The sequence below is a fragment of the Heloderma suspectum genome, chromosome 2 (assembly GCF_057233095.1).
Source record: "Heloderma suspectum isolate Gila_16-S chromosome 2, 16-S_ref, whole genome shotgun sequence".
Classification (NCBI taxonomy): domain Eukaryota; kingdom Metazoa; phylum Chordata; class Lepidosauria; order Squamata; family Helodermatidae; genus Heloderma; species Heloderma suspectum.
In genome coordinates this window covers 268,450,438-268,522,526 of record NC_139459.1, presented here as the reverse complement: position 1 = coordinate 268,522,526, position 72,089 = coordinate 268,450,438, and the positions used below count along the sequence as shown (strand labels likewise).

The 72,089-nt window shown below is 45.3% G+C and overlaps 1 protein-coding gene and 1 long non-coding RNA gene across 2 annotated transcripts; one reads left to right on the top strand and one right to left on the bottom strand.

Annotated features, from left to right (window-relative positions):
- Window positions 1-18,965: 18,965 nt before the first annotated feature.
- Window positions 18,966-54,612, top strand: SPARC (secreted protein acidic and cysteine rich). Its single transcript, XM_084839196.1, has 10 exons — window positions 18,966-19,141; window positions 36,248-36,308; window positions 40,074-40,124; window positions 42,006-42,090; window positions 44,104-44,225; window positions 45,793-45,913; window positions 47,095-47,228; window positions 48,100-48,248; window positions 51,523-51,671; window positions 53,626-54,612. Exons 2-10 carry the CDS (start codon window positions 36,252-36,254, stop codon window positions 53,652-53,654), a joined length of 897 nt encoding a protein of 298 aa, XP_084695322.1. The 5' UTR covers window positions 18,966-19,141; window positions 36,248-36,251; the 3' UTR covers window positions 53,655-54,612.
- Window positions 54,613-59,818: 5,206 nt separating this feature from the next.
- Window positions 59,819-63,731, bottom strand: LOC146354546 (uncharacterized). Its single transcript, XR_014787428.1, has 3 exons — window positions 63,584-63,731; window positions 63,134-63,352; window positions 59,819-61,118 (listed from the first exon to the last, which is right to left on the bottom strand). It is a non-coding gene; the product is annotated as an uncharacterized LOC146354546 (long non-coding RNA).
- Between the last annotated feature and the right edge of the window lie 8,358 nt (window positions 63,732-72,089).

Sequence of the window (72,089 nt, the reverse complement as noted above, 5' to 3'; positions counted from 1 at the left end):
CCCTCTGTCAGATTTACAAAAGAATATATAATAGGAACCCAGAAAACAGCAACTTTCATAGTTTTGTTTTAAGCATTCGTTGTCCGAAAGACACTAGAAAGCGGGATCATGACAACTGACTCACCCGTAGAAAGTGAAGGGCTAATGGCACATTATGCACAACAGATGACCTGACTATGGGTAGGTGTAGGGTTTGTTGTTGTTGTTGTCGTCGTTGTCATTTTAAAGAAAAGCAGCTTAGCATAGAAGCAAATGGGGGGAAAGGTACTTATCTCTTACTCCAATTGCAGATTCTATGCTCCAAATCACCTCTCCCCAGCTACTTCCCTACCACCATCATGGAACTTTTCTACACAAGGCTGTTAATCCATTCTACCTACTTTTGGTTTTGGAGCAGAACTGAAATCTGAGCACTACATGAGGAGCATTTCCTTTCTTGCTTTTCTGCTATGTAGCCTCTAGGTGGCACTGTAGTATAGCACAAAGACACAAGTGGAAAATACAATTTCTTTTGCTTTTGCAAATAATACTGCATTTCCCCTACTCTAAAAAAAAAACTCACTGAAAGTGGTGTTCAAAAACAGAAGTGAAACTGGAGGGTCACAACAACCTGTAAACAACCATGAGCAGGGAATGACAAGTGCACAATAAATGCTTCATGTAGAAAAGCTCATGGTGTTGAAAAAGTGTTTCCTCTTGCAAGATAAAAAGCTGCGTGGGTTGGCAATTTGCAATGGGAAAGCTGCAGGCCAGGAAAGGGTTCAGCATTCAAACCCCATTTCTGCTTATCCTCTTCAAAGTCCCCTTTCTGAAGCTACTTTTCTGTTCTTGTTTTTAAAAAAGAGGCTCGGGATGGGCTCTAAGACATACATTTGCATAAATGTCTTGTTACCTCCTTACATAATCCATTGGTGCTCACAGGGAGGATAACTGCAATCCCTCCTGCAGTTCCTGGAAATGCATTCTTATACAGGTCATCCTAAATATACAGGGTGGTGCATTTTATTGGACCAGTTGATGAGGGAGTAAGAAAGCACAAGCTTTGAAATTGCATGGAATTCATTACTGGGCAAAAAAGGGTGTTATTGACTCTCTGATACAGCCAGGAGAAAGGCCAGACTGGAGTGGAAGGGTAGGCATGTCATGAGGCAGTCACAGTGAGAGGGTGGAGAGGAAGGGGCTAGATTAGAAGGGAAAGATGGGGCACTGTCTGAAGATGACAGAGGAATGTAGTGCTAGGAGGGCAAAATTGGCAGAGGAAGAGGCACAACTAGGTCCTGTGGAGGAGAGGGAGAGGCTGTAAAATGGTGTCACAGGTTTAAGGCAATCTTCCCCAACCTTGTGCCCTCCAGACCTGTCAAACTACAGCTCCCATCATCCACAACAATGGTCACTAGTTGCTCTAGCTGGGGATGGTGGGAGTTGTTAATCAACACATTTGGGGAACATCAGGCTGGGGAACACTGGTCTATGGAGAGAAGTCACAAGCTAATGGGAAAACAGGGAGACACCTGGGAGGGATTCAGATGCCACTCTTTGTGCTAACATGATATGAGAGCTGAGCCTATCAGCATGTTTTTACCATGGTGCCTGTATGGCAGCTCCGTGATCAGAGGCCGTCTGCCTCTTCTCTGAGTAGCATTTCCTGTATGGAGCAAGAACAAGATCATCCTTCATGCCCTGCTTATGGGATTCCTGAAGGCATCTGATTGGCCACTGGGAAGCAGGATGCCGGATAAGATGCACTTTTGGTCTGATCCACCACCAGGCCTCTTCTTACATCGTTGTTGACAAACTGTTTGCAGGAGAACCTGGTAAAAATAGCAGCTATAATTTAGTCGCTCAAGACTGCAGAAGAGTAGTAGGCTGATCACTCCAGGATGAATAAACTCATGGGCTCAGACTTTTCCTGACCTAGTGGAAAGAACCTACTTAGTTTGGTGGCATCACACTGCAGATAAATCCAATGATGTAAGGGCCCATGAAGCACCAGAATGTTCAGGGCCTCCCTAAAACCTAATCACTGTAGATTTTTTTTTCCTCTTGTTTGGACAGCAGTTTACAGATTAAAGCCAACTTCTCTGGAATCCTGAGAGAAAAGGCTGCCAGCCAACTCCCTGACACGTCAGCTTGTGAACAGAGTGACCTGCTTTTCCTTCCAGATGTAAGCTATCTCCTGGGCAAAGGCAGATGTAGGAGGGATGAAACCGTTTTCCCTCTTCCCAACAAGGGATTCAACATTTCATTTGGGAGACCTTTTTTAAAAAAAGAAAAGAAAGAAAGCTGGGGGCGGGGGAGAGAGAGATACTGCATTTTAAAATTTTGGTTTTATTCCTGACCTGTCCTTTCCTTTATGCTGAAACTGAAGATTTTTTTTCTCTCTAACTCCACTGAACTGAAGAGAGACTGGATGAGAATATAGCATACTTTTTCCCCTTCTATCCCCTAAAGTCAGGACCGGTCTTCCCTTTAGGCAGATGGGGCAGTCACCTCAGACAGCAGATGCTATGGGACAGAGTACAGTGGGGAGATGTTGGACTTGGAGGGCAGAACTTTGTTGTCCATGTGGCGTGCCCCGGAGACCCTCAGGTAGTGTGAAAGATGCCATCCTGTAGCCACTGTTAAAGTAACTTTCATCTGCCCATCCAGTCAATTTCTGTACATGGAATAGGTGGGGCATCTTGCACTTTGCCTCAGGCAACACAATGTCTTGGCCTGGCCCTGCCCAGAATTGCCAAATTTTGTCTGGCCTTTGCTCCTCTGCCCTTATAACCAGTTGATCAGCAGCAGTTAGTAGATGATAACGTTTCTCTTGATGCCATGAAAAACTTCATCTGCCAATTCCTGCAAATCAAACAGTGTAAGAGTAGAGTGGGACATGTTTTCTTGGTCACTTGGCATCCCCACCCCTGGCCAAAAAGAAAAAAAAAATCCTCCCCTTCAGTTACTTCCTATCCAGCAACAGATCTTCCCACTCCTTGGGTCAGTCAATAACACTTTCTATTTTTAATTCCTCGGAAAGTGAAAAGCAAACACAAATGCACTTCAGAGAGCTCGAGAGAGCCCTTTTGCTTTGCAGAGCTTCCTTGGAAAACTACAAACTGAAGATCCTCATTTGCGCTGGGCAGGAACACCATTACCTCCACCTTTAAGTTTGTTCTGAAAAGGAAAAGTATACAGACACGGATGCAATGGAGGTTTACAGGGAGCTCATGAAAGCTCAATGACTTCAAAGATAGGTCATATAATAAAGGAAGAAAAACCTGCCTATAAAGCCCAGGGATGGGAAACTAAGGAGTTGCTCCTGGATGTGGTAGATGGATGTTCAGTGAGATTCATAAGCCATCCTCCAGATGTGGTCACATGCAACAGCACACAAGAAGCCCGACACAATGGCTGGGGAAGCACATTGTCATCGACACTGTAATGTGGATAGAAATGCACACTTCCAGCCACAAGGTATTGTGTAAATGGGATCTGCACTGGATCCTGCACAATTGAACGTGCATCATAACATAGATTAATGAATGGGGCAGGGGATGTGAATAAGAAACTTCTGCTTCCTCTTAGTCAGTAAACAAGTACCAGAGGATACTCAATTAAGAAGCTTCAGGGCGCAATCCTATGCAGGTTTAGACAGAAAAAAGTCCTACAACCTCCAGCATTCCCCAGCCAGAATGGGGAATGCTGAAAGTTGTAAGACATTTTTCCTGTCTAAACCTGCATAGGATTGTGCCCCAAAACATACAGCTGAAAAGATGAGGAATATCTCACACGAGACACAGTTAACCTGTAGAAGTTGCAAAGGACAATAGTATATCTTCACAAAATAGCCATCAGTTGTTGCTATTTATCCAATTACCTGCGAAGAGAAAAGTCACTGGAAAAGACCCTGATGGTGGGAAAGATTGAAGGCAAAAGGAGAAGGGGACGGCAGAGGATGAGATGGCTAGATAGCATCACCGATGCAATGAATATGAACTTGAGCACGCTCCGGGAGAGAGCGCAGGACAGGAAGGCCTGGCGTGCTATGGTCCATGGGGTCACGAAGAGTCGGACACGACTTAACGACCGAACAACATCCAATTACCAGCCAGGGAATTAGCCTTATATCAGGCATCACATTTTATTATGCTTACAAATGAATGGCTGGTGATGAAGGCAGATGGGCATGCTTTTAGTAGCCAGCTTTGTCTGTGGCTTTTATGTAACAAGCCATCTGCACAAGCAACCCATCTATACGTGTGTCATGCTTACATGCAACCATTTGAGCCACAACCCAACACACAGCTAAGCAAACTTACTGTACGTCCACTAAAATTTAATGGGCTCATGCATACTTAACTCTGTTTTGGATTATGGCCTTTATAACTTTTGAATACATCTGCATCTGGGGAAGAGCCAGCATTAACTCCCTAAACTGAAACTGGCGGCAGTTACTGACCAATGCTAATGGTGTTGTAAGAGCTCCACTGATGGAGATGCCAGCTGGATGTGGTCTGATCTGATCTTCAGACTTGCACAACTCCATCTGCAACACCATACCCATTCTAAGCCATACATATGTCCCATGTTTTATACTGGCAGATAGGAAGAAGGGAGCTCTCTCTCAATCTCTCTCTCTCTCTCTCACTCACACACACACACACACACACACACACACCCCAGCAGGCACTCAGAGTTCAGTTGTGCGGTCAGTCACCAACCAATTACAAAACAAAAGTGTCTCAGATGCAGACATAACAGGTTTTTAATGGGTTCTAGTAATACTGAGTGTTAATTAAGAAGCAGATAAAAGTGTGGCTGTTCCGCACCTTCAGGGGCACTGCTAGCTTTTCTAGGGCTGTGTTTCCATCAGCTATTTACTCCAACCTGGCTGTGCAGTGAGGTCTCTGTGTTTCCATGACGTCATGGCCATTTAGCCCCAGCCCCACATTTTATTTCAGAAAACCCACTTCTTCTGAGACTGGTTATAGTCCAACTTTTCCAGCTTATTTCAGCTCCATTACTGACCGGTTTCCATAACCGCACTGGGTTCGGTGTCATAGTTCCTGCCCATGGGGCATGTAGCCCAGCCTTTGTGGGCGTGTCGCTCACCTACTCATGACCTCAGTGACCCAAACCTTTCCCTTTCTGTTTTCCGGAAGTTTCATCACCATTTTGGGGCAGGATGCTAAGCAACCAACTTTTAAAACATCATTGAAAATAAGTGCCACAACACCAGCGCGTATAAGTCTGCTATTGCAGGCAAGCAAGTACTCCCGCTGCAGCCTGAAAATCAGGTTTATCTCAGGTTGCTTCCCCAGAACTACACGTGGGGAGAATCCATGGCTAAAATTCCTTTGTGTCCTTCGGACCAGGGAAATGATGCTGCAAGCATCATAGTCTAGTTTTCATACTGTACCCTAAGTCACTGTCTCATTATCACACTATTACACAGGTCTTCCATCCATATGCATACCCTCTATTTCAGTATCTTCCTATGACTCTATGACTGTATCATTCAATTGCGAAATAGCACTAACACGCATTTGCACAATTGTGCGCTATTGCATGATAGTGCTTTTTCCGGAACAACCCTACTTGACCTCAACAGGAGTCAGCAGGCACCTCTGGACTCATGCGCCATTGCGCTATAGCGCAAATGCACGTTAGTGCTATTTCGCGATTGAGTGATAGACTGATAGCAACATACTATGTGGAGGATATGTGTATTGATGGAAGACTTGCACAATAGTGGGATAATGAGATAGTGACTTAGCATGTGCCTGCTAATGCAGTAGCCTTAGGGGTGCCTCCTAATGTGATAGCCTGCTATTTAGAGGGAAAGGGGAAAAATGGGTGGAATTGGGCATACATCTAGGAAGTCTACTCAGACGTAACTCCTGTTGTGGTCAGTGAAGCTTGTTCCCGAGATTGTCATTAAGGGAAGTAGAGCCTGGAGGGGGGAGCCTCTCTGATTGGTTGAGCAGCCCCTGCCAGTCTGATGACGTTTACTTCCAATCCGCCCACCCCACCCAGAAGTATGTTTCTGTCAGCTACTTATAATGGTGCGGAGAAGTCGTAACTGGAGCGGGGCACTACGGGAATAATGGGAGGGGTTGCAGTGCCTGTTAATGTGCAACTGCATCTTTGCTTTTTCACTCCTCTTCGTTGAAGTGCAATTGCGCTTTAAAACTCACTTTAAAGCAGGGGGAAAGGGTTCGGAAGGCAAGGAAGAGACTGGCCAGAGCGGGAAACTGGAGCGGAGAGTAAAGGGGGACTCAGCAAGAGGTGGAGACAGGAACACTGATGAAGTAATCACACTCCACCCAGACTCTACCCAGCCATCAAGAAAATAATTTGATTAGAGCTCAGTGGAAACAGCACACAGCCCCATGCTACAGCCATGATAAGCCGGGACTTTAAGCACTGTGGAAACTGTAAAAGGAGCAGATGCGATTGGGGAAACATCACAACAAAGTAGCAAGCCCTGTGAAGCTGATAGTATGGAAACACACCCTAGGAATCTGTTGAACTTCCTCCCTGAATTATCATCCCTTTCATCTTTCTAGCACTCTTATTATTACCCATGCCCGATACAATTAGTAGGGCTGTGCACCGCTTCAGCCTGAGGCCCGAACCCCGAGTCGAAGCAGGCTGCTTTGGGCCACTTTGTGCCCCCTCCAAAGTGAAGTGGAGGGGGCACAGTGTGGCCTAGAGCGGGTCGGGGGCTTGGTGCGCTTTGGCCCCCGGCCCAGCCCCCCCCCCCCCCGGTGCCTCCAGGCCTTACCTGAGCCGCCTTCTCCTCGCAACCGCTGCCTCTGCTGCCACGCTGCTTCTGCTGCTGCAGCGCCTCCTGAGGCCTGGACACGCAGCGACTCTTCTTCCAGGAAGTTGCCATTTTAAAAATGGCGACTCCCTGGAAGAAGAGTCGCCACGTGTCCAAGCTGCTGGAGATGGCGGCAGCGGGTCGCTCCTGCTTTCACCACCACTGCCGCTGCCGGTGGCACCACCTCCTGAGGCCTAGACGCGTGGCGACTCTTCTTGCAGGGAGTCGCCATTTTTAAAATGGCAACTTCCTGGAACTTCCAGGATGTTGCCATTTTAAAAATGGCGACTCCCTGGAAGAATAGTCGCCGCGTGTCCAGGCCTCAGGAGGTGCAGCAGCAGCAAAGGCGGCGAAGACAGCAGCGGTGAAGGCGGCGCAATGGAGAAGGCGGCAGCAGCAGAGGCGGCCCATGTAAGGAGCTGGGGGGTTGTGTGGGAGCGTCGGGGGGGACCCACTTCAGGTTCGGGGCCGAGGTGGATCAGGGCCCCCAAACCTGCCTGAGCTGGATTGGGCCCGCCTCGGATCAGGGGGTCCCTGCACAGCCCTAATATTTATGTATTTATCTACCGATCCAGGTGTCACATGTCTAAATAAGCCATTTTCTCTAAAACAGCAAAAGATTTTTGCTGCCACTTCATAGAGCCTAAAGGTGTTGAAGGCATGGGTCAGGTCACAGGTCACAGGCCAAAAAAATGGTTGTGAGATGCCACAGGGGTTAATCTGTGTCTAAGTATTTTACAAGAGTCTTATTGTTTCAAGTTCTGGGCTTCCATTCTCTGAAAAACAGGCCCCACTAACATTTCTCTCTTCACTAGCCCACAAAGTTATGAAAAGCCTGCAAACTTGTTTCATTTGGGAGTCATGTTGCTGTTTCCTTGGGTGGAGCAGTAGCTCTTCTCGTAAACACTTTTCCCCACATAGGATACCACTAGGTTTATTTATAAGATGGGTGCCTCCCTCAAGGGAATCTGTAAACCTTGCAAGCAAAACTGAAATATTTTAGAGACCAGAAGGAACCATATTATCACACAGCGCTTTGATCTTGGGGCTAGTTCAGTGTTTATTTTTTTTACCACATTCTCTGCTATACCCTTTTTTGGTGCTGAACCCCTATGACCCTCCCTCCTTTTCTAGCTCCCTTCCATAATGAGTTTTTTACACCGCATTGTGCACACACTGTTCTTTGTCTCTGTACCATTAGAGATAGGGTTGGGCTGTAGCTCAGTGGTAGAGCATTCATGTTTTGCAATGTAGAAGGTCCCAGGTTCAATCCCCAGCATCTCCAGGTAGGGCTAGGAAAGTCTCCCGCCTTAGAGAGCTGCTGCCAGTCAGTGTTTGACAATACTGGGCTAGATGGACAAAGGGTCTGAGTCAGTATAAGGCAGCTTCCTATGTTCCTAGATGTGCAGTTCCATCTCTCAAGTTACCGCCTCCTCTTTTTTTCTTTCTCACCAGAAGGTTTTCTTGCTGAGCCAACCTCTCTTTGATTTTTCTCTGCATCCCATACAGCATAGGTTTTTCTACATGAGGCGTTTATTGTGCACTCATGATTCCTTACTCATAGCTGTTTACGGGTTCTTTAGACGACAACGTGATCCTCCAGTTTCACGTCGGGTTTTTTTTAGAGTGAGGAAAATGGAACATTATTGTTGAAAGTGAAAGAAAAGGTATTTTCCTACTTATGTAATTGTGACATAGCACAGTATCACCTAGAGGTTATGTGGCGGAAAAGCAGGAAAGGAAAAGCTCTTTGTGTAGAGCTTGGATCTCAATACTGTGAGGGACCCTAAAGTAGATACAGCAGATTAACAGCCTTATTTAGAGAAGCCCCTGAAGCACAGCCCAAATCTGTCCATGCGCTCCCACCTTCAAAAAGTCTTGCTGAACCATCCAGACACCAGTTCCTGCCCTCATCTATCCCAGGCTTATTTCACCAGTCTGCATGACAGGGCTGGCCTGATCCCGCATCATCATCTCGGATCTTTGTGCAACCTTATTACTGTTACCGGCCTCTTTGGCTTAGGCCCCTTTGTTGCCCTCCTTCAGTCTGTCGTCTTCTCACTCTGTTTCTATTTCCCCTTCCCTGACCCTTCATCTACTCCTCCTCACAAGGCATCTTTCACTCACCCAGCATGTCACACAGTGAGGAAGTCTCACATGCAGATGGCATATGCAACGGGGCTGGTTGGCTGCAATTAATCCTTCCCTTTTTGAATGGGTCAGAAGGGGGGTATGCCCCAGCAAAGTCAGTCAGATTAGACAATCTAGAATTATGTACACTATTCTACAACAGTTGCCACTTGTTTTAGCCATGTACTTTATGACATAATTATTGGCCCCAAAATGGGAGTTCAGGGGCTGCCACTCCCTACACGCCCCAGTAGTTGCTCATAAGACTAGCAGTGTTGGAGATGCCACAACATTTGTAAGATGTCCAGATAATTAAAACTTTTTAATCTTATGATGTAAGTTAAGAACGTAAGAAGAGCCCTGCTGGATCAGACCAAGGCTTCATCTAGTCCAGCATTCTGTTCACACAGTGGCCGACCAGCTGCTCACTGGAAACCCACAAGCAGGACATGAGGGCAACAGCACTCTTCCATCCATGTTCCCCAGCAACTGGTGTACATAGGCTCACTGCCTCTGGTACTGGAGATAGCACATAGCCATTGAGACTAGTAGCTACTGACAGCCTTTTCCTCCAGGAATTTGTTTAACCCCAAATTGGTGGCCATCACTACAACCTATGGTAGCGAATGCCACAGTTTAACTGTGCGCAGTGTGAAGAAGTATTTCCTTTAATCTGTCCTGAATCTCCTATTAATCAGCTTCATAGGATGACCCCGGGTTCTAGTATTTTGAGAGAGGGAGAAAAATGTCTCCCTATCCACATTCTCCATACCATGCATAATTTTGTAGACCTCTCTCATGTCTCCCCTTACCCTCCTTTTTTCCAAGCTAAACAATCCCAGCTGTTGTAGGGGAGCTGCTCCAGCCCCTTGATTTTTGTTTTTTGAGATGGGCTCTTGGACTATGTGTTTCTGTTGCCACTGAAATTTGTGTGGGTTCAAAGGAGTTGTTTAATGTGTTGATCGGTCTTTGGGGCAGGTAACTTGTCCATTGTGACTAGCCACACCACCCACAGAAGGTTCCTAGAGCAAGGCAGCCATTTTCTGGTGGTGCCCAGGACAGTTTCTCAATTTGACAAATCTGCCCACATGCCCAAAAGGGTTGCCCACCCCTGAAATAGGGGATGCCTTCAAAGAACGGACTGTTCTCTGCAAAGAAGTACACATGGCCACCCTTCCCTAGAAACAAAATCCCATGAACTGGTAATAAAAGTAAAGACAGAGAGGACATCCCAAGAATGGAAAACTATGGTATGTTTAACTTTACTTTTTGTGTGCCATCAAATTTATTTATTTACAATATTTATATACTGCTCCACATCAAAGATTTTGGAGCAGCGAATAAGATAAAATAATAAAATACCATATTAAAACAATTAAAACATTTTAAAAGAAACAGATTCAGAACAAGAAGAACAGATATAGAACAGCTGTATCGCAGCAGAGAGCAAGCTGTGTCTGAGATTTTCTCTTCAGAGATCATGATTCATTGCCAACTCATGCATTTCTGGATTCCTCCCCACAGTCCTACGAACTTCTGAAAGGTTGATGGAAACCCTCCCAGTTACAGGCACTTACTTGTTTCTGTCTGTATCTAGAATTAGATGTGTCTAGATTCATGTATTAGATTCACGTGTCTAATGTGTTCACAGATACATAAGGAAACCTTTCTTGCTATTCTCCTGTGATTTCACAGTCTCTAGGTCAGGGCCGGGTAGCTGTGGCCTTCCAGATGTTGTTGGACTCCATCTCCCATCAGCTGCAGCCAGAATGGCCAATGGTCAAGGATGATGGGAGCTGTCATTCAGCAACATCTGGAAGGCCACAGTTTCCCCACCCTTGCCATAGGCACCTATTAACTCCATGGCATATTCTCCAAAGTTTACCTATTTAATAGCCACAATATATGTGCACTGATTGCCACTATGTACTGTAATTCTACCTATTGGAGCTCACCTAGCATCTGTATCTACTTTTGACTGGAATCTCCCTGACCTACTAGGCATGTCTCAAATTTTGAAATTGTGACCTTTTTTGTATCCTGAGAATGCTGAGACCATTAAAACATGCAAGTTATGTAACATTTTATATTACATAATATGAACATGCACTATTGTGCACCCAGAGCTCATCTGGATGTAGCAATGGAAGCCATTTCTGGTGCAGAGGATGAAACAAAGAATACAATCATAGATTAATTCTGAGTGTGTGCAGTGTTCATTTTCCTCACTGTTGAGCAAAGGCAACCAGATCCCTAGTGATCTTGTATTAGGAGTAAAGGCTTTCGGGGCAACATCCAGGCAGGGCTCAGCTCTGCAGCACACATATCATTTGAGGAATTAAAGCTGCAATCCTTACACTTACCTGGGTGTAAGCCGCAATGAACTCAGTGGGGCTTACTTCTGAGGAGGATTGCCATACAAGCACTGCATGAGCCTCATGGTGATTCTGCACACGTGTACACCCTAAGCACGCTTTGAGACAAAACAGCAAAAGCTCCAGTTGTTCCCATAATAGGACAACAGTTGCTGCCTCCTACCTAGTATAGCCAGTTAGATGGACAATGAAGTGCATTTCATCATACTTTTGGGGTACCCAATCTATCTGATAAGGGAAGGACACTCCAGTTATTCATATGAATCCCTCGCTGGGTCTGAGCTGTGCAGAATTTTCCAGTCGACTAGGAGCCAAGATGTTAGCCAAAGAGAGCACTTTGCTTTTGCTGGCAAGGCAGGTCCTCCCAATGGAATGAACGCCAAAGCTTAACTTTGTGCCTAACAAGCAATGTGCAGTGAGAGAGAGAGAGAGAGTGGAGGGGCTGGGGGCTGGACTTTGCTGCTGCACCCTCTATAGAGACAGGGCACTTTCTTTTCTATGCTGGCTAATCGGAATCAGCATAGCATGTGCATGCTGGAACTTGCAAATGATCGAATTTAACTGAGTCTATCTCCCATTTTCTGATGCAATTGCTGAACGCAGCATGTTGCGCTGTTTGCCTTAGTCATGATCTGCGCTGAGCTGCCACGTACGTAAAGAAGTTACAGCTATAATTATCTTGCTGGCTCTGTTATTTGGTGCTCTTTAAGGGAAGGTTTAGAATACGGGAACTGTTAAGCAGCTGCCACGTTGCAAGTATAAAGAGAGGTGGTTCCACTCTTTAAACTTTTCCAGATGTTTTTGTCTTCACAGGACAAGTCCCAGCAGCTGCACCATTTCAATGCCTTAACACAATAAGGCATAACTAATCCACTGCAGAAAACATTCAGCCCTGCTGGGGCAAAGCAACTGACATGTAGGACTGGAATAGTATTATACATTAGGATTGCAACATTATTATTTTTTTACTTGCCCTTCTCCTGTGCCTTTAACAGCTGCCCAATGTGCTGAAATTTAGCAGGTGAAGCTTTAAAAAAACCTCTTATCTCCACACTAGGAAAAGATCAGCTAAATTTCTACCTGTCTATCTGCTGTTAAAAACCACAAAGATGGACAATTTTACAAAAGTCTAGATCTTAATCCATAGGAAACTTCCATTTCATTGGCCCACTTCACAGCAGTTGGGGGCTAGGCAAAGGGAAGGTTTGGCAACTGCCCAAGTTAAAGCCCTCCAACATGGAATACAGTTGTCTAGGCCGGGCCTACACAACTTGTCACCCACCAAACTCAGCATAGCCCACCAGCTATGGATGGTGGCCTACAAAGGGCCTCAATAAACCTCCTGTTTTTGCATCATGCTTGGGATTGCACAAATGAATGGGGCAGGGAGTTCAAGCACCTGGCAGGCCACATTTCATTATGAATGCTTTATGTACGGCTTCATGGGTCACAAATTGTGCAGGCCTGACTTTAGGGCTGGCCCAAGATATTTTGCTGCCTGAGCTGATGAAACCCCCTGCCCTCCTCCCATTCCACATGAAGAAGCCAAGCCGATTGGTAATTGAATCTTGCTTCAACCTGGTGATGGGACAATATTTTCCATCGCACCTCAGGGAGGCTAGGTTAGGGGTTGCTGGGTGGGCAGCCTGGGCTAACACCCACAATTCCGTCCTCCAATAGAGGAGAATGGCTGCCACTGCCCCCAGCACACCTGAGCGTCTGCCGCCTGAGGTGGCCGCTTCACTTTGCCTAATGGTAGGGACAGTCTGCACTGGCCTAGATTATACACAGGCATGATAGTTGCCACCTGGTTGGCTTTTCTACCGGCTGTTTTGTTTACCAGCTGCATTTTTTTTAGGCCCAGACACTCTTTCTTTCAATGGCCTATTTATTAGGACTGTGTTTCTCAAAGTTCAACAAAGTTTTATCCTACATTACTAAAGTTCTGCGGCCTATATTGTGATTGTAATTGTTTCTCTATGAGAACTGCCTTTAGCTTTAACATTTACTTCTCAGAATATTACGGAGGTTTTGCTCTATGAATATAATAGCATTCCTGGTTTATTGTTTTTCTGATATTTTCTGGATGAATAATAAAATAAATAGGAGACAGCAGTTTTCCTACAAAGAGAGAGAGAGAGCGAGAGAGAGAGAGAGAGAGCGCGCACACAGCAACCTAACTTGCAGTTTTGTACGTATCTTGTTTTGTCTAGTACATACCAGAAGTGCTCTGATATACAGGAAATCTTTATAGATGAGTTCTATGCAGCAACCAGAAATGCGGATTTGTTACATTTATATCCCACTCCCCTTCCTCCAAGAAGCTCAAAACAGTATGTGTAGGACTACCCCATTTTATACTTACAATAACTCTGTGAGGTAGGTTAGGCTGAGTGAGAGTGTTTGGCCCCAGGCAGCGGTAGGCAATCTTTTGGGGCCTGTGGGCACACATGGAGCCAAAATTTGAGAAGCTGTCCTAGGCACCGCCACAAAATGACAGCCGTGGAAGGCATGACAAAGCGCAAGCAACCTGCCCAAAAGACTAAGTACAAGGCAGAAGTGGGGTCTGAGCCCCAACACACTAATCAACTCCTTTAAACCCACAATTTTCAGTGCCAACAGAAATCTATTCCACAGAAGGCAAACTCTTTCTCTCCCTCCACCCACCTGCCAGCCAACTCATTCCTCCCATCTCTTTTTCTCTGTCGCTCTGGATCATCACACATCCTCTCTCTCTCTCTCTCTCTCTCTCTCTCTCCTGCCAACCAAACAGACATGACAGGAGTCCTTTTTTCTCCCCACCCTGCTTTTTGGTGGCTGAGCATCCCACAGAGGAAAGCACTGGAAATCCTGCAGCCTCCCACTATCTTCATGAGGCTTTCTACACAAGGCTTTTATTGTGCGCTCGTGATTCCTCACTCACACTAGTTTGCAGCTGCTTTACACAACGTCGTCATCCTCGAGGCCTCTCCTGTTATTTGCAACCATTATCACGTGTGTTTTTTCCTAAAGAGGAAAGTCTGGTATTATTTAGTAATGGCAGAATGAGAGTCACTTGTAATTGTGCAATTTTGCTATACCACAGCGCCATCTAGTAGTTGTATAATGAAACATATAGAAAGGCAGACAAAGAACACCCCCGGAAAAAAGCCTGTGTAGAGGAGCTTAGCTTAATCCCGCAAAGAATTTGGAAGCAGAAGCCTTGGTAAAGGTGTGGGATAAAAGCCTCATATAGAAATGCCCCATGTCCTAAGAATGTCTCTGACCCCCACGTGTGGCCCAGATTTTCAGGATCCCTTTTTTAAGGAGAGATCCTGAAAAAGAGTAAGCGTGGGTTTTCATGTGCTTGCAGGGAAATGAAGATGGCAGCGGCCGGAAGAGGCCCTCCCTTTGCTCTGAGCTGTTAGTGAGAATGGTTATTTTTTTAAGTGGGAGAAGTGTTTACCGGGATGCACAGGTGGCCATAGCCACCACGCTGCCTACCCCTACTAGGGTGTCCTGTTGAAATGACCCCTGTTCTCCCTTCTTTGTTCCTTATCTTTAAAGTCGACTTGGAATGGACAGGTCATTCTAGTGAGCTTCATAGCTGAGCAGAAACTCAAATTCAGCCCACCCCATTCCAAGACCAACACTCTGTGCAAACTCGCTTTCATTTATAACAGCCTTCCCCCACCTGGTGCCCTCCAGATATTTTGGACTGTAACTCCCAGCATCCCTGACCACTGGCCAAGCTGGCTGAAGCTGATGGGAGTTGAAATCCAAAACATTTGGAGGTTATAAGGTTGCCTGCCCCTGGTATAGCATAGGCACAAGTGCTGGGTGGCTTGTGTGTGCTGCTGAGCCCTGAAAAAACCCTCCATGTTGGAGGGCCCTAACTAATAAATCAGGGGACCCTGCACAATACTTTGAGGGGTATATTGAAATGGTCAAGTCATGACAACATTGTAGTAGGTTCTAATATTAAATCATATCTAACCATCCTCTGAATTCCCTTCTTTATTTGAATCCAAAACCACTTGAATATGAGGCCATGACCACCACATGAGCTCTTGGCCTGTCACTACTAATCCACATTTCCAAGATGCATATGGATCTTTAAAAACAAAAAAAGTGTGTGTGTGTGTGTGTGTGAGAGAGAGAGAGAGAGAGAGAGACCAGCAATACACTGATTTGTAAAAAATGTCTTTCAGATTGTCACATATGCTCCTCCGGAAAAAGCTGCTTTTACTCTTTGGTAATTGATGTGCCGATCATTTTCTCTCAACATCCTTTAAAATGGTTCCCATTATTAGCAATGTTCACGTTCTCTCACTGTTTAAAATGATGTCTTTGGAAAACCAGTGGTTGGCAAAACAGAGCCCTAAAAGGGCTTTTTCTCTTAAGGGCCCAATCCTATGCATGTTCAGACAGAAAAAAAATCCTACAATTCCAGGATTCCCCAGCCAGCACAGGAGTTGTGGGACTTTTTTCTGTCTAAACATGCATAGGATTGGGCCTTAAAGGTCTTCTGCTGTGTGAAAGTCTTTGAGGGATGTGACTGGATGTGTTATGAGTGGCTGTTCAAAGCCATTTATGCCCCCTGCTTTATAATTTGTTAAACATCATTAAATATTAAGAGATGGAATGTGCAAGCCACCATTGTTATTATGGTGTAACCGGTCAGAAAAATGGACACTGCAGGAAGAACTTAACTACCCGTCTAGTGAGTCACCAATCCCATCTCCCTTGAATACAATATCATGAGTAGGCTAACTGATACCACATTCCCTAAAATACTACATCCTAGCTACTCTGGCTTAACCTTTTCTTCTCAGTCTCTAAGCATCTCAAAACTACCTATTGGCCAGAGAGGTCAAGCTAAAGCTGGCATCTGGACTAGACATTATGATTCAATCTCATTTAAAAATCCTTTGAGGGGATATTTTCTTCCTACTCAGGTTTTGCCTTTCATCTCCCAAGTAAAGAAGACCCAACTGGAATTGAAACTGGTATTCCAGAGAGGCCAAAAGTTTCCATTTATGGCTATGTATGCTGTAACTACTGCAGTCTGGACTACAGAGCACTGTCAGCTAATCTATAGAGATTTATAATGTTGGAGCAGTTGTTGGGAGTCAGATCAGTTATAGAGCTTTTCTACATTAAGCTGTTAATCAGCTGTGAATCCGCTGTATCTACTTTCAGTTTTGTGGCAGAGTTGAGGTCCAAGGACTACAAGCATTTCCTTTCCTGCATTTCCAGTATATAACCTCTAGGTGGCACTGTGGTATAGCGAAATAGTCCAAATACACAAGAGGAAATCGCGCTTTATTTTGCTTTCACTATTAAATGCCACATTTTCCATGCTCTAACAAAAACTCACCAGAAGTGCTGGTTAGACAAAGAAGCAAAACCGGAGGGTCACAATTATGTCTAAGGAACCCGCAAACAACCGTGAGTAGGGAATGACGAGCACATGATAAATGCCTCATGTAGAAAAGCCATTATTATTATTACTATTATTATTAGCATGATTGCACCATTGATAATAGTGCCTGCGTTAGTGTTCGCCTCCTTAGCTCTTGCCTTGTTCCTGGCAATGTAATATGATAAACACCATTATCTACTTCTTTTTTCCCCACCAATCAAGGAACCTATGTTGTTTGCCCAGGATGGGAGACCGTTCTGAGTAACAGCTGGATTTTATATTTTCAAAAATGGGGGATCAGGCATGGTTTGCTTCTTTCTTGTTTCCAGCAGGTGAAACCTGAAACCATCACATCACCTGGTAAAGCCTAATTTGAAGGTCTGCAAACCCACATCCCCCGTTTCATTTTAAGACTCTGACCATGATGCAGACACCATGACTTCAACAGAAAATCACCCCCCCACACACATACACACACCTGCTTTTTGTAACATCTTGTCTGATGAAGAGATCTGGAGCTCTCAAAAGCTGGCACTTTTTTGTGACCTTTGAGCTAGCCTAATAAAGGTATTACACTAATATGGATTTTCTAAGTTCACAGCTTTGCTTTTTGTGTGAGCTTGGGAAAGGTGAACTCAAACATGCGTGGGAGGGGGAAGCCCCTCTGAAACTTTCTGGCATTGTATCACTTGGCATTTCTGAATCTATCAATGTTCAGAAAGGATGGTTTGTTAACTACTTAAACTCTGCTAACATTCAAACATGAGGAGGGAAGAGAGGAAAGAGAGTAGCTCTGAGTGGTAATTACCACATACTGCTTAGGGAGCTACCAACAATGAATAAGTTTCATTTCACTAATATAATGTATGCACTCTAGAACAGATGTGTAGTCATTCATATTTAGAACAGATATGCAGTCACCCATCACATACTGACCACAATACAACACAGAATTAGTGTGCTTAAGCCCATTGAAATCAATGGGCTTAAGCTACCTTAGATTGTTTCTACGCTCTCTGCAATATGTAAACAAGTACTGAATAGCTTTAGGGTGCAATCCTATGCATATTTAAACAGAAAAAAGTCCTACAACTCCCAGTATTCCCCAGACAGCCTTGCGGTAGAACTTTTTTCACTGTAAACATGCGTAAGACTGCACCTTTGTGGTGTCAGATGGATTTCCCCTCCTCTAACAATGGATATTATGCTTTCCTATACACACGTGAATTCATTTTCTGAGGAACAGTTGACATGTTGCAAAATCCACAGGGCTGCTGCCGAAAATAGCAGCTGTGTGTGTCAAGAGGTTTGTAGGGGGGCTTACCCTGTGTCCTGGTGCCATCACTCTGTGCCATCACAGGCTGCTACTGGGGGGGTGGGGGTGCAGGGGCAGATAGAAAATGTCATTGTAATGTCATCAAGATGCAAAGTAAGTTGAGCTCTGTGTTGCTACATGTTTTGGAGAGGGAGAAGGAAACTTGATTCCAGGCTACCATTTTCAGAAGCAGCCTTCTGTGTTTTTACATGTTTGTTCTTTGTAATGTGTAGTTTCACCCTGAAAAAAAGACTTGGGGAGGGTAATCATGCGTGTTAATTTTGTCCACACCCATTAGGAAGTCTAATTTGGCTTTCTGACAGAAATGTTTATTTGTGGCAGAATAAACCACGTGGGGATACACCTTTTTTATGCAGAGACACTATCGCTATAGAAAAATATAACTATAGAAAAATATGTGTAAAACAAACAAAAGATGCAACACATTTTTTGTTTGTTTGCATCCTTGTCTGGTCAAACTGCTTGCCTTCTGAGCTGGTACTGTTAAGGCCACAATTGCAGCCATTTTCTTAGAGGAGTTATATCTGGATCCTCCAGCTCAGTTGTGCATCAGTATGTACAACTATCTCTACTGGATTGCACACTAATTATTTGCATGAACAGGAGCAACTGTACAACCATCTCCCAAACCTGGAAATGTTTTTGAAAAACCCAGGAGAACAAGGTAGTCTCCCTGGAATCCTGAAACTGACAGTATCTGCCACAAATGCTGCAATCAACTCTTAAACTCCATTTATTCCACTTTAGAGACTTCTCTAAAAAAGCAGTATTTTTTCCCCTCTGATGCTACTTGATTGCTCTGGTCTATCATTTAGCTTTTGGCTGCAGCCTCAGAATATATTTTGAGAGAAGGGAATTGGGGGGGTGGGGATGGAGAGGGAGAAGGTGAAAGCCAGCCCACTTGTAGTCAGAGAGAAAGAAACAGATTTGGAAAATAGAGGAGGGGAAAGAAAGACAGCCCAAGAAAAAACCCAGCCCACTAACCCTCTGAACGGTTTCCTGTTGCCACCTTCTAAGACATTTAGATTCCTTCAGACCCTTGAGAGAGCCTGAAGTTTTCTCAGCTCTACCGCCTTGTCCTTGAGGTATGGCATTAAATCCATTCTTCTCCATTCTCTTCTTTCAGTTATTTCTCATTCCTCAGATTCCTCTCTTTATTGCTAAGCAGACCAGTCATAATTTGCAAAACATCCTAACTTCAACATCTGAATTATATCAACTAACAGGAGGAAACAGGCAGTATTACTGATGTGTGGGAATAGCCTGCGTCTTACTGACTTTCCATTGCTGAGTATTCTTGAGAAGGGTGCTTGTTTGGCTTTACTTCTGTTATGCAGCTCAAAAGCATTTTTTCCTTATAACCTTATTATCAGCACGTTAATAGTCTTAGTTTGACAACATTCAGAAAAACAGGATTTTGTTGTGTATTTTAGTATTTTTCTCTGCTCCCTCACTCTCTCTCTCTCTCTCTCTGTATGTATGTATTTGGGGGAGTATTTATTTATTTGGAGGAGACTACGGTAATTTTCAAGCAAGTAGTCACTCTGTCTCTAGCATTTCACAATTAATCCCCCCTAATTAATTAGATTTGGCACATGGAATGCATCCTGTCATTGGACACTTCAGGTTATAGAGCTTCTGAGGAACTGCGCTTGTCAAGTGAACCTTATCTTAGCAAATGTAGCCCAATCAAAAGTCCATTACAAGAAGGAAGAAAAACAAAATACGCTTCCACTGCCGTCTCCATCCTTATTTCTCTCACTATTTTCTTTAAGACAGAATTTGGATGACTGGCAACTTAGCAGAAGGAGAATTAATTTCAAGCCAGGATACTGCGAGCCTATTAAAAAGGAAGAGTGGATGTTCAAGAGAACTCTGCTGCCTTCCCATTCCTACCATGGAGGAATAGTTCAATTGCTTCCCTTCGCAGAGCAGTATTTTATTCCAAAAAAACTTGCTAAGACAGTTAACGTCAAAATTTATGTTGAAATTTAAGAGCCAGGAGAATTCCTATCTGGGGCAAAGAGAAAGGGCTCCATCTCTCTTGAGCACTTTCTCCTCCTCTAGTGACAAAATATAAAAAGCAAAAACATGCAACAGATTTTTAGCTGGGAATTTTTGGTACAGTTGAAGAGGAGAGATGTGTGTGTGTGTGTTGGGATTAAAGGAAATGCATGCACAGTTCCATGAACTGGTTCAAACAAAGCCATTGTCTGCCACATAGGCAGAAGCAGGGGATGGCGGGGGAAGGGGGAGAGGAGAGATATCAACTTTTCAAACTTTTGCCAAGCCCCGCCTGCTGGGGGAAAAAAATCCTCTTCTCTTGTATGACTCTCCTACAATGGAATGTCGGCTCCCATGGAAACTGTTTCAGGGTCTTTTGGTTCAAGAGATGAAGGGCCTTTATGGCCTAAGACGTGGAAAGGAAAGGATGTGTTCAGCTGGAGCTTTCTTTCTTTCCTTTTTGCAGCATTTAGATGTTGGAAAGTTCAAAGGTTGATATTGAAAGACTGCGTGCTTGGCTCTGAATTGCCCTACTACGCAGCATCCAAAAGGATGTAAAAGGCCATAACAGAGACTCAGACTCTTGACTTTTCCCCATATGTTCTCCAGAGAGGTTTCTGCCTATTATTCCTGTTTACATGCTGTCCATCTGGACAGCAAAGATAGCCTTACAAAACATACACAGCATTTCATCTTCAAGTCAGTAAGAGACTTCGTTTTACTCAGTATCATTACACCCCAGAGCTTAGCTAGATCACCAAGGCTCACACACACACACACACACACACACACACACACGTTTAACATCTCTGTTCAACACTTGAGCTAAATCCTGGAATATGTGAAGTAAAAATAAAGAAAGCACAAAGTACCTTTGGTACTAGCTATAGTTCAGCCTTCCCCAACCTGGTGCCCTCTAGATGTGTTAGACTGCAATTCCAGCATCCCCAACACATCTGGAGGGCACCAACTTGAGCAAATGCTGAACTATAGCTTGCTTCCCTTCTGCTCAGGATTATAAATTTACATCTTCCTGGCTTCCTTCAGCCACAACTCAAGAACTTCAGATTAGATTCTTCCAAGCAGCCACTGTTTTTAAAGCTGCATATCCAAAGAACAGCAGTTAAGTATACACATACACACAGACACATGGCATTATTTATGCCAGATGTTATACTCAATCTGTTTATGTCTTAAAACAAAGGACTATCATTAAGCTAAGAAGCCTTTAATTGACTGTGTAACTGGTAGCTTTGTCATTCTGCATAATGAAGAAGGTTGTTGGCATCTTTTTGCATGGTGTGTGTGTGAGAGAGAGGGGTGGGGGGGTGGAGAACTGAAGTAGTTTCACAGGTGATGACCCTCTGGGCTTCCATCCAATCCAAATTTCCAGCCACTTTCCTTTTGGGACACAGCGCTGGGAGTTGACAACATGGCTGTTGAATAGCTGGACTCGCTTTCATGGTGCCACTGAATCCATAAAATAACCTGACCAAATTTAGCTGGAAAATTACAGTCAAAGCAAGCCTAACTTTCCAGTGCTGGATGTCTTTGGCCTAAATTCTCACACTCTGGTGGTAAATCTGTGTCTAGCCTGTACCACTTCAGTGTACAGGAGGGGCACTTGTGTAAATGAATGCTTGCTCCCCATTACAAAACATGTCCCGTGCATAAAAGACTAAGCATATCTGAGTCAGGAATTCTGGCTTAGCCTTCTCCCTGACGTGCTGGTTTTCTATGTATGGGGAATTGCTTTTGTATTCAGTCTTGTGAGCCACCACCCCCACAACTCAGGCCCAGCATCAGCAGTCAGGATGGTTTGGCACACGCCAAGGCCCACGAACCAGCTCTTGGGGGAGGAGGGACACACCACTGACTGGGGACATGGAGGGAAGAGTGCTGCTTCTCCTCCTAGAAACCTGGCTCAACTCTCACAGCCCACCAGTCCTAAGCAGGCCAAGGTACCCCTCCCAACGGGATATAGACATCTCCCCAGAGGCCCCTGTGATGATGAGGGAGGAAGGCTGGAGCAATAAATGATGAGGGAGGAAAGCTGGAGCAATCTCTTATTACGGACTTCTCCCCAGAGGCCCCTGTGATGATGAGGGAGGAAGGCTGGAGCAATCGATGATGAGGGAGGTAGGCTGGAGCAATCTCTTATTACGGACATCTCCCCAGAGGCCCCTGTGATGATGAGAGAGGAAGGCTGGAGCAATATCTTATTTGCTGGTGGGAGGAGTACCTGTATGGAGCAGAACATGACTCCCTTTTGTTCCTTTTTGGCCCATGGGCAAAGGTAAGAAGGATGGTGTTGTCTGGGCCAAAAGGAACACAAGAGAGCTGTCTTGTGGCCGCTCCCCTGCTGCCAGATATTGCTTTCCTCAGGAAAAGGGAGATCATCCTAGCAAGCCCATGGCCAAATTTGGATGATCACCGGGGGAAAAAGAAGCCACCATGGCTTCTTTTCCCCGACCTGCATGTGCCACTTGCACAAGCACCATTTCCCTAATTTCCCAAGACGTGGCACAGGTTATCATGTCATCCAAACCTAGCGAGGTGCACGGCGGGGGTGGCTTCCAAACTATCCCACAAACCCTACAACAAACCATGGGTTCTGGGGTGGTTTAGAAGCCACCCCCACCGTGCACCTTGCTGGGTTCGGACGATACGAGAACCAATGCCACGTCACAAATAATTAGGGAAATGGCGGTCACATGATTGGCATGTGCGGTGCAGGGAAAAGAAGCCACGGTGCCCCTTCCCCCAGTGATCATCCAAACCTGGACTATGGGATGGTCCATCGAGCAGAGAAGCGAACCTGTTACTGGTCCACACAGGAACCCAGCTCGCCCCTTACAGCTCACACATTTTAAGAGCAACTTGCCTCAGGGACCTGGAAAATACCGAGCTTAGCACGTCTGCCTTTGCAGTCTGAGGGCCAAAACACATTACTTTAAAGCTGTATCTAGCAGATATGTCTCCCTACATCCCCCGGCCCTTTTTTACTCTGGAGTAAGCACAGGGGGCCTGATCTGGTTCTGGACTGTAGTGTGGGGGTAGGGGTGCTTTTAAGATATGGATTGGGGCCCCTGTACCTACTCTACAGTAAAAATGGGGGTGAAGAGTCATAGCTGCTAGATACAGATTTAAAGGAATGTCTGTTTTGGCCCTGAGGTGGTATTACCACCTCAATGAGAGTTATGCCCCAGTTCATTAAATAACATAGCGGTGCCTGCAATCTGATTTTATTTCAGAAACCATTTGGAAACAGTTTGGCTTATGCAGCCAAGGACTAGCAACGAACAGCTCTGCTAGATCCCGATGTTATGATTGCATAATACTTTTTCTTATCTGTACCTTGAAAATTGCTTGCTGCCTTCCTCTGCCCTTAAGCAATGGATATTTTGACAGGCCAATACCTGTATCATATTTTCTCCTGATAAAGCCCCACATTTGATGTTGAAGAGTGGATTCAGAACAAACTCTTCTTAAAAAAGAAAAGGAAAGGAAAACACCCAGCAATAAAATAATAATACATCTACAAAGCACTTCACACAGAACAGCCCGTTTCACAGAAGGGAAATGGAAATCTATTCCCATTTTACAGAGGGGAAGGTAAGAACTTAATGTCAGAAATCAAATTCCAATCACGGCATTTGCCAAGCTCCTCTTTGCCCATACTGTCACACCATTTAGCCAGTGTGGCCATTGAATTATGAAAGCACTGAACAGCCTTTACTTTTGGACAAGTCATTTCTTCTTTTTTACGGTAATGGTTTACCACAATTGCATCAACAGGCAACTGCCAGTCTTTTCAGAGTTCTCATGGCTGCCTCTGAAAATCCTAGTGTTTTAATCCATAGGGAAAAGTTGCTTTAGCTGAAGTCTTGTCCATCACTTCTGTTACGTAATTACTTAATAAATAATTCTATTGATGATTTAGTAAGTCTTGTCCATCACTTCTGTTGCTTAATTACTTGAACATAAGAAGAGCCATGCTGGATCAAGGCCTATCTAGTCCAGCATTCTGTTTTCACAGTGGCCAATGTATGGGAAGTCCACAAACAGGACATGAGTGCAATAGTACCCTCCTGCTTATGTTCCCCAGCAACTGGCATTCGGAGGCACACAGCATGGTTACTAGCCGTGATGGCTATATATTGCCTCCAGTATCAGAGGCAGTATGCCAGGGATGGCCAATTTGTGTCCTTCCACATGTTTTGGCCTACAATTTCCATCTCATCCTGCATCATTGGCTATGCTGGCTAGGGCTGATGGAAGGTAAGCCTAAACATCTGGAGGGCCATAAGTTGCCCATCCCTGGCATACTGCCTCTGATACTGGAGGTAATATATAGCCATCATGGCTAGTAACCATTGTTAGCACTAGATCTGCAAATGCCTCACATACATGTTTCAAATCAGAACGGAAGAGAGAAAGAGACATAGTGGGTGATCTCTTAAGGGAGCCGTTCTGGTTAGTATGATTTTGCAATCAACTGAAATTATTTTTATCTCTTTTAAAGCATCGGGAGGGGCGGGATCTAGTCAGCACATCCCTAGTTGGCACATTGGACTGGTTCTCATGACATGGCTGGGTCATCATGGGTTATTTAACCCATGATGACCCATGGGTTATTTAATCCATGATGAGCCGCAGCGCATGCTGGGTGCATGCATCCACCATTTTGAATATGCAACTCCCAGTTGGGGCAATTGGGGGTTGCAGTGTATTATGTGAAACTGGCTGGCATGGGTTAGTCAAGGATTAACAACCCTCGTGTAATGCTACTACTAGCTGAGGGTTATTCAAGGGTTGTTTAACCCTCGAATAACCCATGCTGACTAGGTTCATACAACTCACCCTGTCCCCTGTCCCCTGCCCCCGCCCTGATCAGGGGTTTCATATTCAAATCAGCACCACAGTTCATCGTGGGTTATTTAACCCACAGTTTTGTGTGAACTGGGCGGGGGGGGGGGGATAATAAGTTTAGGAAAAGAGATGGAGCACGAACAAAAAGGGATGGCAGAGAAAATGGAGCTTACATTTAAAGGCCAGGAAATGAAAATTCGTCTTCCCTGGGGAAAGGGAGAGAAAGTGGGTCATGCAGTACAGAGAAAGCAAACAATGCTAATCTTAGTGAGAAGAGAGAAGAGAGCCTCTGTTACAGAAGAAGTGCATGAGATATGCAGCTGATAAAAGTCATCTATTCCCAACACCTGCACCAAATCCACTTATATGGCCCATTGAAGACACCAAGAGAGGAGAACATCCTTTTAAGGTCATCAGTAACTCAGGTCATATTACCATCATCATCATCATCATCATCACTGTTCTCCTCCTCCTCTGCTGCTTGACAGTGTCACATATGTTTGTTTTTTTTAAAGTTTGGCAGGTGTATCGGTTCTAGAATGGAGTTCCAGGCGTTAAAGGTAGCCAAGAAAAGTGTATGGAATCCGCCAAGAGAGTGGAAAACCTTAGGGCCACTGAGGCGGTAGACGTGCAGGAAAAAAAAATTGTGGGTGGGGATATGGGGAAAATAAGGACAAAGATCAGGTGAGTCAAGGTCATTGAGAACTTTAAAGATAAAGACAAGGAGATTTGCCTTCAGAGCCAGTGTGGTGTAGTGGCTGGGGTGTTGGACTCGGAGCCGGGAGATCCAGGTTCTAGTCCCCACTCAGGCATGGAAGCTCACTGGGTGACTTTGGGCCAGTCACTGACTCTCAGCCCAACCCACCTCACAGGGTTGTTGTTGTGAGGCTAAAATGGAGAGGAGGAGGATTAAGTATGCCGCCTTGGGTTCCTTAAGGAGGAAAAAGGGTGGGATGTAAATGCAATAAAGGAAACGAAGGAAGGAAGGAAGGAAGGAAGGAAGGAAGGAAAAAGAGAGAGAGAGAGAGAGAAAGGAAAGAAAGAAAGAACGAAAGAAAGAAAGAAAGAAGAGGGGGCACTGCAGAGCTCGCCTTGTAGCCTAACAGAAGAAATGTCTGCTAAAACAGCCTCACAAATAATCAGGGGTGTTTGAGCCTTCCTTAGTGCTTGAGCCTTCCTTAGCTTTATAGTCGCTGGCAATATCAGACCCATGGAGATTAAATTTGATTTAGAGTGCGGACAAGATGTTATGCTGTTCCTTGCAGCCTATAGACCAACGGTGTTGAACCTCTTTCAGCCCGAGGGCTGAATGCAGTTTTGGAGAAGCGGCGGCGGGGGGGGGGGGGTGTCATTCTAGAACCGATGGGAAAAGGGGCAGGGCCGAAATACAAAAAAAACAGCAGCATCTTTTAGCTTAAAGTTCTTACTGCTGGCAACTAAGGGGATTTCTACACCAGCCTAAAATCCTGCATTTAAAATGGGGCTTTCTGCTTCCGTTTTAAATGCAGGATCACCACTGATTCCCTTTACATGCGGTTCCTTCTCTGTAGATGGCCATTCCCATAGTGTTATGTTTCTCTGAAGAGGCGTTACACACGCTCCAGGTTCAGTGATACTTGCTCCTGGGTTCCTGCCCCTTTCCCTCCCCTTGCACATTACTGGTGGATGGGGACTGACATGCGGACAGCCCCCCCACCGATCTCCCCGGGCCCCGCCTCCCTCTTCCGTGCTTTTGGCCAGTCCCTGCTGCTCAGCCCCTGCTGCTCCGCTCTGCCACCCCCCCCCCCACGCTCTGCCGCTCTGTTTTGAACAGGCAGACTGAAAATGGTGAGGAGCCAAAATGGCTCAGGCACGGGAAGGCTGAGCGCCCATCAGACCTTCATCACCACCTTCAACATCATGACCACACCCCCAACAACCACATTCAGCACTTCATTCACGCTAAATACACGGGGAGGACACCGTGCAGATAAATGGCGCTCCATTTGCAAATATCTGGAAAAATACCCCATTTTTTCCGTTTGAGGAAAACACGGGATAGATGGGAGGAAATAGTGGAATAATGACTGGACAGCGACGACATCATATAATGGACCTGCACAATTCAGTGAGTGAGCAACCATGAACGCACAATAAACTTGAGGAGTAGAGATCCCCTAAGCCCCAGGAGAGGCATCTCAACCTTGTAGAATGGGGTGGGGGTGGGAACAGTGCAAAAGCTGTGAATCTACCAAGATCAGCATGCGGGTGGCTTTTTCATCCATAAAGCCAGACCACTGGTGGAGGGGTGAGTGAAGGCGACACCAGGGGTGACATCAGGGGCCAATGTGAAACAGGAAAAGCCTAACTATATATGTATATATCAGTATAAATAGAATAAAATCATGTGTGTAAGGGCCCACCAATTTGGAGCAGTATACTTTGTCCTGAGCCCATGGGTATCATACTGCCTGCATGTTTGTCCTTTTTTCTTTACAAGTAAAGGCAGAGGTTGATATAAAGCTTGTACAATGCAAATTTTGAAATAATACCTTTAAGTAGAAATACAGACCATCCACCATAGTGGGGAAGACGGTGACCACATGGGCCGCTGTGCCTGCCTGCTCAATCTGTCTGTTAGCCAGGCGCTAACTGTAGATGGGTGACTTCAAGGCCCCTGCTGCTCTCCCTCCCTTCTTCTCGTTCTGTATCTTTAAACCAGACGTGGCCTGGACAGCCCTTCAAATAGAGGACATTTTCAAATAGAGGACTGTCTTCCGGCAGACAATCAAATACAGGACTGTCCCCTGTAAAAGAGGACATATGGCCTACCAGGAGTTTTATTTTAAAAGTATCTCCATGCTGTAATGCTCATGGCTGTAGAGAGACATTTTATAACCTGAGAGCAGAGCGTTTGAAAGGTGTGTAATTAATAATCCCGGAAAAGAATGATAGAAACTGGCAGTGGATTTGAAGAGTAAAGCCCTGACTTTGAACACCAATGGTCTTTATGACACCTCCTTGTCCCTCCCTGGACTTGGAAGCGTAAGTGATTGAGAGGGAACCTATAGTCACTGCAAATGGAGGACTGGTGTCTGGAAGGGGTGGGGGGGAAAGAGAGAGAGAGGTGTCACATGAATGCCTAAGCAAAGTTCCCTCTTCACAGCTGAGCTACAACATGGTTTTGCATCCACCATAGACAGGCCATGTGTTCTCTTCACTTAAAATTACAAAGCATCACCAAAATTATCCAGATTCTGCATCAAGAAAAGCAGGTGCATGCAGCCAATGTAAATCATACAAATTAAGCATGTACAGGTTCTGCCCTTAAAGCAAGCCTAGAAATGATGCTAGACAGATATTTGCATATTCCACATAATTTTCTTCAGCTTCCCCTAATTATGGGAATGCCCAGTGGAGGCTGGTGGCTCCAATGTCTGTGGGGCTGTGTATCCGCTCTGGGTTTCAGTCAGAATGGCAAAGGAGCTATCCAAGGTGCTGAACCTATTTGGGGGTTGGGTTCAATGCCTTGGATAGCTCCTTTGGAGTTCTGACTGGTTCTGACTGAAACCCAGAGCAGATACACAGCCCACTGACATCGGAACCACCAGCGTCCACTGGGAATGACAAAGCTTCAGTAGCTCAATTCCCTTTTGAAATCCTGTCCAGTCTCCACTGCTCCTTCTGAGATTTCCCTAGGCAGGCAGTGTTTATATCTTTCGAATCCTATCATCACCATCATAAGGACTAGAAATCCTTTCATTTTAAAAAAAGAAAGCAAGCTAAGATTCTTGGGAAACCAAAATCATTGTCTCTACTCACAGCCCTGACTAAAGTGATGCAAGTGGTCTTAACAATATGCAAACAAAATATGCAGATTAATAATGGTCCTTTCAACTCCTGTCCTGATACATCCACAGCTTTGTCATTAACACCCTGGGTGCTGCCAGTAGCACAGGAAAAGCTGCACTGCAAACACCAACACATCATTTGTAAAAAAAAATGTTTTTTAAAAAAATGGTAGGATCTAATCAGCCTTCCCCAACCTGACACTGTCCAGATGTACTCCCATAATTTGAGATGGCTAGGGGCTGGGGTTGGGGAAGGCTAGTCTAACCATTCCCTGGGAATTCGGTGTCAGAAGACAGAGCTTCCCAGGGGAGGGGGGAGCTGTGATTTATTCTTGAGAAAAAGAGATTCTGTACATGCTTAGAAACAGTCTTTTCCTCCCACGAGAAGCAGAGAAAAATCATCCCAGCCAAAGCAAAGTATGGGATCCTTATCAGATGCCAACATCATCTCCTGAACCTGATCCCCTGCCCTATATTTATGGCAAACCCTGGTTGGAGCTAAGCTCTGGATCTGGTTCTTCTGTAGTTCAGATAGGGATAGTGATCTTACCACTTAACTGTGAGTGGAAGTTATGTTTGCCTGGGCGATTAACCTTTACAGAAGTAGAGTTTATTCTATGTTCCAGTCTATCCCTGTGGAACAAGACAGTGCCTGGAGAAGGGGAATTCTGTTACAAACAGGGCTGGCACCTGCAAGGGCCCTAGTGTCTGGCAGGACCCACAGGTAACACCTGCCCTGGGGCCCACCTTTAATTCTTTGTCCTTGGCCCTGTGCTCTGAACAGCCTCAGGCAGCTCAGTCTGGCAGCCATTTCAATTTCCCGATGTAGCATTGCTCTGAGGAATGGTGTGGATTTAAAATGGTAGCCCTCAGCCACCTGACTCCACTCCGAGCACTGCTGTTGGCCACCACCATGCCACCTCCCACCAATAAAGTCAGCTGAGCACTGACTTTGTTGACTTTATTTGGTCCCCTCAAACCGGGAGCCAGCCCTGTCTGCCAAGATACCCATACAAACGCCTCGATCCACTTTGCAGAGTCCAGGTCTGAGCCTCGGCACTGAAAGACATGTGCCGGGGCTGAGTCCATGCCAGCCCTGCCCCTGGCTTGAATGAAGCTCCAGACAGCATGGCTTGGTTTCTACACACACACACACACACACACACACAGCTGTGTGATGGCTGTGAAGCAAGTCCTGAGTACAAGAGAATCACACTATGTATTCAACAACTTGATTGCCAAGCATCAAGGGAAGGGAGGCTGGAAGCTTCCACACGAGTCCTCTTGAAAATAAGTCGGCTAATGATGCTTTTCTTTACATTTTGTTTTTAAAATAAATTTGTTTCCTGTCTCCGGCAACAGACATTTATGTGTAAGGCTTGTTTGCTCAGAGGGTTTAGCCGTGTCCCTTCTACCTCCAAGCACAACAGTGGCAGTGCGGAGTGTTCGCTGGCTTGCTGTCAGGTGGACTCAACAACCCACAGCGCAACCCCAAAGGTTGATCTTCTCTGGCCCAGGGGAGGCTTCCGAGATCTTAGTCCAATATTGACAAAGGTGATTCGAAAGGGTATCATTTTCCAAAGGTGCTTCTCCGCCCCCTTTGACGCCCCCCAGTCAGAGCTGCCAGGCTTCGATGGCGTTACCATATCTTGGTCAGAAATGGATCTAGGAAGCAAGGCAAAGAAGGAGCCCTGCTAGGAAAAGCACACAAGAAAAGCCCTTATAAATCAGGGATGAGGGGAACAGCCAGATTCAGCTGTACTTTTCCACCCCAAAAATGCCCTTTGAAAGGGGAAGATCCATTGACCTCAGCTTCAGGTCTTGGCAGTGAGGGAGGATGCTTTCAGCGGCCTCCAGAACAAATAAAGAAGAGAGAGGAAGGGACTCGGTGTACTGAACAGGAGGAGGAGAAGTGGGGGTAGGGAAAAGGGCTGTATGTGTTAGGCTCTGGCCAAGTCAAAGGGAAATGATCCCCTACACTTGATCTACCCACCACTTCTCACCAGAAACTGTCTGCAACGACGAAATGTCAGCCAGGTCTATAAACTGATGGAAAACGGTGCTGCATGGTTTCCATTCAGACCCTGTTCATATCCATATGGGTGGTTACATTTCACTTACCATGCTTTAACACAGCCTTCCCCCAACCTGTCCCCCTCCAAGTGTGTTGCACTACAACTCCCATCACCCCAACTAGCACAGCTATTTGGATGATGGGAGCTGTAGTCCAACACATTTAGAGGGCCTCAGGTTGGGGGAAGGTCGCTGTAACTGGATGTGCAAAAGTGTACCATGCAAAAGAAATCAAAACTGAGACAATTCAACATCAAGGCTGTGGCAAGGCCATATTTAGAAAGCTTGGGTGTAAATATTAGTGAAAGGCTGCTACATTTAGCATAAACAAAGGCTGAGCTGGACATTTTGGAGACACCTCCCATTTACGTGGTTCACAGACAATTTCTGATGGTGATTCCACATTTCAGTTACAAATAGAGTTGAAATAAATCATACTGCAGTTTGTCTTAGAAATGCCAGGAGATACATTTATATTAGACATGTAATAAATTGTGGGATGGAAAAAATTTACTCATATTTGTTTTCGGTTTCATGTGGACATGAAACATACATGTAGGTAACTACATTTCAAAGTTCAAATTTTGAAAGTCCTAAGCTGGAGTTCAAATTTGGCATTAGGTTAACTGGTGACTTTTCTGGCTTGGGGAAAGATGTCAGCTTTAGATGAATGAGGCTTTAACCCTGTGCATGCTTACTTGTGGCAACCTCCAGTGAACTCAGTAGGACTTCTTTTCAAATAAATGTGCATAGGATTGCACTGGGAGTATATCAAAACTCAATTCCCTCTGCCCCGCCCCCTGCAAGATGAATTGATCTTCAACATTAAAATGTAGCATTTGAAATTCAAATCTTTTACTTTTTTCTTAAATATCAGTTATTCTAAGAGAAATCCATCTTTGTAATATTTTGAGTACTTGTTCCTAAAGGAAATAGAGACATGTTTGTTATTTATTGTGTGATTTGTTCAGTACTCCAGCAATTCAGCCTGGCCTTAGAGCTCACATTTTAAGAAGGAAATATCCATTCAGATAGATTATAAATCAGTGAGGATTTTTCTCTTTCTCTGACCATAAGTTGCTCATCCATCTTCTGTGGATTGTGGAACTTCCTAGATAGTTGTACAGCAGCCTTTCCAAACCTGGTGTCCTCTAGATGTTTTGGACTTCAACTCCCATCAGCCCCAGACAGCATGGCAAATGGTCAGGCATGCTGGAAGTTGTAGCACCAAGTTGGGGAAGCCTGCTTTAGACACCCAAATACCTCATCCTAATTTACAATTTGCAAGAGGCTGAAAACAAACATAGCATTTGAGAGCAATGGGGTAATTGTATGAGCATCTCATTGTATTCTAAGATGGATCTTTTTGCTCCAGGGTCATGATCTGAAAGTTTGCAGTGTGATCTTCGTGCCCATGTTATCACCCCAAACCATTACCAGAGCAGCTCTACCGTTTAAATAAACCATTCCCTTTTGTAAAATTCACAAGGTGAGGAATGTACAGCTAAGACATCCATCAGATGCTTTTGCAAATAAAATGTGGAGAGCCCAGCCGAAGCATCAGAAAGACAAGACTGACAGCTGAGCCAGTATTTGATTCACTCATGTGCTGGTCTGACATTTCAGTTGAGGAGCCAGGGGAAAGCTGGGTTTATTTACTTCATTACTTTGTATTATTATTTATTTCATTATTTTTAAGCCATCTTTAAAAGTGGAACCCTCTCAAGGTGGCGTACAAGATGTTTTTAAAATGCAATAACAATTCAATAAATACGTATTAATAAAACAATCAGTAAAAACAGGAATTACTCATGAAGCCAGCAGCCCAAGAACCAGGCCAGCAAAAATAGGTGGGTCACTGGAGCTTTCTTGAAGACCTGCAAAGGGGCCTGACAAACCCCCAATGGAATGGAAGCTAATTGCAGAGGTGCGGGCCCACTACTGAAAAGGCCCTTTCCCCTTGTATTCTCCTTTGCAACTGCTCTTGGCAGCAGACAAGTGAGAAGGGCCTCTGCTAATTACTTCAGAATGAGAGCAGGGTGGTACCGGAAGCAGTCCTTCTGGGTCCAAGCTATTTAAGGCGCATACTACACCTGAAGTATTTGCCGTCATCTTTTTTGTTTTTATATTCCACCTGCCATGCAAATCTGCCACCAGGAGGGAAGATCATTTCTGAAAGATCATCCAGTTCTTCCATACACATTGGTCTCATATTCTTATGAATACAAAATCCACATTCTCATGGATTTCCCTTCCTTCTTAAAAGAAGGAAGTGATTAATGAACAATAGATGCTATCTGAGCAATTGCAGAGAGGCGTTGGGTAATATCACTGTATGGCTGTGATTCCCAAGAGGTGGGCTTTGACTCCCCCAGTATCCTGTGAGTGGATGTTTCGATTGTCAGAGCAATCTCTCATAGAGTTCATTTGTTGTTTGGATTCTTGCCTGCACGCTAGACGCAACAGACATTCCTTCTTCCTCACAGTTCATAACCATTTTACACCGACACAGATATCCAGGTTTTACAAACTGCATATAGAACAGAGGAGATAGCACCCTATGGCATAATTGGCCCTCTATAGCAGCAGTCAGCCCACAGGAGGGGTCCAAATACCCTCTGCACATGAGATTACAGGCCTCCACAGTTGCTGCTCTCTCCTGTATGCCAGACTGTAGATAAGCAAAGAATTTCATCTCTCAGGATTTCCTTAGTTTGTTTTCCCAAGGCTTTTTGGCAAGGGTTCAGTTGGGCAAGGATGGGCAAGCCTGGATACTATTACTGAGTCTGAAAGCCAGAATTGGGCACCAGCAGCTAAGAGGGGCTTTGGACATGACATAATACTGAGAACAGGAAGCACATGTAATTCTGACTTCCTCTTTTCCACACTTATTTGTAATGTCTGAAATTGAACTTTGTTATCTCCCACAGCGGTCAGATATGTAGAGCTTTACAACACAAGGCATTTTATGGTGTGCTCATTCCATTCTCATGGTTGTTTACAGATTCTTTAGATGACGTTGTGACCCTCCAGTTTCATTTCGGTTTTTAAAGAGCACTTTCAGTGAGTTTTTTTAGAGCTGAGGAAATGCGGTATTATTTGTGAACGTGAAAGAAAATGCTTTTCCCACTTGTGTATTTGTGCTATTCTGCTATATGACAGTGCCACCTAGAGGTTATGTAGTGGAAAAAAGCCCATAAACTTTTGAAATGGGGACAGCTGGTATATCTGACCACAAGGGAAGATGCAAAAGTGACATTTAGAACATTGCAGAGAGTGGAGGAAGGGCAAGAATCTCAAATCAACACACAAACCCCACATTAATTATATAATTCTTATGTCTAATACGATCGGGGCAAGGTTCATCTCTCTACTTCCAGGTTGTCTTTTCTACCATGGTGAACTTCAAAGGAGTTGCAACCTGGTGCTCTCCAGACGTTTTGCACTAAAACCCCACTGTCCCTGACTACTAGCCATGCTACCTGAGGCTGATGGGAGTTGTAGTCCAAAACATTTGGATAGCAGCAGGTTGCCTATTCCTTTAAACTTCACTTTGAGCCTAACATTTCATATATGTTGGAAAGCTTCAATAAAACAGAAACAGAAAAGGGTACCATTGTGAGAATGGGGAACATTTCTGCTTCTAATACAAGATAGTTTGCTGACAAAGGGATTCTTTGATGAGGTTTCTGTTGGGATCCTGAGAACAGCAGGGACTTCATGAATTCTATTTATTTGTGAGCCACTTTACAAATCAGTGAGAACAATCGCATGATGAAGACAAGCCCATGTGTTTAGAGATCTCTGGTTTCTGAACTCCACTGCTTGATACCAGAGATTGATGCTGGATTACTGAATATGTTATGAAGAATGAACATTTGTGGCTCAGAAGCCAGTATATTCTCCAATATTGCAGATGCAAACATTAGTCCCTCACTCCTATGCATCACATCCTTTTCTGCTCCTGAAATCTTTTGCAAGTACAGAAAGGATGGCTGTTTGCATGGTCTCCTGGCTAGTAACAAGTGTTCTCATAACATAAGGACATAACATAGGAAAAGCCGTGCTGGATCAGACTAAGAGCCTATCTAGACCAGCATTCTGTTCCCACTGTGGCCAACCAGGTGCTCCTATGGGAAGCCCATGAGCAGAACATGAGTGCAATAGCACCCTCCATTCATGTTCCCCAACGACTGGTGTACAGAGTCAAACTGTCTCTGTATACAGTTTGCCTCTGGAGGTAATATGTAGCCATCATGACTAGCAGCCATTGATAGCCTTGTCTTGTGATGAAAAAACCTGCAGGACCTTTCAAAAGAAATTAGCAAAGATGTGAATATCCATGCTCCCCCCGCCCCCGCCCCCGATTATGTTCTGTAATATTATGGCTATCTGGGGGTTTTACAGAGCTGTGCTTTTTGTTGTGCTTTGTTTTTAATCCCCAAAATATTAAAATTCTTTCCTTGGTATCTGTTATGCTCATTTCTGCATTAAAAACCGAGGTGAAATATACTTGTCTCTGTAACCGATAGGAGAAAGCTCATTTGAGACCCTTTATTTTCCCCCTGCAACAAAGAATGCCCAAAATAAAGAGATCAGTGAAAGGATATTATTTATGGTTGCCAGGTTCTGGCCTGGGGACAGTGCCTCTGCCTTTAAATGTGCAGAGGCACTGAGTGTCTGCAGCCATTGCTTCTCCTGCCCCATCTCCAAAACTGCGAGTCTCAGTAGGTCAGTGGACAAGAGGATCAGCTAGAGAACAGGATGGAAGCCACAGTGGATGCAGCCTCACAGCAGGTTTCTCCCAAGGCCGCTGAGATCAATGAGATTTACTTACTAACAAGTGTGGTGAGGACTGCAGCTTTAGTTAGTAACTCTATGTGTTCTTAAAGTGCAGGTAAACTCCCTAAGGGAGCAAACTCTAGGGATAATCCTGCCATCAGTTACCTTCAATAGGGTTTTGCCATGACTCATTAGGCATAAGACTCCAGCTATAGACTCAAGTCATTTTAACGATTCCCATTTCTTTTTCGAAAGCTCTAAGAGATCATTAGTGCCAGCCTTGTAGGAAGCTTTATGCTGAGAAAACAGCCAGTTCAATTCCCATCAAATTAAAGCAAGCCAATATGCGGTAGTGGTGAGGGTGTTGTATTAGGACCAAGGCTCAAATCCTCACTCAGTCCTAAAGCTCACCTCGTGACCTCGGGCCATTCACTATCTGTTAGCCTAACCTACTTCAGGGGGTTGTTGTAAAGACAAGGGGGGGGGATCATGTATGCTGCCCTGAACCCCTTGGAAGAAGGGTGGAATAAAAATGTAATAATTGAAAGTAATCTGACTGTCATGCAGTACAATATATACTTTCCCCAGACTGTAAAAAAAGCTACTGCTCTTTTCTCTCCTCTTTCACAGAAAGATGCGGGCTTGGATTTTCTTCCTCCTCTGCCTGGCGGGCAAGGCCCTGGCAACACAGGTAAGTATCATGCGTACCCCTAAAAATCTCACTTTCCTAGGATGGATTTCAGTCTTTAAGGGCACCCATTTGGTCAGTCATGAGAAAGGTGACAGTTTCAAGGTCCATATACACAATAGGAGTTGTCTCCTTTGGACTTGCACGGTTCCAGATCCTTTCCCCCCAATCTCCATGCCCAGAAAAGATTCATCCATTGAATTTCTGCCTGTCATGTAGCTGTCCACAGTGGCCCTGCCAGAAAAAGGTGACCACCTAATAAACAACCAACGTAGGAGTTATCTTCTCAACTGTTTGATGTGCGTTTAAAGAATGTATGGGTCAAACTGGCAAGATTCATATACAATTCTAGGAATGTTTATGGTATATGGAATATAGCAAGGAGAGGCAATAGCTGAGTAGGTAGGCATATGTCAGCCCAACCTGCCTGTCTTGCTTTCTTTAGGCTTTGGTCCTTTTCCTTGGTCCTTGCCAATGAAGAGAACTCGTGGTTTGTTGTACAGTTGTGAACTGGGGGTTGTTTGTGATTAACAAACCATGGTTTGTTAGTGCGGCTGGGTTCACAAAACATAGCAACCCATGGTTCAATGATAACCCATACTCAACTTGTACTGTGGCTTGTTGTGTTGTGTGAACCAGGTCTTCTTGTCCTAGACCTCTGCTTCTTCCATGTCTCATTCCTTGCCTCTGTATGCCGTTTCATCTGCGCCCTTCCTTCAGGCCCCTGCCACCTCCACACCATATGCAGATTTTTATTCAACCTTAAAATAACAGAGTTTGTAGTAACTGTACCATTTTAGAAACAGAAAAACTTGTAGGACGGTTACAGGAAGGCCACACAAATGTGTCTTTTAAGACAGAACACACCTGCATGCACACACATCAAAATCCATCTTTCTCAGAAGACTGTATTCAAAAGAACTGGTTGGTTGGTTTTTTTCATTTGCCCAAACCATGCCTCAGGAACAGGAGTCCAGGAAAAGTTCATAGGAAGGGGCCCACATTACTGAGCAGCAGGAATCCATGAATTGTAACTCTTTGACTTTGTAAGAGCATTACTCTAAAGCAGGAGTAGGCAATGTGGTGACCACAGGCACCAGGCACGCCCGGATACCTTTCTTGGTGCCCGCCAAGGTGTCCTACCTTTCCCACTTGGGGGGGGGGAATTAACACATTTCCTTACTGTCAGCTGGGATCACCTCTAAGGAAAGTATGGACCTGCGGCTGCTGCCACCTTCATTTCCCATGAATGCCATGATGGGGCTCAGAGGCATTCTTCAGAAATGAAGATGGAGGGCAGCTGCAGGCTAATGCTTTCCTCTGAAGTGCACTGAGCCAGCATGAAAAAGAGGGAGGGAAAGAAAAAGAGCTGAAAACCATGGGTTCAAAGAAGTTGTTTACTGGGTTGTGGCTCACACCACACCCCTGCCTTGCACACAGCTGTTTGGGTAGGATACTTGTCCATTGTGACTAGCCAAGCCTCCCATGGCAGCCATTTTGTGGTGATGCCTGTCCATGACAGGTTCTCAAATTGCCAAATGTGCCCATGGGACCAAGAAGGTTGCCTACCACGGTTCTAGAACAACCCTCCCTAACCTGCTGCCTTCCAAATGTTTTGGACTACATCTCCCACCATTGCTGACCATTAGCAATACTGGCTGGGGCTGATGGGAGTTGGTCCCAAACATCTGGCAGGTACCAGGTTGGGGAAGCCTGCTCTAAAACAGGGGTAGGCAGACAGTTGATCTCCAGATGCATTGAACTTCAACTCCCAGGATTACTGACATTGGCCATGCTAGCAGGGGCTTCTGAGAGTTGAAGCCCAAAACAGCTGAAGATCTATCTTCTGCCCACTCCTTCTCTAAAAGACAGACAGCTTGTTGGACATAGTTTCTCAGAAATATGGCCCACTATATTCTGTGGGTCTTACAGCTGTGCAAGGACTGGCGCCTAAGGGTCACTCCACACAGGACACCGTGCAAGATGTCCTGTGTGAAGTGACCCTCAGGTTCCAATCCTATGTGTCTTCCAAACACAAGTTGCAAAAAAGAGACTTGCATTATTTTCACACATGATGGTGCACATCAGTCCAGCCTCCACACTTCATTCCTTTCCCCCTTGTACACCCATGCAGGAAGAATATCATGTGAGAAGCGGCCCTAACCTATGCCATTACAAGCAGATCAGCCTAGGGCTGAATCCATATAGAAAGCAGTGGGAGGTGGAAACTCAGGAGCTTGCTGTGTGCACAGGGACTGGAAACTGGATTACTTTGATTCCTACTATGTGCTACAGGCAGTATCCAATGCAACACTGCCACTAATGTAAATTATGTTGCACTAGCGTAAACACCCTCTAGTGCAACACCAATAGCATTTGCTGGCATGACAGGTTTCCCTGGCAAACCCATCACACCAGCAAGCATTGCTGGCGTTGTACTAGAGGTCAACTTGGAAGCTAAGCAGGGTCAGCCCTGGTTAGTACTTGGATGGGTACTAACCAGGTACTATCCCGCCTGGGAATCAGGCTTCCGGCACTGAGCAGGGGGTTGGACTCGATGCTCTTGTAGGCCCCTTCCAACCCTATGATTCTATGATTTACATTAGCAGTAGCATTGCACTGGATACTTCTCTATGTCTTTAGCATAGGTGTGGGCAGCTTTGGGATGTCTGGGGGCCATTTTTTCCCTCCAGACCTCCCCACAACACACACACTATGCCTCACCCCTCCCACCACAGGTGCCAAAAAAGCAGGGGAAAGAAAAAAAAGAAAATGGTGTCCAGAGCTGCTACAGAGTGCCCAAACGGTCAACATTAGTTTGTTTGCAAGCTAATTTTGATCCTTTTGGCACTCTGTAGAAGCTCCAGATACCATTTTGTTTGCCAAAGAAAAGTTTTTTAAAAAATGGGGGGGGATTTCAGGGGTGGCGGGGGCTGCACTGGGGGCTGCAGGTGCTGCATGTACCCTGTGAGCTCCATGTTGCCCACGCCTGCTTTAGCAGTTGCACAACAGTGATAAGACTACCACAGTTCCCAACTTTCTAATAGAGGCGCTACCTTTTAGCAACAGCAGAAGGTCAAGACATGCACCATTATAGTTCATATCCTATTTCCCAATAGAAACACTTCCTGAGTTATATTTATGGTTTTGATTTATGCCCCACCCTTCAAATACATTACCAGAAGTTAAAAAAACAACATCCCATCATCACACACCATAAAAGCACTATGTACCTTTCACATCTTTTTTCACAACAGGAAAAAGTGGACAGATGCAGCCTTCTTTATCATCATGCTAGCCACACACACAAATCATTGTTGACTTTCTGCTTGTTAAAGACACCAAATGTCTGTGAGGAAATAAAGGTGGCAGGCCAAGGCCTGTTTGTCACCAAGGCAGAGGGCAGTATCTCCACAATGTTTTTATTATGTTGGGCCAAGGATACCTGAGGGCCTTCAACTTCGCTCTGCTGGCCGGTAAGGAATGAGATAAGAGAAGGCAGCATTCCAAAGCGAGGTGGTGAGATAAGGCGCTCCACTCATTAGGAGAGGGCCTACTTGGTCCGACTGTGGCAAAGGGACGCATTATGTAAAAAGTCGAACACTTTCCCCTAGTGATTTGACGGGGGACAGAAAGGAGGCTTGCGCATGCATGGTCACCGCAGTAGTTGTGGAGCTTTAGGTGTGACGCTCAGGCAAGCCCTGGAGAAAGAACAGTGAGTGCCAGAAGCATCCATACCTGACTTCCTTCTTTCTTCCTTTCTTACAGCAGGAAGCGCTGCCGGATGAGATGGAAGTCATAGAGGATCTTGCAACAGAGGTATGCAGTAATGCAGCATGGGCTCCCTTCCCTTTCTCTTTAAAGAGCTTTGTAGGGGCAGCTGGCAGACTTCACTTTCTGAGCATGCAAGTGCAGTTTTTATCCATTTTATCGTGATTTGAGAGCTTGTAGATACTGCTTGAAACAGATGGACAGTTAGCATCTTTTGGCTCTGCTTGCACCAGCAACAAGCCCAGCCTCTTTCTGTCTTTTCTCTCATACACAACTAGGGCTGGGGGTGGGGCAGGGGGTGGGGAGGATACACAATTTGTTCCCACATCCTTGGGACAGCGGGGCCAGAAACACCTACGTCAACCCGTCCACCACCACCGTTTTCCACATGGCATCCCCTTCACTTCATTCCATTCACTTCTGTAGAGCAGAGGAAGGGAGCTGTAACTGGGACAACTCTTGAGAGAAGAAAACCATTCTTCTCAACAAACTGTTGCAGTGTGGAAGGTGAAGCCAACTGTGCCCTCTTTCAAGATACACCATACCATTCCCCCAACTCCAGTGTTTTTTTTTCTCCTCTCCTGTAACAGTCACTCAGCATTCTATGTACATGAAGCATGCTTAGTCCTGACCAGGCTGTTTCCCCACCACCACCAAGTAGGTTTTTTCTAAAGATATTTTGTATCCCCAAACCTGCAGATACCTCCCTCTTATGTGTAGATGGTGACATTTGGTCTATGTAAGGATCCATACCCAGAGAATGGCCCACTTCACATGAAACAACAACCCAGGGTTTGTTTAACCAGGGCCGGGCAACTTGCAGCCCTCCAGATGTTTTGGCCTACAGTTCCCATCAGCCTTAGCCAGCGTAGCCAATGGTGAGGGATTGTGGGAGCTGTAGGCCAAAACATCTGGAGGGCCACAAGTTCCCCACCACTGGCTAGGTGGTTGTGAGCACAGCAGCATGGTGATGCACACTGCCCAATCGCTCCCACTGCAAGTGGATTTAACCCTGGGTTCTAGCTCTGCTTGTCTCTTGCCCAACAAGCCAGAATTCCTGGTTTGCGCATCACGCTTGCAGTGGGAACGATCAGGCTGTGTGCATTAGCACACTCACTATTCCAAGCAACCCGAGATTTTAAAAACCCTGGGCAGTTGTCATGTGCGAACTGGGCCAATTAGTTCACTATTGATGTGTATCTGTGTATGTGCACATATATATATACACATGCTTCATCACACAGCTATGGAATTCACTTCCGCAAGATGTAGTGATGGCCACCACTTTGGATGGCTTTAAAAGGGGGTTAAACAAATTCCTGGAGGAAAAAGATACCAATGGCTACTAGTCTCGATGGCTATGTGCTACCTCCAGTTCCAGAGGCAGTGAGTACACCAGTTCCTAGGGAACATGGGTGGAAGGGCACTGTTGCGCTCATGCCCTGCTTTTGGGTTTCCCATGGGTAGCTGGTTGGCCACTGTGTGAACAGAATGCTGGACTGGATAGACTCTTGGTCTGATCCAGCACGGCACTTCTTATGTTCTTATGTCATACACATTTCATTCACACGCACACGCACACGCACGCGCACACACACACACACGCACGCGCACACACTTGTGTGGATTCTAATACAACAATATGTGGAGGGGGGAGTGGCAAAATTTAATTCTTACCTAGAGCAGCAAAATAGCTCAAGCTTGGCCCTGCTTTTGTGACAGGAAGCTAACCACTGTCACTGGCTTTAGCATCACCGGCTAAAAACTGAAATGTGTCTCTGATGCTTGGCTTCCTGGGCTCTTATTGATGTGGTGGTGTGTCCCTTTAAACTGTATATTCTAATGACTTGGGTATGGCATCCACGCTGCCAAGGTCAGTAGCCATTCGGAACAGAACCATAACCGAGCTCATTCCATCTCTCTTCTCAGGAACCTGTGGGAATCAACCCAGTTCAGGTGGAGGTTGGAGAGTTTGATGAGCCCGCAGTGGAAGTGGAGGAAATTGTTGCTGAAAGTAAGTAGTTTTCACACCCAACACTTAACACATGACACTTTTTACATGTATATATAAAAGTGTTTTATGTGTGCCCGTAATATGTGTATGTAAGAACACATATTGTATACAGGTGCAGATACTGGGGACCTGGAATTGGCATTTCTCGCTATGTAATGTGCAGTGAGGTCCTTCTCTAGAGGACAAATAACCACAGAAATTCAAAATGGCACAGGAAGAGAACATATGCACATAACACATGTAGGGGTTCCACACACACACAAAGTGAGGGGAAAAAAATAAATTTCTGAGTCTTCCTTATAAGGAGCACCATTAATTAATTAATTAATTAATTACATTTATATCCCACCTTTTTTCATCCTTAAGGAACCCCTTAAGGTAGGTTGGGCTGAGAGTCTGTGATTGGCTCAAAGTCACCCAGTGAGCTTCCATGCCTGAGTGGGGACTAGAACCCAGATCTCCCGACTCCCAGTCCAACACTCTGGCCACTACACCACACTATTTCAGATTGTACTGGTGGTGTCTAAGTACATTAACTCAGAGGTTCTCAAACTGTGATCCACGGACCACCGGTGGTCCATGGACTCCATTCAGATAGCCCATGGATAGGTTGTGGAATATCTGTACTTGGTCCCGCACTTGATTACACTTTTTCCCCTGACGGTAGAGATTGAGGCCATTTTGACTGAGGTCAGATAATTGAACAGGCACTCGTGCAGTCTACTAATTTTTCCATAAACAATTTACCAGTTATATAGGCCCTTCTCAGCAGCCTGGCCTAGGCCTGACATTTTCATAATATGGTGCTGGTTTTGATGATGATCATGCCAGCGCTGAAGAAAAAAAGTGTTATTAAAATATGAGTTGTGTATGTGCTTTGATCTGTAGAACAACAACAAAAGATGTATTAAGTAATCTGCAGACATTTTGTTGTTACCATTGTAAAACAATTGGGAGTCAGAAATCCTTGCTGGACTACTTCAGATCACTCAGAGATCTACCAAGAAATCCCAAACTACCTTCTGCCAAACCCAGTGTTAAAGAATTGTACGTTTTCAGCCACTCTGTGTATGGAAATGGTGCTGCCCAATCTACCCCCACAGAAGCATACAGACACAAACCCTCAGCCATTCAGGTTTGGGAGCCAAGATGAAGGGATGTGGGGTCTAAACGGGGGTGGGAGTGTCTTGTCTTGAGAGCAGGTAAGCCAGTCTTCCCCGACCTGGTGCCCTCCAGCTGTTTTGGACTACAACTCCCACCATTCCTGACCATTGGCCATGCTGTCTGGGGCTGATAGGAGTTGGAGTCCAAAACATCTGGAAGGCCCTAGGTACACCTTCTCTGAGCTCATTCCCCCATTCCATCTCCATTTCCCTTTAAGCTGCAAATGGGCATTCCCCTTAGCAAACTGAAGGAACTTTGACAGGGGATTGGTCTCAGACAATACATGCCCTCCATGACATCTCCTCTCAGCCCAATACCTCCATAGGATGCTTTAAACTGTAAGTGGCATTGCTTTAAAGGACCACAGATGGAAGGGAATTGTCCTTACAGGACATGGTGTGTGTGTGTGTGTCCCTCAACCATGCAGTTATTTCACAGACATCCTTTTGGGGGCTTTATTAGCCAACTGAGCGGGAAAGACTTGAAGGACATCAGACAGTTCTATGGCGGCACCAGGTAGCAAGAAGGTACCATTCCAGCAGAAGAAATTGCTGCCATGTACAACTTAACAGCCAAATATTAGCTAAGGGGTTCTGGCAGTTTCCTAGTTGCTCCAGCCAGTGACTACGGTAAACGATTGGACTTAACTTTATATGTCTTGCTCCATAAACATTCTGTTAGCATATCCTAGTCTGATGAGCCAAGCAAACACTGAGCTGGATGGTTCAGGCCCTGCCGTGGGTAAAAAGGTGGAATCCATCTCTCCATGACTAGTTCTTCGGGTTTTTATGAAGCACTGCTGATGCCATTTTGGCTTCTAAAACTGCCCTTCTGGTCTTTCTTGCTTAGACCCCTGCCAGAACCATCACTGCAAGCATGGCAAAGTCTGTGAAGTGGATGAAAACAACACCCCTATGTGTGTGTGCCAAGATCCCTCCAGCTGCCCAACCAGCACTGCAGTGTTTGAGAAGGTGAGCAGAAGCTTTGGAGTCACCAAAGGGATGAGAGAATTCAGGCAGTACCGCAGACAGACAAAAGTGGAGGCCTCAGGAATGCAGTGACAGCTTATGGCCCCACTGGAGGTGGAAGTGGAGCAGAGTGGTTGCTGCATATCTGAGGTGGCTCCCAGTAGCAAGTGCAATGTCTGGTTAGGGTGGATAGGATTCGGGGTAGAACACATAGTTATGTACCATGCTGGTATGCTACCATGTACAACACTAGCAGTACCTGCCCCAGTAGGGGTGTGTTGCAAGTACAGAACCATGTGACATGATCCAACTTGACTACGTCAGTGGAAACTGCAGATGTTACTGGGAGAAGCATGGGAGCAATCATGGGGTAGTGACAACATGACCACTCCAGGAAATGTATAAATACGGCTTCATTTATAGGTTTAAACATAGTTCAGCTTGGAAGCATCCAAGATGATCCAGACAGATTTGGATGAAGAAGGGTGTATGTTACCCAAAACATTATATCAGATTCTTGAAGATTTGAAGCCACCATGTTCCCTTTTTCATCTGGCTAGTGAAATTTGTCCAACCTAAGTTATGTATGTTTCTGTTAGCTGCAGTAAATTGGATCACTGGAGGAGAGTATTGAAGGAGGAATGATTTGAACATCAGGAAAAACTTCCTGACTGTTAGAGCAATATGACAATGGAACTAGTTCACTAGGGAGGTGGTGGGCTCTCCCATGCTGGAGGCATTCAAGGTGAAGCTGGACAGCCATCTGTCAGGGATGCTTTGACTTAGATTCCTGCATTGAGCAGCGGGTTGGACTCGATGGTCTTATAGGCCCTTTCCAACCCTACCATTCTATGATTCTATGATCACTTCTGACTTCCCTGGACATAGGCTAGTGTCAACTTTGCCTTTGTTGGACCAGGTCATTGAACAGTCAAGGGTGGGGCAGCTCCAAGAATTCTAGGATAAGATGGATTTTTCTGGACCCATACCAGTCAGGGCAGTGTTAGGGATTGAGTCCATGTTGGTTGTCCTGGTCAATGATCAACATCTAGAGATGGGCAGAGTGAGTAACACTGCTCATTCTCCCAACTTCTCAGTGGTTTTTGATAACTGCTGACCGCCAAGTCGTTCTTGACTGCCCAAGACAGATGGGAGTGGGAGGCACTGCTTGGCAGTGGTTCTTCTCCCACCTGTGGGGTTGTTGGCAGAAGGCAGCAGTGGCGGACTGCTACCCTGTCTCCTGGGATTTGTTCTGTGGGGTATAGTAAAGTTGCATCTTGAACCTAGTGCTCTTTAACATTCTATATGCAGCTGCTGGGAAAGATCACTTATTACTTGGGAGTGCACCCAGCTCTACTTTGCATTTTCTTTAATTCCAGGAGCAGCAGTTCAGTCCTAGAATGAATATCAAATGGGCTGGGTGAGGATTAATTCAGACGTAACCAGCATTTAGCTAGCATATGCCTAAAGGGTTGTTGATTTGCCTGTCCTGGATGGGGAGAGTGACAGGTAGGTCCATGCTACACAGGAACACTTTTTCCTTTCTAATGCAACTACACTTTTCCCACAGGTATGCGGCACTGACAACAAGACCTATGACACCTCCTGCCACTTCTTTGCCACCAAATGCACTTTGGAGGGAACCAAGAAGGGACACAAGCTCCATCTGGACTACATTGGACCTTGCAAATGTAAGTTTTCAACCTTAGGGTACAGAACAATCCAACCAGAAAGTAACTCATCAAGCACAGCCTGTATCCAGCCAAGAACGCTTTTATCTTCCAACAACCTAGTATGTCTATCTCTAACCATCAGCATGGTCTGGAGTGGTATGAGATGGCTTCTAATTAGCAAGTGTTTTCCTGGCTTTTCCTTGCCCTGGCTCACGGTATCTACAGCTGATCCATCTGGCTTTACTATGTTAGGCATTGGCAGGATGTTTTTTATTTTGGCTTTATGTGAGTCCTAATTTTAAAGCAAGAAGCAACTGCTTCAACCAGTGTAAAGAAATATGTTAAAACATATATACACACACACACACACACACACACACACCAGGCTGTAGAACAGTGGTGGCTACCACGTTGGCAAATATGCCACTAATCAAGTTAAACCTAGATGATTTTTTTTAAAGCATCAGCTTAAACACTGATCCCATCACTGATGGGTGATTGAGTTAGATCAGCCTTCCCCAACCTGACACCCTCCAGATGTGCTAGACTACAATTCCCATCATCCTAGCCAGCATGCCCAGATTGAGGAAGGCGTTAGATAACTGCTTTCCTCCCACTGCTGGGTACATATGTGCTTTGATATCCATGACATGTATGTTCAAATGAATGGAGTTCAAGGGGTCTCTCACAGATTAGGGGAACAAGGATATCTCTGCTCTCGCCTGGAAGGTTAGATTCGGCTGCTTGTGGAAGATGTTAAACCGATACCATTTCTTGTTTGTTATATAAAATGGGAAAAAAAGTGAAACGTAAAAAGTAAAAATCATCAATCAAATGTAATTTTCTAAAGTCAATCCTACAGGCTCTCTTGATAAACCTTACTCTAACTCAGGGTACAGAACTTCATTGTCTTGAAGAGATTTGGGGGATGTTTCTATAGGGAACCCTAGACTGACCACTTGCAGAGTGGATCTTTTTGCACTATCAGTAATGGGACAATAGCTGGACAATAGTTTTGGCTGAAGTGGCTGTAAACTCTACAAGTGACGTCATGATCTGACGTCTCTTTCTAATAGTCTTCCTGCCGTTATTAGGCGGGGTCAAGGGTTTCTTTGCAATGGGCCTTTCTATGTCTAAATACAATAGAAGGACTTGTCTTTTACTGTGACTGGACTGATGGGCCTCTGGTTGGATTTCAGTCATTCCTGCCTGCCTTGATGCTGAGCTGAGTGAATTCCCCCTGCGTATGCGTGACTGGCTGAAGAATGTACTGGTCACCCTGTACGAGCGTGATGAAGACAACAACCTGCTGACCGAGAAGCAAAAACTCAGGGTGAGCGAGTCCCCCACATAAGCACATCCTCACAGCTTTATGCTGCATGCTGAAGGGGAGTCTGCCTCTATCTTGAATATTCAGGATCGAGATGTACTTATCCTATCCCAGCAAGACCAACACTGTGCATGCTACTCTCTATGGCAGGGGTGTGGAACCTACAGCCCATGGGTCTAATCCGGCCCACGGAGGTTCTGCATCCGGCCCACGGAGCCTCCTTGGGTTGGTCCAGGGGCAGGGCTTGGCCTCCAAACCCCGCTGCTGGAGGAATCCCTGCTATTATCTCCAATCTGCAATCGGAGATGACAGTGGGGATGAGTGTGGTGGGGGACTCAGCCAATGCTGAGAGGAATGGCTCAGCCATCCAAAGAACATTTCACATATTACACTGTTGCTGTTTTTAAAAAGTGAACCTAATATAGACAGATAGATGATATATAAATCTAGTGTATACCCAAAAATATAAGTTCTGAATGGAGCAAACCTGTGTCATACCAGTACACCCATTAGTGCCAGGACTGGCTGTGGCAGATCCAAGTATACACTTCTGGCAATCTGCCATGTAATGCGCGACACGAGCTGCTCAAACATGGACGGGCTGCTCCTACATTCATAAAGCCTTTCCTCATTACATTCACATTACATTTGTATGCCAGTACATTCCACCAGATGGAGACTTCTCTTGGGACGGTCAGGCATGCACTAAGTCTCACAGCGTCATATTTCTGCGAAAAATCCATGTAGCACAGCTCTGCAGCTCTTCTTTGCCTGCCCCAGGATGAAGCACAGGTATGGGTTTTCTCCAAGAGAGGCTCCAAGTGCAATCCCAGACTAATTTTTTTTTAAATGCAAATGATGTCTTGCTGAACAGGTGAAGAAGATCCACGAGAATGAGAAGCGCCTGGAAGCCGGTGACCACACAGTGGAACTGCTGGCTCGTGACTTCGAGAAGAACTACAACATGTACATCTTCCCCGTGCACTGGCAGTTTGGTCAGCTCGACCAGCATCCCGTTGATGGGTACGTCCCTGTGTGCTTATAAAGAAGACAGGTTTGCTTCCCTGGCCTATGGCAAAGCCTAGCATAGTCAAGTCACCGTTGCATTAGGTCACAAGCAAAATTCGTCATTTGACACCATTTGTCGCCAGCGAGGTTGAAATAACAACCTGGGACAAAGGAACCAAGTCCCCAGTCTGTCTTAGGCGTTCATAGTCTGTATGTGACTTGGCATCATAAAAAGGAGATGCAGTATGGCTGGTACGGATTGTGGCAACTTGTTGACCATGGCAAATGGGTACCTTCACTTACTACAGGACTGTGGCAAAAATCCAGAGTTCGGCTTCCAGCACGGTAAACACTGCATCCTTCAGATTCCCAGGATACCTGACTTTCATTAAAGTTTATTTATTTATTTATTTGATTTCATTTCATTTCATTTCTATACCACCTAGTAGCCGAAGCTCTCTGGGCAGTTCACAAAAAGTAAAAACACAGAGTGCAGCATAAAACAATATAAAATATGAAAGCTGAAAACCACAATACAACGGTACAACCAGAATAAAACCTAGCAGCAATGCAGAGATTTAAAATGCAGATTTAAAACACCAGAGCCAAAAGACTAGGAAGCAAAAATGCTAAAATACTGGAGGAATAAAAAGGTTTTCTCTTTATAAAATAACACTTACGGTCTCAGATATGGTGAGGGTGAAGTCTGATAAAGGCTCTGGTACAAGAGGTGTGTAGAACCACTTTCAACTAGAGGGCTGAATACTATTTCAGAGAAGTTTTCGGGGACCACATTCTAGTGGTGGGGGAAAGGCAAAAGCGGCAGGGCCAAAATACTAAAAATACCAGCATATTTTAGATTAAGCTCTTACCGCCGGTAATGAAGCATTTCGGCCTTCTAGAAGGACATGGTGGACAGGGGAAATGCAGAAAAGCCAGGAAACCGCCAAACAATTGGTGGTTGGGGGAAGGGAGTGGGACCAGTGGAAGGGGGTGTGGGACCCCAGGAGGGCCAGATTTGGCCCCTGGGCCTGAGATTGCCCACCCCTGGGAGAGAGGTTGCAGTGCAGCCTTATAAATGCATCAGCTCTTTAAGGATTTGAGTTGGGGCCCTTCTCAGCATTAAACCGCCATCACAATAATGTATTTCAGATCTAGATAATGTGATGTTTGATAGGGAAGGAAGGCCCTATCCTTTTTTCAGTTTCTCGGGTAGCCAGGAGACCTTCTGCCCAACAGGAGATCTTGGGTATCTCTTGCTGAGGTCTGATTCATACATTTCCCAAGTGACGTGAGTGCTGCTTCCCAGTGGCTGCATCCCAGCTGCCCTAGTAATATCTGAAATGGGAAAAATCATGAGAGAAGGATAGAGCACATGGGAAGTTCCTACATTCGTGTCCCTCTCCACTTCCCTTCATAGAGTGGCATGGGGTGCAGATGTAGGAAACTGGCATCCATGTTTCTCAGGTCATATATGAATCAGGCCTCAGCCCAGTACAAAAAGAAAGCATTGCTATCAGACACAGGAGGAGAGGAAGTGAGCAGTCCTAGTGGCTTGAATTGCTGCCATAGATTGACCCAGCACTGGGTAAGACCCAACGCACAACTGCCATTGTCTTAATTAGACAATGAACACAGCACGTACAACTCTTCCTATTGAACAGACATGGAAACTAGCCCAAACACAGGAAAAATACGAATGGGTGGAAGTGGTTGACCAGAGCAAGGGAATCATTGCCTTGCCCTTTCCTACAAGGTCCTTTCATAGCTAATCCGGGGAGGGGGGGTTCCACCAGTGATTTACTTCGAGCCAGCTGCGTGTTGAGGTCGTTAGGGATACATGAGGTCGTAGCCATCCAGCAGCCGCCCCGGAGCTTATCAGGGAAAAACCAGATTTCCTGAGACTGCTTAAAGTCCAATTCTTTTCCTCAAGGCAGGTTCTCAGAGGTATAGCTGTAGTGTGCCCCAACCCCCGCACTGACCTCGGGTATGCTAGCCCTGCCCAGGGGTGTGTTTTTCACTGTTAACACCGGTCAAGGGGTGTTTCCTGTCCCCATGTTTCCCAGCACAAACCAGTTGGTGTCTACTCAGAAGTAACTCCCATTGTGGTCAATGAGGCCTGTCCCCTGAATGCACACATCAAAATTTACAGAGATCCCTCTCACCTGTCATAGCAGATTTTAAAGCACTAATTCCCTAAAGGCTGAAAAGCGCTTTACCGAACCTGCAATTCTTCGTGGCTTGGTCTATTGCCTTAAGAAGTAACAAGTTCACACCTTCGTTATAGAGATCCTGTGGTTCAAAAGGGGGCTGGTTTCCCATTCCTCTCCCCCCTCCCCTTTCCCAGCACAAGCATATGTGTATCTACTCGGAAGTAACTCCCATTTTGCCCAATGGGGCTTGCTCCTGAAATGCAGGTGCATCTGGACTTTCAGGAGAAAGTGGGTGGGAGAGGGGAGAAGCCTCTCTTATTGGTTGAGCAGACCCTGCCAGTCAGGTGACCTTCACTACAACCCCCACCCCCACAGGGAAGCGATTTTTACTGGTGCGGAGCACTTGCTCGTGGAGCCCTGCATGGGCCAAAGCAAAGCAAAGCTGATTCCTTTTAAAAGACCCAGTACTCCTCCATTAGCTTCTCCTTCCGTTGTCGTGGAGACATGGTCCTGCTCCAACTTGCTTGCTGTACAGCATTTTTATTCAAGGGAAATGTTGAGGGGAATTCTTTCCACTCTAGTGAAAGCTGCAATCTATAACAGCCTTCCTCAACCTGGGTCCTTCCCGATGTTTTGGACTGCAACTCCCATTAGTCCCAATCAGCATGGCCAATGGTCAGTGATGATGGGAGCTGTAGTCCAGAACATCAGGAGGGACCCAGGTTGGGGAGGACAGGTCTATGGCATAAAGAGCGTTTCTACATGAGGCATTTATTGTATGGTTGCCATTCCCTACTCACGATTGCTCACGGGTTCTTTACACATCAATGTGTCCCAGAAAGTTTCGCTTCGGTTTTTAAGCAGCACTTTCAGCAAATTTTTTTTTTTTAGAACAGGGGAAATGTGGCATTATTTTAAAAAATGAAAGAAGATGCTTTTTTTGCTTTTGTATTTGCGCTGTTCTGCTCTACCACAGCACCACCTCAAGCTTATATAGCAGAAAAGCAGAAAAGGAAACGCTCTTTGTGTGGTGCTCAATTCTGCGACGAAACCAAAAGTGGATACAGTGGATTAGCAGCCTCATGTAAAAAAGCTTGTACTGGGTGTTGTTGTGACCACCTCGATGTTTCTTTCAGGTATCTGTCCCACACCGAGTTGGCCCCACTGAGAGCTCCCCTCATCCCCATGGAGCACTGCACCACTCGCTTCTTTGAGACATGCGATCTAGACAACGACAAGTACATCGCTCTTGAGGAATGGGCCAGCTGCTTCGGCATTAAGGAGAGTAAGTAGCATGCATACATCCCCCGCTGTAGTTGGGAAGGGGCTGGAGGCGAAGGGGCAGCCCTAATTCCAAATATCTCAGGATGGTTCTAGAACACTAAGGAAAGGTAGGCAGGTGTTTCTGTTTGTGACACAAAGTGCTAGCAATAGCCAACAGTGCAACCCTAGGCACGTCTACTTAGGAGCAAGTCCCATTGAGTGCAATGGGACTTACTTCCAGGTTCACGTGAATGGGACTGGAGCCTGGGTACCTGCATAAACTGGCACAAATGGTGATACGCTGGATAAGCGCTGGGCTCGGTGAACACTCTGGAACTACCTGACACCCTTCCCCTGGCAGTTTTATTTCACTTGTTGGCCACTCTTCTTTCAAGGAGCTCTAAGTGACCTTACAGTTGATTGCCAGATTGTCTCCCTACCAGGCAACCTGCTTCATTTTAGCAGCAGAATTGGATTCAAACCATCCAAAGCCGAACTGGATTCAAACCATCTGAAGCAGGAGTGGGGAATGTATGGGCCTCCACATTGTTGGACGGAAACCCCCATCATCCCTCACCACTGTTTATACTGGCTAGGGCTGATGGGAATTGCAGTCCAACAACATCTGGAGGGCCACAGATGCCACACCCCTGATCTTAAAGACTCAATGGGCCAGTTCACACATCATGATAAGCCACCCTGAAAATAAGCTACGGTGGGTTGGTTGTTCACTCACTAACCCCTGTTACCCCTGACAATCAGGTGGTCTGTAGCTTGCCATGGCTTGTTTCCCCCTTAGCCCTCCCACACATTCCTGGCATGTATCCCATGGACCTTTGCAGCACAACCGCAGCAGCCTACTCTGCTACTCCACTAATGAGTAGAGTACTCGTTGTTGTTGTTGTTGTTGTTGTTCAGTCGTTAAGTCGTGTCCGACTCTTCGTGACCCCAGAGTACTCATTAGCAGAGTAGAATTCATTGCGCAGAATTTTATTTTTTTTTCACCTTCAGGTATTCATGCATTTTTTCCACCTTCAGGGAGATTTGCACATATTTAGCATTGTTTTTTTTACTTTAGAGGAGATGTACAGAAATTTGACTTTTAAAAAAACATTCAGGGAGATTTGCACAAAGTCACTAAAGTGCAGCAGTTACTGTGCTTGAGTGAATTTGTGCCACTCTCCCCAAAGGTTTTTTTTAAGGTAATTTTGAAATATGTGAAATATGAAATGTGAAATATGTGCAAATCTCTGAAGGTGGAAAAACATTAACATTAAATTTGCAAAAATCTCCCTAAAGGTGAAAATTAAAAAAAAAATGTGTTACTGTCTAGGGAGGCGACAAAGTGGAGGAGTGAATTGACTAGTGTCATTTCAAGACAAAATAGAGAGGGAATTTCATTAGGGAGAGTGACCAGATTTTTCACCAGTCTTACCAGACATCTCTGCAGCCCTTTCTGACAAGCCAGGCAGAAGCATTGTGCCAGGTTCAGACGCCATGACAAGCCACCCTGAAAACAAACCACCCTGAACAACCCAGCAACAAGCCATGGGTTCTCAGAGTGGCTTGTGCATGGTTAACAAACCATGCTGAGGAAACCGCGCCTGGTTCGGATGTCACGAGAAGCCACCCTGAAACAAACAAGGCTGACAGCCCACCATGGGTTGTTGTGTCTTGCAAACCAGGCTGATGGGAGTTGTCAGCCTAAGAGCTGGAGGGCCACAAGTCACCCACGCCTGCCATAAACCAACCAGCTCTATGCAAGTTAGTGATCTTTCCGAGCAGTCTTAGCTTTCTCATCCCTCAGTATGACTGTATCCTGCAAAGAACTAGACCAGAATCTTGCGTCTGTTAGCCACTGATTTATAGGTAATAGCTAATCTAATCACTGGAAAAGAATTGCACTGTTGATTGGTTTCATGCACAAGTTAGCACAGCTGTTCTTATGTGATGTCTTTTTTCTTCTTCTTTTACAGAGGATATTGACAAGGATCTTGTGATCTAAATTCAGCAGCTTCTTGATCTGTTCTACAACTCAATGTTTTCTTTCATTTTTAACAATTTGAGGGGTTTTTTGGTTGTTTTACCGGGGACAAGGTGCTAATATAGATCTAAACTTATATATTAACGGTGCTAAAAAAAAGAGACAGAAAATTGTTAGTAGCCTAATCTATACCACTAGATTACTCTGCTCACGCACTCATCTTGTGTGTTTCTGTTGACCTTTCGATTTGATATCAGTGAAAAAATCTACTTCTGTTTAAAGTATCTACCCCTTCCCCTGACCCATTCTTTTTCTTTTTTTTCTTTTTTTTAAATCTTAGTAGGTTTTGGGCTATTTAAATCTCAGGCAAAGGAACACCGGACTAAACTCCCTAATTTCTAGAAGGCAAGTAAAGGAAGGTGTACCAAAAAAGGGCGTTGGGAGACTGGGCTTTACTAAGTCAAGCAGTGCAATTGTTTTAAGAAAGTTTAGATGACCTGGATTCTGTTCACTAGTAGAATGGAAAGAGAGGGCAGTGGGAGAGGTCTGCAAAATTCAGCATGGTGACAACAGAAATTCCACAGTTCTTGAATGTAACAATAATTGGGCACAGACACACACAAAAGTCATGAAAACAGAGACGAACTGAGATGTATGGAAAAAAATAAGTCTCAATACTCCCCCACACCTTTAAAAATAAAAAGTTAAAAATGCTACCTGCTTCATTACTACTCAGTGACTGTATTGTTTGTTGCTGTGTTTACCATGCCTTAAAGTTAGATTTGGTGCTTATCTATGTTTGGTTGTGGTTGTTTTTTTTCCTGCTGTGATTTGTTGGTAACTGAAAAACCAGGCTGAGGGACAAGAACATATTTCACCATATTATGTCTCCTCCACATGGCCATTTGAAAGTTCCCATCCTGTCTTTGGGAATTAACTGTGGATGTGATATTTCTACGTTAAAAAATATGTTTGGTGTAGATTAGTCAGCATTTGCATTTTGGTTGGGTCTGGCGTTTTTTTAACTGGGGGAAGGATATCATCCTAAGACTATCCTGAGTAGCAAAACAACAAAGAGATCTCATAGGCTGAGACTCCTCTTATTTCTTAATGTTCTCCTGGCATCTTATTCATACGAGATGCAGTGTTGCAGTGTGAGAAATCTGGTGGATTTCTCATTTCTAAAAGACAGCTATTTGAAACCACAGTGCTAAATGAGACTGAAATGAGCCTATAGTCTCCTCGTACATTTCTAGTCATCCTCATCTCAAGGGGGTCACTTGTGAACCCTTCTGAGGGTTGAAATTTTATTTTTTTAAAAAATGTTTTTATTTAATTCATAGCTGCCTTTCAAGACAAAGTCTTCTCAAGGTGGCTTACAACAGAAAAAGTAACATTCAATATCAACAAATTATAAAACCACCTTAAATTTAAACAGTTTATAGTAAGCCAGTTAAAATAAAATACAGTTCGGGAAAGTAAAGGCAGCAAATACAATCCAACCTTTTCGATGTTTTGGAAGTCCTCTTAAAAGCAACCATAGAAAGATCCAGCCATATGTGTCTTGTGAGGGAATTCCATAAGGTGGGTACCACCACAAAGAAGGCCCTTTCTCTAGTGCCTGCCAACTTTATTGATCTTAGTGCCATCATGACATTTGGAGAAAAAACTCCAAACATAGATGTGAACATTCAACACATTTAATAAAAACCAGCACATCTATATGTGAGTGTGGCATAGGAGAATGAGCTAACTGGGAATAATCAGCTCTATGCCTGTTCTATTGAATACAGCTGAGATCCTTTTCATTAAGTTCCAGGTGTGTATATATGCCCTCAGTCTCTTTAGTTAAATGAGATTTAGCATGCAATCCTATGCATGTTCAGACAGAAAAAAGTCCTACAACTCCCAGCATTCCCCAGCCAGCCATACTGTAGGACTTTTTTCTGTCTAAACATGCATAGGATTGCACCCTTAAACACTCAGGGCCTATCTACACTCCAGACTTAGATCGGCTGAGCATTACCTTCTACATCCCATAAATCACAGGAACTGTAGTTCTGCGAAGGGGCTAGAGACTTCTAACACAGAATTCTCTGCTTCTGTACCAAACTACAGTTCCCAGGGCCCCGTCTACATGGCACCGCTTTCACCCTTCACCTTGCCGCAACTGCACAGCATTACAGCTTTGAATTAGCTTCTGCTAGGATACACTCGCGATTTACTGCGGGCTTCCCTAACAGACTCCACCATGCCTTTTCTTTTTTTTTGCCATTATACTTTAATGAGCAGCTGTGCAGTCCCGTGAGCGTGGGGGTGCAACACTTCAGTGGCTGATTTGTATTTTAGGGGTTCGGTAGTGTCTTTCCCTCCCTCGTCAGTTAAAAATTGGTTGTTCTGTGCTCCCTTATTTCCACGCCATCTGTTTGTCAGTTCCCCAGCCCGAGACGCTCACAATGGTTCACACTCACAAGCATGAGTGGTGCCTGCCTACCCATCGCTCTGAAATGGTGGCCGGAGCAAAGATGGTCCTCCCCCAAGACCCCCCCTCCCGGCCCTTGGGCACTGTGTCCAAAAGCAACTACAAAATGCAAAGTTGGTTTGGGGAAGGGACAGATGGCTCGCAACCGCAGGGAAACCTGCAGCAAACGAAAAACATCGCAGCAAAACGCCTCCTTGGAAATCTGCATTTTCCAGGAGAAAGCAACGGATGGCTGTGAAGTGGCGACTGTGTCATCTGTCCCTAGGGACCTTGACTTGCAGCCACCGCAGAGTAAAAGGCTCGTGTAGATGGGGCTCAGGACTCTTTGGGAGAAACCATGACAGTTAAATTGATAAATAAGAAATTAAAGTTTTTCATGTAATGCCCTCAGAGTTTAGCCTACTCCATATGAGTAGGTATGTTCTCTACCTATTTCACACACACACTCAATTTTGACAGGGATGATTGAAAGGAAAACACTGAGCAGTTGGTAAGCAAGAGCTACAACCAACTTCTGAAAAGATTTTGTTAATACCGTCGTCAGAGGACTTGTCAAGATTAGAATGAGAAAAAAAAATGAGGAGGGGCTGCAGCTCAGTGGTAGAGCACGTGCTTTGCATGCAGAAGGTTCCAGGTTCAATCCCCGGCATCTCCAGGTAGGGCTAGGGCAAAATCCTGCCTGAAACCCTGGAGAGCTGCTGCCTGTCAGTGTCGACAATACTGGGCTAGATGGACCCAGGGTCTGACTCAATATAAGGCAGCTTTCTGTGTTGCTATGATAATAGAGTGTACCTATGAACCATTGATTTCCTTTCTACGATGGGAAGGAAAAGCTTGTCTCGTGTTGCTTGGGATTATTCACAAAGAACAGTGCATAATAGCTTGTTCTGTCCTCATGTGTGTTTCACAAAGAAAAATCTCTAAAATCAAACTGGGGGAAGGATATCATCCTAAGACTATCCTGAGTAGCAAAACAACAAAGAGATCTCATAGGCTGAGACTCCTCTTATTTCTTAATGTTCTCCTGGCATCTTATTCATACAAGATGCAGTGTTGCAGTGTGCATGACAGGCGCACCTCTCATGGAAAACAAGGTACATCCCAACCTTCAAGAAAACATATAAAAAATCTCCACCAACACCACACAAGCCAGTGGAGATTTCTGCAGTCGAATATGGCAGGGCGATGGCAGATCAGTCCAAAGAGACCTTAACCTAAGGGTACTTCTGCTGTGGCTTGTAAAAGGGGAAGTCGCACCTTTTCCTCGAAGTAGAGAGGAGGTGTGAAGACAGTTCATGCCTCTCTTCATGGGGAAGACAACATTGGACTCCCACTTCTCACATTATACCAGCAGTGCAAACACAGGAAACACAACTTGCTTGTTTTTGCCACATGTGACTCTGAAAGGGTGGAGAGGAGTCCTTGGAATTCAGACAGCGTTTCTTCTCATGCTCTCCACCTTCTGATTTTCAGGCATACTAAGGCTTTCTTCACACAGAGCTTTTATCCTGCAATTGACATTGCTCCTTCACGGAAGTTGGCGGGCTCTTTACATGACGCTGTGACCCTCCAGGGCGTCTCCTGCACTAAATGCCCTTTGTTCCGTTTTTAAATGGATTGCAGATAATGAGCTATCAAATTACCCCCGTTGTGTTCCACTTCAGTTTCCTCCATGAAAAGAGGGAAAGCGGCAAGAAGAGGAGCGAGATCAGCGAAAGATAATGGAAGACTCAGATATGGGGAGAAGGAGTGGGGAAAGGAATAGGGATGTACGAAATGACTTACCTGTTTCGTTTCGTGACATCCATGGTGGGGGGGAGGCGTTACGCCCCTCCCCCTGAAATCCTCGACGGCCAGCCAGCTCCGCTCTGCAGCAACTCCACAGAGCCACCGGCCAGGGCCACCCACAGTGACATCCGGCCACTGCTGGGCTGCGCACGGGTGCAAATGGCGGCCGCCGTAGCCACTGCCATTTGCGTCCCTTTTTTTCCCCATGATAGGCTAAGTAAATATTTACGTAGCCTATCACAGCAAAAAAAGGGAACACAAATGGCGGTGGCTATGGCGGCCGCCATTTGCATTCCCTTGTTTTTGCCGTAATAGGCTACGTAAATATTTATGTAGCCTATCACGGCCTCCTCAGGGACGCAAATGGCGTCCCTGTGTTAGCCGTGATAGGCTACGTAAGTATTTACGTAGCCTATTACGGCAAAAAAAATACGTAAGTATTTACGTAGCCTAGCATGGAGAAAAAAAGGGAACGCAAATGGCGGTGGCAGACGCGGCTGCCATTCGCAAAGCAGCGCAAATGGCACCAGGTAGGTGCTCTGTTTCGCGTGCCTTTCATGGGGTGGTGGGGCAGGGGGGCTTCGTTCCACCACGGATTTTGGGGGGCCGAATGCACTGACATTCGGCCTCACTGAGATCCGTGGCAGAATTCTCCGCCATCCCTAGAAAGGAAGCCGGTGAAAAAGGGAGTCGTCGTCATCCTGCATTTAAAACCGAAGCAGAAAGCCCTGTTTTAAATGCAGGATTTTAGGCTGGTGTAGAGATGCCCTAAAAGTCATGGGAAAGGAAAAGAAACTCAAGAGTTATACAAACAGGATGTTGGCTCTTTTGGTCAGTACCAAGACCTGGAACGTTTGCTTGGGATTCCCATGACCATGGTAAACAATTATGCCAGCACTCGTTAATCAAGGACATAAAACTGTCAGGGCTCATTTCCAGCTACCTAAATCATCTCATTTTCATCTGTGCTGGCATTCTGAACAGTTCTGCTTTCCTGGACTAAGTGAAGAGTTCATTCACCAAGGCTGAGGGTGCTTCCACTCACTTACTTACTTACTTACTTATTTATATCCCGCCTTTTTTCTCTTGCAAAGAACCCAAGGCGGCTTACATTATCCTCCTCCTCCTCTCCCTTTTATCCTCACAACAACAACCCTGTGAGGTGGGTTGGGCTGAGAGTCTGTGACTGGCCCAAAGTCGCCCAGTGAGCTTCCATGGCTGAGTGGGGACTAGAACCCAGATCCCCCGGCTCCCAGTCCAGCACTCTAGCCACTACACCACACTGGCTCTCACACTAGGTGATTATTCTGGAATAGCCACACTCCATTCTCTCTTTTATGATGGGCCATCTATAGGACACAAACACCCCCCCCCCCCGTTTTCCCCATGGTTCTTGCACCTTTTCTCAGATAGCAGAAAAATCCAACTTTAAAAGAAAAAATAGAACGGAGCAGAAGTGCAGACTCCACAGGCGCCGATGGTTTGCAGTGCTGCTCTTCTATTACGATTTGGAACGAGGTGTGGCTTTGATGCGTGCAGTGAGATTTCACAGCCTGAAGACCATGCTGACACCTTTTATTCCCTCCTCATGTTGCTTCCCTTCATGCCCGCTTTCTATGCTTGCCCCCCTGAGAAGCACCTGCCCTGCCAGAGCAACGCAGTGAAATGTTTCCTTTCTTTCATTTAGGAGCACAGGAAGCTGCCTTATGCTGAGTCAGACCCTGGGTCCATCTAGCCCAGTATTGTTAAGACTGACCGGCAGCAGCGGCTCTCCGGGGTTTCAGGCAGGCTTCTTCCCTTGCCCTACCTGGAGATGCCAAGGATTGAACCTGTGACCTTCTGCATGCCAAGCAAGTGCTCTACCACTGAGCCATGGCCCCCTTGTAAATATATCCTGTATTTTCTTTTTAGTTTTAATCCAGAAAGCTGGCTTCTCTCACCCTTCCCCCCCACCCCAGTAGTTTTCTCGCTCCACCGCTGCTGCTGCCTCAGTTGTAATCCCCCCTACCCTAGCAGAGGAGAGGACAAGAGGTCTGACCAAAGAGCACTTTGAAGGGAAGCCATGGTGGCAGTGGCGGCAGCAACATGGGGTGTGTGGAGCCCTGCAAGAGCAGCTGCACTCCCCGATGGGGATGGATGAATCTCTTTCTTGTTCTGTAATGTTCATGTTTTATCAAGCACAACTTTGTTCCATTGAGTTCTTGCTTCAATTAGGAAAAGAAAGAACAAAATTAGATCCATATGAAAATTCATACGCATTTTCAGGCTCAGGAAAATTTATGTGCAGTTTTTCTCTGCAGTTGTGTATTTTTTAATTTATATATGGTGTGGGGAACAGACACCGCCCATCCACTATGCCACTCCTACCGTGTGGACAGAACATAGTGGATGTACAAAAGAAGTAAAGTTCTATACCAGGCAGATATAGAGTTTTTCTACACAAGGCATGTATTGTGTGTTCGTCATTCCTTACTCTTTGTTGTTTATGGGTTCTTTAGATGATGTTGTGATACTCCGGTTTTGCTTCTGTTTTTTAAGAGCACTTTCCTGAGTTTTTTTAGAGTGGGAAAATGGAATATTATTTCTGAAAATGAAAGAAAAGCTATTTTCCTACTTGTGTAATTGCATTATTCCACTATAGCACAGAGCCACCTAGAGGTTATGTAGCAGAAAACCAGGAAAAGAAAAGCTCTTTGTGTAGAGCTCACATCTCAATTCTGCGACAAAACTGAAAGTAGACACAACGGATTAACAGCCTTGTGTAGAAAAGCCAATACATTTCCCCTGCTCTTTCTTTCGCTTTAAGAATTAAATGCTGCATTTTCCCTCCTCTAAAAAAACTCACAACAAGTGCCACTTAAACACAGAAGCGAAACTGGAGGGTCACGATGTGGTTTAAAGAACCCATAAACAACCGTGAGGAGGGAATGACAAGCATATGATAAATGCCTTGTGTAGAAAAGCCCCCAAATGTAGCAGCTATTATAGCACATGCTATGTTAGTGGAATACCATATGCCTAATACCAGGCAAATAACAGCAACAACAGGCTGGATCCAGAGTGTCCCTTCCGCAAATCTTCATGAAAGGGATGGAGATTCAGTGGAGATTCCCACTGGAGGAAGGAGAGGCAGGCAATGTTTACCGATTCCCCCTTCAGCCCCCAGCGCCACTTCTCATGCTGTTCCAGAGCATTCTGGAACAGCTTTCAGGGGCCTGCAGAAGAAAGGGAGAGTCAGAGAAACAGTCTGGATTCAAGCCAATAGATATAATTCTATAAAAGGGTTATGGCTGAACAACATCATTGTAGGATGGTGTTTCCTCGCTTGCCCTGCTTGTAGCTATAACAATATGTGTTCCCATTAGGGGCCAAAACAGTCGTTACTTTAAAAGTGGGTCTTGCAACAATGTCGTTTTCATTTTTACTCTAGAGTAGATAAGCCCCCCCCCCCCGGCGCCCCGATAGGGACCCTAGCATGGTGGATGGAGGGCTTCTAAGATCCAGATCCACTAGAGTAAAAGTGAAAAGAAGACATAGCTACTATGCACAAGTCATGTCTGTTTTGGCCTTAAGTTATCCACATCTGCAGAACTTGGATTCTCCTATGTGAGCCCCAGAATGAGATCAGCATCAGAGTTGAGTCATAAGTGATATTCTTCAGCTGGAGATACGTTTCATTATCGTCCTGCAGTTCATTCGCCATAATGCTACTGGGCTGAGTGGGGCGAGCACATGCAGGGTGCTGGTGGGAGACAGGCCCAAGGCAACATAGTTTGCTTATTTGGGAGTTATCAACAGCAGTCATTCCTGCTATGTTTATAATTCTGAGGCTAACGAGTTTAGCTGAGAAGGTTGGTATCATTGTGATTAACTGAACACACAGAGTTGGATCCAGATTTAGTCATATTTAGAGCAGACACATTGAAATCAATGGGCCTTACATTAGCCATGGTGAGCTGGTCTCATTGATTTCAGTGGGTCTACTCCAGGGATTATTAAATCTGAATCCAACCCAGTAAAATTAAACCATGTTCCCTGGCAGGACTGAGACACTGGCATGCCTTTCTTTTCTGTTCTTACAAGCAACCCAAATCTTTTCTGCAATTGAGTGGTCTTAAGATATAGGCAGTACAGGTCCACAACAAGGAAACTTAATTTGATTCTTGAAATTACATATTGTTTCAGTATTAATTTAGGAATTAATTTGATTCATAAACACATATTAATGAATGAATGAATTAATTAATTACATTTATATCCTGCCTTTTTTCCTCCTTAAGGGACCCAAAGTGACGTACCTAATCTTCCCCGTCTCCATTTTATCCTCACAACAACAAACCTGTGAGGTAGGTTGAGCTGAGAGTCTATGATTGGCCCAAAGTCACCCAGTGAGCTTCCATGCCTGAGTGGGGACTAGAACCCAGATCTCCCGACCCCAGTCCAACACTCTAGCCACTGCACCACATGGGCTCTCTAATGCACTAATGTGATTCGTAAACACATACGCACACACATGCACAAAGGGCATTTAGGCTTTCTTCACACAGAGCTTTTATCCTGGGATAGAGATTGCTCCTTCACGGACGTTTGTGGGCTCTTTACATGATGCCGTGACCCTCCAAGGCGCCTCCTGCACTAAATGCCCTTTGTTCCGTTTTATAATAGATTGCAGATAATGAGCTATCAATTTACCCCGTTGTGTTCTGCTTGAGTTCCCTCCGTGAAAAGAGGAACAGTGGCAAGAAGAGGAGCAAGACCAATGAAAGATAATGGAAGACTCAGATACGGGGAAAAGGAGGGGGGAAGGGGAGCGGGTGAAAAAGGGAGTCCTTGTGATCCTGCATTTCAAACAGAAGCAGAAAGCCCCGTTTTAAATGCAGGATTTTAGGCTGGGGTAGAGATGCCCTTAGTGCAGGGGACACCTTGGATGATCACGGCGCCACGTAAAGAGCCCGCAAACTTCCGTGAAGAAGCAATCTCAATCACAGGATAAAAGCTCCGTGTGAAGAAAGCCACTGAGAATTTGTTGTTGTTGCATCATCCCTCATTTTCGCTTGTAAATCACTTTGAGCCTTATGTTTTGAAACAAAAGAAATAAAGGGGTTCCGTTACAGAGTTCCTTAGAATAGGCAAACTTAAAGGCAAACATTCCTTGACAGACAATAATGCAGTAAATGAGTCTTGAACTCTGTACTTTTAAGTATAATACTAGTAGCAACGGCACCCTAACCTGGAAGAGGCTGGGCTGGGCTGAGAATTGCCTTAGGGTGCATCCGATCTTCTTGGATACTCTGTGTGCAAAGTGGAAATGCTCGCATTCTTAGGGTGGTGGGCCCTCTGCTGTTCTCGAGGCCCTGGCAAATGCCCAACCCTGCCACTCCCTGGAGCTGGCTTGTCAATCTGGGGGCTCCCTAATTCGAATGCTGCAACAACATGGATTTCCTTGGGTCTGAAAAAAAAATGGCACGAATGTTGAGGAGCATTATATAGAGACTGAAGAAACCAAAGTGGAGGAGGTGGATACGTCTCCCTTGAATGTTCTTTCCCCACATCCACCCTGCTGCCACTACTAAGGGCAACTGTAATTAGAGGGCAGCGGGGAGGAAAGACAACGGAAAATGTATTTAGAGGGGCAGGGGAGGAAAGACAACAGAAAAGAGCCATGGTGTGACCTGCTCACCAGTCGCTCCCTCACAGCCTACAGCTCCCTATCTACATCAGCAGTCAAAACAAGGGCTGCATTCCATCCAATTGAGCGGTTCGCATCTCTCCAGCCAAGCTCACAAGAGTCTCCCAGACAAGCAGCGCTTTCCCTCGCTCCACCCCCTGCTTCAAGGGAAACATTTCCAGGCCTCTGTGCCCCCACCCTCCTTCCCCCTTTCCTTCTCCTGAGTCAGCCTGCCGCTTCCAAATCTGGAACAAGCCAGCCAGCCCAGCAGCAACTCTGGGGAAAGCGAGAGCACTCCCTCTGGCGGAGCATTCATTCAAGGATGTCTCAGGCTGCCCGCTTCCGAAACCAGAAACCCAAAGAGTTCAGATACTACAGTTAAGGCAGGGGTGGGCAACTTGTAGCCCTCCAGATGTCTGGGCCTAGAACTTCCCTGACCACTGACTGTGCTGATAGGAGTGGTAGGCCAAAACATCTGCACTCAGGAGAAGGACACTGCCCTGGGATCCTGTGGATGAAGAGTAGTTTATAAATGTAATAACAACAACAATTTGCAGCACGTTATTATTGTCACACCTTTCCTGTATTTCCCCACATTAAAAAAAAAAAATCAAAAACAGTAGCAAGAAAAACATATCTTATCATAGGCTGCTCTTTCTTCACTTTAAGAGCAAGAACACAGAAGAAGCCCTGTGCCATTTAGACAAATATGGAGATAATCAAAACGTGGAGAGGGGGAGTGGGATCACTGCCACGCAAAGTTCCTGCACAGCCATGGACTTACTACGAGCAACTATCTCTCTGCCTTGTTTGCCCCATAAGATCCATTCAAGCCAATTCCACAGAGCTGGTTTGGGGACAGACAAGATAAAGTTGATAAAACTCATCAGGCTCTCTGCACAATGAACAGACCATATATCTGAAAAGTATTAATGGCTTACACATTGGAACCAGCAATAAAACGTTGCAATGTGTCCTCATCTCCTTCCTTTTTTTTTTTTTCCCCAACAAATATTCAACATTCCATGGCTTCTGAGCACACAAAGTCCTCATTTTGGGGGGTTGGGGCAGGTTGGACATTTTATTTATTTGTCTGCCTATCTATCTATCTATCTATCTATCTATCTATTCATTTCATTTCTATACTGCCCAACAGCCAAAGCTCTCTAGGAGGTTCATATTTCCCAGATATGAATCCTCCTGTATCCAGTGACCTGAACCTCTGAGTAATAAAAACCTTTTTTGCTCCAATACTGCCAGAAAACCTGGTGTCACGATAGGCCCTGACATTGCTTGCTTGTGAGAGAGAGTGGCTCTAAGAACACAATCTCCAAAGTTTAGGCCAAGCTTGGTTGGAAATGCCTGGACAACTACAAGTGGGGATGTTGGTCTCATTTCTCACCTTAAACTGTGTTTTGTCTGTGGCCATGGAGTTCCGAAGGCAAGAATTCAGGTGGGACTTGTGAAAGGCAAAACACAGGCTGTCCTCTGCAAAGAGGCTTACGGACTCTTCAAATAGTTCCTGGTGCTTGGGAGGAAGTCCACTGCTCTCCCTGGGTACAGAATGGCCTCTTTTGGATGTAACAATCAACAAGTGTTTCCCTAGAACTCTGTCTTATCATTACATTCAAACTGGGCCAGGGCCCCAAAACCTTGGCTTATTTTTTAAATTCATTTTTATTGTGAAATTTCAAATCTATTTATCTATCTACCCATTCAGAGAGAGAGAGAGAGAGAGAGAGAGAGAGAGGTATGATTTGTTGTGTTCAATAATGTCACATGCGTGCGCACACGCACACACATGTATAGAAGGAAACAATGTAAATAATGGGACCTGGAGAAGAGCCTTCAGTGTGGTGGCCCCCTTTTTGTGGAGCTCCCTGCATCTGGAGGTCAGGTAGACACCAACATTGTTGTTTTCAATGCCTCCTGAAAATATCTTTATTTCAGGAAGCTTTCCTTAACTGGCCATCCATAGTTTTGACTGGCATCCTGTTTTTTTAAAATAACACAATTTTAATATGGTGTTTTATTCTTTTACGTTTTTATCTTTTATTGTTCACCATTCTGGAATCTGTTTGAGGTTTGGAGCAGTATATGACTGTTGTAAATGAATGAAAATATGGCAAACATGTCCCTATTTTGTCAAAGATGGCCACAAGATGGCAGTAAAACACTACAAACAGGATTACTGTGATGAAGGCGCACTTGCTCAAAAAGTGGATTCTGAAAGTTTTGCATGCTCTGCCTCTGCTAAGCTTACAGAAAACCTTACCTGCTACATCAGTGGTGAAAAATGCATCTGTTAGGATGAATGCATCACTTTATAGAAACTCAAGGGGGCAGCAACAAAGCCATCAGAAGAAGTGCCCTTATTTATTCTGTATGATGAGAAAGCTAGACTTAGTCAGTGTCACTTATTCCCCTGTAACTTTGAGCCTACATTGCAATATACTGTCCTGTGGGATACTGTTAGTGCTTTTCAGTCAAACATTGCTTTTAATTAAGATGCTGTTATGGTAGCACTTGTTTTTTTCATACAGGAAGTCCCAGGTTCAATCCCTGCCATTTCTAGGTAGGGCTGGGATGGGAACAGCTTCTGTCCGAGACCCTAGAAGTCGCTGCCATTCAGCGGAGACAATTCTGAAGTAGATGGACCCAGAGGTTTGACTCAGTTCAAGGCAGCTTCCTATGTTCTTAACCACGCCATTATATATGATAATATCAGTTCTATGTGTACACATCATGTATTTGTTAACAGAAAGTAATGGCAGATGACAGGTAAATTGCAACTCAAACAAAAAAGACAAAACGGATGTAGAAAAGAGGAACAGAATGGAAAGAAAGGTAAGTATGAGAACGAAAGTACTAAGTGTGGCATGTAAGCCTGTCTTGTGGGGGTACCAACACACTGGAAAACAAGCATGAAAACTAGAAAGGGCTTCTTTTTGTTTAGTGAGGCAGTCTTAGATGCAGCCTCAAGAGACAGGCAGGTAGGACCTCCCAAAGTGCTCCTACTTTCTGGCCCATTAGAGCTATTCTGTCAGGTGCTGTCAGTCCAAAGAAAATCCAAACTGATCATTTGTCCAAGTCAATTGTATGGCAGGAAGAACGTTACAGTTACTGTATCCCTGGAGGATATTTATTTATTTATTTATTTATACATTTCATTTCTATAAAGCCGCCCAATACCCGAAGCTCTCTGGGTGGTTCACAAAAATTAAAACCGAACAGCACACAATAAAACAATTTAAAATATATAGAACATTAAAACCACAATATAACAATACAACCACTATCAAACCTAGCAGCAGTGCAGGAGTTTAAAATACAGATTTAAAACAGCAAAGCTAAAAGTTTAGAAAGCTAAAATGCCTGGGAAAATAAAAAGGTCTTCACCTGATGCCGAAAGGAATACAATATAGGTGCCAGGCGAACCTCACTAGGGAGCTCATTCCAGAGCCGGGGTGCCGCAGCAGAAAAAGCCCTCCTCCTAGTAGACACCCGCCTCACTTCCTTTGGCAGGGACTCATGGAGAAGGGCCGCTGAGGATGATCTTAAGGTCCGGGCAGGCACATATGGGAGGAGGCGATCCTTCAGATAACCTGGCCCCAAGCCATTAAGGGCTTTAAATGTTAATACCATCACTTTGAATCGGGCCCGGAAATGGACCGGCAGCCAGTGCAGCTGAAAAAGTACTGGCGTAATATGAACTCGCAGGCCAGTCCCTGTTAACAATCTTGCTGCCCTATTTTGGACCAGCTGAAGTTTCCGGACTGTTTTCAAAGGCAGCCCCACATATAACACATTGCAGTAATCCAGACAAGAAGATATCAGAGCATGGATAACTGTAGCTAGGCTATCTCTGTCCAGATAAGGGTGTAGTTGGTATACCAGCCTAAGCTGATAAAAAGTGCTCCGTGCCACTGAGTTCACCTGTTCCTCCCTCAAGTGGCAGTTCTGGATCCAAGAGCACCCCCAAACTACGAACCTGATCCTTTAGGGGGAGTGCAACCCCCTCCAGAACAGGTTGAATATCACCTAGCTGGGCAGACGAACCACCCACTAACAGTACCTCCGTCTTGTCTGGATTGAGTTTCAGTTTATTGGCCCTCATCCAGTCCATTACCGTGCCCAGGCCCTGATTCAGAACAGCCACTGCCTCACCTGGGTTTGATGAGAAAGAGAGGTAGAGCTGGGTGTCATCCGCATATTGATGGCACCTCAGCCCACACCTCCGGATAACCTCCCCCAGCAGTTTCATGTAGATGTTAAATAGCATGGGGGATAAAACAGAGCCCTGTGGAACCCCATGGCACAATTGCCATGGCACAGAGCAATAGTCCCCCAGCACCACCTTCTGGAATCGGCCATCCAAGTAGGAGCGGAACCACTGCAGTGCAGTGCCCCCAACTCACCCGTCTCCAGAGGAAAGGCACACTGAACTCTATACAGGGTACCCTAATGGCAGAGGCATATTTGCCCCCATTTGACATCTTCATTCCATTGCATAGTGTTCCAATTACAGAGAAATCTCCCCTGTGAGCACATACTTGCTAGTAATATAGGTTGCTTCCAGGTGAGGCTTTTACGGAGCCTGCCTCATTCACGGATGTTTACAGGGGTGGGGGGTGGATGAAGAGGTCTTCTACTTGTGACCCTCTCATGTTTTCTTACCACTTCTTCCTTCTTTTTCCTTAAAGCACAAAATCCGCTAAGTAGAAAAGGATGGAAGAGCAGCACAACGCCTTCTGATTGCTAGCGCTAGGAGCTGTCCGTCGGGAAGCATCCATACAGCTCGCATTCTGCAACTATAGCTGCATTCCTAGCTGCAACTGGAAATCCCACGTCCCACAATCCAAAGATTGTCGACAAATGTGAAGGGAAAACTCCCATGCAGCAGTAGCTTGCCCCCATTTTCAGTTTGCCGTCACAGATGCCCACTCCCTCAGTCAGGGCCTGCTCCACGTGGATGAAGAAAGCAGAACATGTGCAGGCAAGCATTCCCCCGGAGTCTGGCGCTGGCCCCGGGTGGGCGGTGGAGGGCTGGCTGGCTGGCTGGCAGGTGGGGGGCCGTGGCCTTGGTAGATGAGGGCCTTCAGAAGGCGATGGTGGCGGGGACCCATTGGCAGCACTATGCCGAGGGCCCACTGGAGTCTGGCACTGGCCCTCCTACAAACCTGGAGTTGTAGGCCAAAACACCTGGAGGGCCACCAGTTGCCCACTCCTGCAGTGTGCGTAGTGCCATTGGAGGCTTTCTGCCATCAGAGGCTGGGGAATACTAGTGGGAGGGGGTTATTGCCCTCCTGTCCTATTTGTGGGCTTCCCACAGGCATCTGGTTCACCACCATGTGATAGGGCTTTGGTCTGATCCAGCAGGGTGAATCTTGGGTTCTTACAAATCTTCATTGGTCTGAGCCTCAGAGGGGGAACTGCTGCTGTACCAGGTTCAGGGATCTAATATATATATATATCACAGCAGTGCTAAACTCTAAGCTGCTTTTAAGAGTACAAAAGATCTTTTTTCTGTTTGCGTAGGGCAAGCTGGAACTGTGGCTGGCTTTCCCTGCATTTAGCCTCTGGCTGCACCTTTAACGTGTGTGGGCACAACCCAAAAGAGCCTGCAGAACACAAGCAGCTGAGCTCCATGTTGAAAGAGAGGGCATACTCTGTACTGAGGGAGTCAAGCTGTAATGCTGCACTTCCCAGGGAGTGAGCCGTATGAAACTCTGTGGAACTTTGCTACTGAGTAAGCGTGTACATAGGATCAGACAGTGCATGGGGCAGTTTCAGCTCCTGATCACCTTCTAAAAAGACCATGGAGCCTGGCAATGATCTTTCTATCTTTTTGGAAATGGAAATGCCTAAATCAGTCTAAAGAAAGTGGAGGAGGAGGAGTGGGGGGGAGAAGGAGGAGGAGGGAAGGGGGTCATTGGAGTGATCCTGGCTCCAACAAAAATGGGCATATTAATATGTCAGCAACTGTTTGCCAACCATGAGTAAACACCAAATGTCATAAACTGCTACAGCTGCAGTGTTAAAATGTTTACTCTTTTTCTTTCCTTCGATATGTTACTGCAAACATTTCTTTTCGCGTCTTATTTGCCCATGTAAATATATGCATCACACACAAGTTTTCATTTCTCCGCATTTGCTAACAAGTTCTCTCTTGTTTCTTTCTGTCTTAAGCCGGCTGAAAATGTTCTCGTTCACACGCTTTCTAAATTGTCAGGATTCGGTTACATATTTCTCCTTGGTACATTTCCCCTGCTCTCAGCAGAATTATATCACCGTTATTGATTATTGGGCAGCTGCTGGTGACATGACTCCACAAGCTGCAAATTTTTGCCATTATTATTATTTTTATTATTGTTGTTGTTGTCTATATATATTGTTCTTTTGTGCTTTACAAAGAACAAGGAGCTTGCCATCTAAAAAAGACACAAGGGAAACAACATAGGAAGGAGAGAGGAATGGAGGCAGGGGTAAGAAGAAGGAAAAATACTATTATTTCAGGCTGCAGAATAGGATATTGGGACTAACAGTTTCTTCTAGAGGCTAGCAGGATGAGCAACCTGTGGCCCACAACTCCTACCAAACCTACCTATCATAGCCAGTGGTGAGTTGTAAGCCAAAACATCTGGAGGGCCACAAGTTGCCCAGCCCTCATATGATTAGAAAATGGTTGATGGGAAGGGAAAAACACACCCTCTGTCTCTCTTCCTCTCCTTTCCTACAAAATCAACACACAAACAAAATTATCTAGGGCAAAAGAACACTGCAGCTTGAGGACGATATGAAACATGTATGGTTGAAGATGAAGTCCTATGGTCATTGTGGTTAAAGGACAATCAAAACCCTGGCCATAAATACCTGGGAATGTTAGAATACATGGCACAGTTTAATTACATTTTACTTGCTGTATAAATACCCCTGGAAGGAACTCTTCACAAACAAAACCATGCAAGTAACCGGCTCCTTCAGACCTGCTGAAAACAGAATCTTTCTGATAAGTTTTCCCAGGGCTGGCGCAAGACATTTCGCTGCCTGAGGCCGAGGGCAGGATGGGTCCCTTTCCTTCAGTTCCATGTACAAAAGCTGACCAGACTGGTTGCTGAGTTTTATTTCAACACTGGCAATAGCATCCTCTACTACACCTGAGGGCAACAGGCTAGGTTAAGAGGCAAAGGGCAGGATACAGAGCATATGCTGCTCTGTCCTCCAGTAATTCCCCACCACTCCCTGTCTGCCAGCAACTCTGTCTGGGGTGGCTGCTCCATTCTACCTAATGGTATGGCCGGCCCTGCATTTTCACTTATACATCCACAACCAACCGTGAGAGGTCAAAAATGCATTTGGGGAAAGGGAAAACATACCCCAACAAATACCTGTTTTCAAATATTGACACTCCAAGGCTAAGCATATTTATTGGTAGTAAGGTCCATCAAAACTAGAGTGGTGTGCAAATGAAAATTCTCTATACGCTATTTGTGGGCAAAGAAACCAGGGAGACAATTTCACCGAATCTCTCCAGTGGGAGGAGAAATTTGCCAACAATTTCTCACAGATAGGGCTCATCATGGGCACAAGGTGCAGCACAGATTCTTTCTTTTTTCTTAGAAAAAGACCCCAAATAAAGGTGGCGCCAGAGGGGAGCACTTTGTTTTGCAGCATGCCAGCCTCCCAGTTAAATATTTTTAATCAAAAAATCTCAGTGAAGTAAAAATCAGGAGAGGCAGGAAGGCTGCTGTGTGCCAAGAGAGGTTTCCCCAGGCACACTGGTGCCCACAGACACCACACTGGAGGCCCCAGTTCTACATTATCTACTGATTTTATTTCAGGTGGTCATCTCAGGTGAGCAATATAATATTGGAGAAAAGGGACTTAGGGAATTATACAGATCAGCCTCTCTGAGTAGAGACAGACTGGGATTGAGCTTGCACTCAAACATGCATGTTTTCTTGAAAGTGAATCCCACAGTTTTCAAGAGGACGTATCACCACCAGATCAATAAATACATGCATGTAGGACTGCAGCCTTTAATGCCCAAGAGTGCTGGGGAATGTAACCTACAAAGTGGCTGTTAGTATCATCCAAAACACAAAAAATTAGACTCAAGCTCAAGCAACCTCAGGCCTAAGGACCAAATCCAGCCCCCTGGGGTCTCCCAGATGGCCACGCCCTCTTCCCCTGGCCCCTCCCCCTTTTCCTCAACCACCAGTCGTTTGGTGTTTTCCTGGTTTGGTCTTTCCCCTCTTGTAAAAGGTTGAAATGCATCTCCTAAGGCTTGGTTACTGACACTAAGAGCTTTAAGCTAAAATATGTTGGTGTTTAGGGTATATTGCCCCATACTTTTTGCCTCCTCCGCCCCCTGCCCACCACTGGAATGTGGGCCCCCAAGAGCTTCTCTAAAATGGAATTTGGTCCTTGGGCTCAAAGAGATTCCTCACCTCTGATTTAGACTATAGAAGGGGAACCAGACATAATATTTATCACTTAAAAAAACACAACAAATGTT

Excerpts from the sequence above, each read along its gene's own strand:
- SPARC (XM_084839196.1), top strand. The coding sequence starts at position 36,252 with ATGCGGGCTTGGATTTTCTTCCTCCTCTGCCTGGCGGGCAAGGCCCTG. Across the intron at positions 45,914-47,094 it reads CTACATTGGACCTTGCAAAT|TCATTCCTGCCTGCCTTGAT; the intron begins GTAAGTTTTCAA and ends GTTGGATTTCAG. Across the intron at positions 47,229-48,099 it reads CCGAGAAGCAAAAACTCAGG|GTGAAGAAGATCCACGAGAA; the intron begins GTGAGCGAGTCC and ends CTTGCTGAACAG.